The sequence below is a fragment of the Platalea leucorodia genome (assembly GCF_965183815.1).
Source record: "Platalea leucorodia genome assembly, contig: HAP1_HAP1_SCAFFOLD_24, whole genome shotgun sequence".
Taxonomy (NCBI): Eukaryota; Metazoa; Chordata; class Aves; order Pelecaniformes; family Threskiornithidae; genus Platalea; species Platalea leucorodia.
In genome coordinates, this window is record NW_028121458.1 from 814,967 (window position 1) to 884,576 (window position 69,610).

The 69,610-nt window shown below is 53.1% G+C and overlaps 5 protein-coding genes and 1 pseudogene across 6 annotated transcripts; 3 read left to right on the forward strand and 3 right to left on the reverse strand.

The window, feature by feature from the left end:
* Positions 1 to 13,852: 13,852 nt before the first annotated feature.
* On the reverse strand, positions 13,853 to 15,119 carry LOC309603176 (olfactory receptor 14A16-like; annotated as a pseudogene). The gene is made up of 2 exons: positions 14,465 to 15,119; positions 13,853 to 14,179 (listed from the first exon to the last, which is right to left on the reverse strand). The product of its transcript is annotated as an olfactory receptor 14A16-like (transcript).
* Positions 15,120 to 25,544: 10,425 nt separating this feature from the next.
* On the forward strand, positions 25,545 to 26,504 carry LOC309603177 (olfactory receptor 14A16-like; the record flags this gene model as incomplete). Its single annotated transcript, XM_082338088.1, has 1 exon — positions 25,545 to 26,504. One exon carries the CDS (start codon positions 25,545 to 25,547, stop codon positions 26,502 to 26,504), a length of 960 nt encoding a protein of 319 aa, XP_082194214.1.
* An 11,191-nt stretch (positions 26,505 to 37,695) lies between these two features.
* On the reverse strand, positions 37,696 to 38,688 carry LOC309603178 (olfactory receptor 14A16-like; the record flags this gene model as incomplete). Its single annotated transcript, XM_082338089.1, has 1 exon — positions 37,696 to 38,688. The coding sequence occupies one exon, from the start codon at positions 38,686 to 38,688 to the stop codon at positions 37,696 to 37,698; it is 993 nt and encodes a 330-aa protein (XP_082194215.1).
* A 7,145-nt stretch (positions 38,689 to 45,833) lies between these two features.
* Positions 45,834 to 46,769, reverse strand: LOC309603148 (olfactory receptor 14A16-like; the record flags this gene model as incomplete). The annotated part of the gene is made up of 1 exon (XM_082338067.1): positions 45,834 to 46,769. The coding sequence occupies one exon, from the start codon at positions 46,767 to 46,769 to the stop codon at positions 45,834 to 45,836; it is 936 nt and encodes a 311-aa protein (XP_082194193.1).
* A 10,092-nt stretch (positions 46,770 to 56,861) lies between these two features.
* On the forward strand, positions 56,862 to 57,797 carry LOC309603179 (olfactory receptor 14A16-like; the record flags this gene model as incomplete). Its single annotated transcript, XM_082338090.1, has 1 exon — positions 56,862 to 57,797. One exon carries the CDS (start codon positions 56,862 to 56,864, stop codon positions 57,795 to 57,797), a length of 936 nt encoding a protein of 311 aa, XP_082194216.1.
* A 3,512-nt stretch (positions 57,798 to 61,309) lies between these two features.
* On the forward strand, positions 61,310 to 68,087 carry LOC309603180 (olfactory receptor 8K1-like; the record flags this gene model as incomplete). Its single annotated transcript, XM_082338091.1, has 3 exons — positions 61,310 to 61,385; positions 67,486 to 67,550; positions 67,983 to 68,087. The coding sequence occupies 3 exons, from the start codon at positions 61,310 to 61,312 to the stop codon at positions 68,085 to 68,087; spliced, it is 246 nt and encodes an 81-aa protein (XP_082194217.1).
* Positions 68,088 to 69,610: the final 1,523 nt, after the last annotated feature.

Genomic DNA, 69,610 nt, shown 5'->3' on the forward strand with positions numbered 1-69,610 from the left:
TGTGGTTGAGTGCCCAGAGCTCTGCAGCACCCTGCAGCGGACACTACCATGGCGTCAGGGAGGTGGAGAGATCTGGGCAGGGGCTGGGCTGGGCCGCAAAAGGCCTGGAAGAGGGAATGCTACTGCAGAGGCAATCTGTGTGAGTGTGCAGGGTGGGGGCCCCCAGCAGGGTGCTCACGGTGCAGAGCCAGGCGTCATGGGGAAGGAAGCAAGGCACCAAAGGTGCAGAAGAGAGGGGCCAGGTCTGTGCCATGTTCCCTGGACATCCTGGGGAAGCAGCCTCAGGGAAGTTGTCCCAGACCCGTCCCCCACACCGGCCATTTCCATCTCTGCCATAGGTCATGGGTCAAGATAAAGACAGGGAGATCGCTTACTGATTCCTGTCACAGGCAAAGAAGACACGACATTTCTTGCCAATTGAAAGAATCTGGATAGTGAGAAATGATAACAAGAGTATTAAAGCCCATTTCCCCACCCCACTCCTTTTTCCCAGGCCCAGATTACTCCTTCATTCCCAATTCTTCTACCCACCCCAGCCTTGAGAGGTGCAGGGGGGTGGGAAATGGGGGGTTTCAGGTAGTACATAACAGTTCACCTCTGTCACTCCTTCCTCCCCATACTTCTCCCCTGCTCCAGCGTGCGTCCTCTCCACAGGATCCCGCTCTATTTGCGGTCAAGGCTATGTGTTGTTGAGTTTTTGCTCTCTGACTTTTCTCCTTTCTACTCACAGAATCACAGAAATGTTGACGTTGGAAGAGACCTCTGGACTTTCCTTCCCCTTTGTGAACCCATGTTAAATAAAAGTCCAGTTTAACTCATTTGATATCCTTCTGGGATAAGGTTACCATCCTAGTGGATGAAAGGAAGGTGGTGGGTGTAGTTTTCCCGGATTTTAGTAAGGCTTTTGGTACTGTCCCTCACAGCATCCTTCTGGACAAGTTGTCCAACTGGGGGATGAACGGGTTCACGGGGCGCTGGGTGAAGAACTGGCTGAAGGGCAGAGCTCAAAGGGTCGCAGTGAATGGGGCTGCATCTGGCTGGCGACCAGTCCCCAGCGGTGTTCCTCAGGGCTCAGTCCTAGGGCCAGTTCTGTTCAATATGCTTATCGATGATCTGCATGCAGGAGTCGAATGCAGCATTAGCAAGTTTTCTGATGATAATGATTCCATTTCCCAGAATCAGTGGCTGCTTGAGGCTGGCCGGGAGGTCAGCTGGAGGACGAAGTCACCTGGTCCAACCCCCCTGCTCAAGCAGGGCCTCCTTCAGACGCTTGCCCATGACCATGTCCAGAGGGCTGTGGAACATCTCCAGGGAGGGAGACTCCACAGTCTCCCTGGGCAGCCTGTGCCGCTGCTCGTCACCCGCACAGCACCCTTTGCACGTCCCCTTTCTGGTCTGGGCATGAGGTCCCTGTCAGCCCATCTCTGCAGCCTGCCCAGGTCCCTCGGGACGGCAGCATGACCCCCTGGCCTAAGCGCCACTGCTGCCAGTCTGGTGTCATCGGCCAGCTTGCTGAGGGTGCCCTCTGCCCCATCCTCCAGAACATTAATTAAGGATGATGTTAAACAGGATCAGACCCAGTCTTGACCCCTGGGAGACACCCCTGCTTACTGGCCTTGCACGAGGCTTGCTGCCACTGAGCAGCACCCTCAGGGCCCGGCCGTTCAGCCCGTTTCAGTCCCACTCGCTGTCGTCGCAGCCAGCCCATTTCTGTTTGAGTGACTTGATCTCCGTATTTGACAAGAAGAGATTGCAAGATGGGCACATGCAAGCACACAGCTTTCAAAATCCCAAGACATAAACCTCCCACACTGGGCATTTCCTCCAATTGCCCCAAAACCTACAGAGAAGAAAACACCCCATCAATTACATATGCAAGGCCAACGAGTGGTTTTAATTCTGGCTTTGGCTTTTCTGACTGTTGGTACCAAGTGAGTGTTGTTTTTGCAAGGCGATCCCAAGAGCTGACCAGGGCTTAAAGCTCTTCCTCGCGGGACCTGTGGGCAGGTGGGCTCACCGGCAGAGCTGTCCGAGTCTGTGGAAGGTCTCTCTGAGCTCTTCCTGGCCAGAGGCCGCACTGGGAGGGGGGACAGGGTGGGCTGCTGGTGCCCTTTGTGCAGCTTGGTCCCTGCTGGGGGCAGTTTTGGTGCTTCCTGGGTTCTTCCTCCTCCTCCTCTCTGGCATTGCACAAGTCAGATGCTGTGCTCCACCCTTATCCAGGGTCGCAATCTGCCCCCGTCACAACAGCAGCACCCTGAGTGTTACTTTGCTGTGCGTCTCTGGGGCACTGAAACTCGCCTCCTCCCTGCTGAGGTGTCATGGTCTGTGGCTTCCAGAAACTGGCTGCAGACATCATAGCCCCGCTGCGGGATCTGCTCCGCTCTCTCTGCCTCAGCAGGGTTTGCTCCCAAGCAGCCCTGGGTGCGGGAGCCCACTTGGAGCTGACATTGGAGGGCCCTGGACCTGTGTCATCCCTTGGAGCTCGGACACAACATGGAGGACTTGTTCTCCACCTCCTCCTCCCCCTTGCTGAGCAGGGGTAGTCCCTCATCTCCACAAACCAGCTGTGGAGATCATAGCCCCACTGCGGGGGATCTGCTCCGCTCTCTCTGCAGTGGCAGGGTTTGCTCCTGAGCAGCACTGGGTGCAGGAGCCGACTGGGAGCTGCCGTTGGAGGGCCCTGCAGCTGCGTCATCCCTGGGAGTGCAGTCACGCCTCGGAGGACCAGTTCTCCTCCTCCTCCCTGCTGAGTGGTCATAGTCCGTGGTGTCCACGCACCAGCTGCGGAGACCTTTTCCCCACTGCGGGGATCTGCTCCGCGCCCTCTCCTTGGCACCACTCTTCTGGCAGTGGGAACAAGGGCTGAATCCATGCTCCTCTTTGCTGATGTCTTCTCGCGTGGTGTGCAGCACACGCTCACATGGTTGAGAGCAGAGCGGGCACGCAGCTTTCCTTCTGGACACCAGCCTTACACAGCCACTGAAGAAGCGATGCAGGCAGGAGCCAACGTAGGAGGCGATGTTGAGCCTGCCTGGCCAGATGAAGCGCGGCCAGCCTGCAGATGCCTCCCGTGCACCTGCCCAGGTGAGCTGGCTCTTGCTGGCTGTTGCAGAGGAGCCGCTGTCCTCTGCAGAGTCCTCCATGCCCAGCGCCACGTCCTGCAAAGAGAGCTGTGAAAAGGTCCTGCCCTTTCCTCCTGAAAGGACCAGAAGAGTGAGGAAAGCCCAGAAGCTGTGGGAGGGGACAGCTAAGGGCCTCCCAAAGGCTCTCCTGCAGGGCTGCAAAGGCAGAGGGGCCAAAGGCAGACAAATGGGATGGATCTAGGTGGGATGCTTTGAGAGGGAGCAGCATTGGAGCTGTGAAGAAAGCTGCAGTGTGGGAGGGAAGAGAGCAATGCCAAGAGCCCAGAAAGAAATCCACTGTCCACCTGCTGCCCTGACCCACCTCCCCACAGTTACCTTAGTCCGACGAGGCAGATCCTGTGGTCCCACAGAGCACTCCTGTTTGCTGTCGGACCCCCGTTGACTGAGGAAGGAACAGGCATATGATGGTGCTGGTGAGGAAGAAGCCCTTTCTCCAGTTTTCAAATCACTGCACCTGGAAACAAAGAGTGATCTCCATTTAGGTCTGTTCTTGCAGCCTTCTCTGGGGTTCAGTCATTTTCTTGGAGCAGTTTCCACGACAGAGAAAAGACATAACCGAGACTAGAAATGAGAAATTCGATTGGGGTCTTCCCACCAGGTCTACACCTGTCAGAGCAAGTCCTCGTCTTTATACCCCCTGCAGCCTCCATTTCATAGAGTCACAGAATCACAGAATGGTTGGGGTTGGAAGGGACCTTAAAGATCATCTAGTTCCAAGTCCCCTGCCATGGGCAGGGATACCTTCCACTCGATCAGGCTGCTCAATGTCCCATCCAAGCTGGCCTTGAACGCTTCCAGGGAGGGGGCATCCACAGCTTCTCTGGGCAACCTCTCCCAGTGTCTCACCACCCTCACCGTAAAACATTTCTCCCTAATACCTAATTTACGTCTTCCCTCATTCAGTTTAAAACCATTACACCTCATCCTATCACTACACTCCCTGATAAAGAGTCCCTTCCCATCTTTCCTGCAGGCCCCCTTGAAGTACTCTTCTCTACATTAGCCAGCTTCAGAGAGCAGACAAGGAGCAGTTTACAGCAGGGCAGGAGCCGAAAGCCTGGCAAGGAAAGGTAAGGACGGAGGTGGGGTAGTTCAGACTTGACAGCACTGAATGATGCAGGTAGGAAGTGTCTCCTAGGACGGAAAGAGAAACACTCAGGAGGATAAGAAAAAGAGCAAAGCCAGGAGAAGGAAACGTATTTGGAACCCATTTGAATACTGGTTATTACCTGACATAGAACAGTAGATAGGCTTGCTGCCTGAGAACTGTGCTGATGTCAGAGCCATCCACAGACGCATCGTTCATCTTGTACCACAGTCCATCGCTGGCCTGCAAAGAAAGGCATCGATAGCTGGAGATGAACTGCCTGGTTTCTCAGGGATAACCCAGGCAGAAAACTACAGAACCAAGAGGACGCCAAAAGAAATCCAGCGCAGACGGGAAGGAGACCTTCTCCCCCAGAACCTTGGCTGCCAGTAACCCTGCTGTGAAAGTTTGTCTTCCCCAGCACACATTTTTCCCCTGCTAGGAAGGAAGGTGCTCTTGACCTTGGTGTAGCAGAAATAGTGTCCTGCATGACAGCTGTCACCACTATGTACCAGGACAGCATATAAGGTGTAGAGGAGCGGTTCTCCTGCTGTCTGAGATGTGTATGGCCGAAGATCCAAGTACTCGGGATACTCCACCACCTACGGAGAGACCAAGAGGGCTCAGAAATGATCCTGAGATAGTACATGGAATAGCCTGCAACATGTAATGGTTTGGGTGGCAGGAAACTGTTCCTGGCCAAAGCAGCTCCGTCGGAGCAGAGTCCATGCTTGTCTTCCCACGGGCACTCTCGTCTCCCCAGAAGGGAACACGAAAAACCCAACATGAGTGGCTTGTGAAAGAGCATACTGCTTTGGGAAATCTCCCGCTCCAGGAAGAGAAAGTTGCACTGCAATTGCGTACGCACCTTGCTGATCTTCCCACCAGTGAAACGTTCAACCCGTTTCAGACACACGGTGAGAACCTTGGGCACGCGATGGATTATAAACTGCTTGGAGGCGGCAACCATCTTGTCACACCTTGAAACCAAGCACAGGGCCAGATGCTGAAGGGCAGCCTTTTTCCCCGCCAGAAGGCAAGACAAGCTTTCCTGTCTCACACATCCTGACACTGTTTTAAGGCTATTCAGAACCATAAGTACCAGATTAAACAACAGCTGCGACCCATTATTGTGTATTAAACCTCCATGAAAAGATGACTTAGGCACGATGACATGCAGCACCTTCATGAAGGATCTAGCATCAATATGTCGTTAGTAATCATCTTACTTGCTGCATTTAAAGCAGTTTTCACCATCCAGCTGCTCGGGTTTGACAAAGTCCTCCAGAGCTGCGGTGACAGATGAGGCTGCCTGGAGGAGGGAGAAAGGGGAGCACTGAGCTTGGGGAAACACCCTTGCCCAAACACTTAGCTAAGAGCTGCCAAGAAGGCCCAGGTAGCTGAGGCCGAGGAGACCCACTGTGAACCCACAAGCAGTGTCCAGAAGGAGGCAGAAAGAGGGTATTATGGTGACCATTTCCCTCATTTCCCAGGAATGCCCAGGGCTATCAAGAGTGACCTCTCTGTGGCACCACTCAGTTCAGCTACCGATGGGGTGCAGGCTCATCATAATGAAAACAACACAACCCATCCGCCTGGGAGCCAGACGGGTGTTGAGGGAGGGCAAAGGGAAGAAGGATGGGAGTCCCTCAAGGGTGCAGGGGGGATAATGCGTGCTTGTCCAGCTTAAAGCCAGCACCTAGAGGGAGACCACTGCCATGGCCTCCCCAGAAGGACACAGTCCATTCCACTTCCCACCCACCACCAAGCTCTCTTCTCTTGGGGTTGCAGTATTTGTTTTTACACCAGCTACAGTGGCCTTGGGATGTCTTGAATCACAGTAATAAACCCTCTTACTTTTATATCCAAAGGAATATCCGGGAAGGCCTCATAAGAATCGGAAACAGCTTTGCAGCTCAAGCACGTGACTGCAAGGCAAATCAAAATGCTCAGCGACAGGGGAAGTCGACTGACTGCGCCGGTTTACGGCCTCCATACCTGCTACGCCAGTCACGCGATCAGCTGTTTATCACAGGCAGAGAGAAGGACACAGACAATTCCAAGGAGAGCAATAGTCATGGAAAAGTACCTCTGGATCTCAGCATGCCCCCAAATATTTGGTGGATGACGGTAGTTGCTTGAGAAGAGACATCCAAGCTGGAAAGAAACGGTAATTGGAGCTCAGAAGTAGGGCAGAGAGTTATCTCCTCCAAGAGTTTTGCTTTGTCTGAAAACCCTGGCTGCAGGGTTTCCTTGATGGGAGTACACCAAGGAGTCCAAAGGGCTTGGGCATGTTGAAATGGGAATTTGCTTGTGCTTACTCGCTGCTTCCACTCAGACAAGCTCTCTGCATGGCATCGACAGTGCAGCGTAAGAACTCGTGGGCGTCTCCCTGCCTGCCATGCTGGAAATGTTCTCCTATTCCTAAGAAAGAAGAAGTTAGTAGTTGTCCCCCGAGGACAAGAAGGGAAGGAAACCTGTAAAAGCACCTGGAATGACTCACGTGGGAGGACATTGACTACAGTCCAAGGCTGGATGGCACTGGCTGAGGAATGCAGGACCTTGTTAACGTGCGCTTCCATTACGCACATCATGCAGAAGCCTTGCTGGCGACCTGAAGAGGAAGGGAGGGAGGGAAGCTTCTCAGGTTAGTAAGATATCCAGAGCGGTGGGAAACCTAATGGAGACCTTGAAGTTACAAGGACAGCCCCCACTCCTCTTCTCCCAAGGTGCCAATGGCCCACTGAGCCTGGGACATTGTCGTGCACAGAAAACTTTCTTCAGAGGGATGCTGAACTGACAAAAGGTTTCTGTGCAAGAAGCAAGGAGAGTTTAACTTGCAGGCATAGGGACCGAGAGCGGGGGCTAGAAAGAGGTGCCTTTCTGAAGATGAAGACATCGAGATAGGACAAGGGGCTTCTAGGCTTGAGTGTTCAAAGCACACCAACTCGGGGGATTGACAGAGGAGGTCTGCTTCTGTCCTCAATCAAATTCCAGGTGCTGGGAATCCTTGGGAAGAGCCCACCAGATTTGCAAGGAGCTGTTCATAAAAGTACTGACACGAGCGGCTGTGCTCACGCGAGAGCAGGTAGTTGGCGAGAGGGGGTGTGTACGTCAGGCACTGCAGGACGGAGTTGAGGTAGCACGTATTGCCCAGGTTGTGGAGGCCTGCTCCAGCTCCCTGTCTTTGCTGCCAGGCCATGCAAAGCTTCTCCGGGGGAAAGAGGATCCTCTGTGGCAGAGCCATTCCCTCGGCAATGGCTGCAGGGGGATGACATTGGAAAAGAGATGAGACGATGTGGTTGCACAAAAGCATCTTTTAAAAGTCAAGTTCTGTACAGGAGCCCCCAGGACACGCAGCTCTAACCTCCGACACAGAACCACTGGGGGAAGCCTAACACTGCCATTGACAATGAGTGGTCAAGAAACAGTTTTGGAAAAGAGTCTGTTGCCCTGCTTACTTTGCCAAAACGCCATGAAACCCACACTCTGATTTCTGTGCCTCGGGCTACCTTCCTTTCCCTCTAGACTCCTGAACTGGATTATCAGGTCAAGTCTTCCCTTTTCCTGATTGTAACTTGATGAAAACAAGCAAGTCCCTAGCCCAGAAGGTAACCCTACTGATGTCAGATCTTTCTACGAGCAACATCCTCTTCCAAAGTCTTGTCCATCGTGGCAGAGGAGGGACAAAACGTGTTTTCCCGTGTCTAATTGAAAACACCTGGGTGAGCCTGGCTGATTGCAAACAAATAATTGTAGTTCAACAAAACGATTGAAAAAAATTCCAAAATTCCAAATGAAACCCACAGATCAACGTCTGCCATCAGGAGTGTTTCAGTGGTACTTGTAAGTGCTGCAGAGCTGCAGGCTGACGGCCCTGCTGTCCCTGTCACAGGACTCCAATTGACAGCAATTACCAAGGCCCTTTTGACAGACTGCATTGCGTGTCACCTTCTCTGAAGGGGACCTGCTGCTTACCTGTGGCCAGCATTAGCAGCAGAGCCCTCTGGTCTCCAGCCCACACTTTCCCACCTTGTACGCAGGAGTGACCGGCTTTTGGCCGCTACTTTAATGGCTGCCTTTGCCGTCCTCCTTTTCTGTCTCCCTTCCTACCCCATCAGTCAGGGTGGGCTTCTTGTCATTCCAGGCTGAGCCCAACGCCTCAGACTACACGGCCACCCCCCTACTTACCTATCCTGGGATATGGTAAAGAAATATAAGAATTAGCAAAGAGGAACTCTACCGATAGCCCATATCTGGCCGGCCTAGAAAGGTGTAATAGCTCAGCCCAGAGCTCGGAAGGCACAGAGCAGCCTATGCTTTTCTCCTATAGCTACCTACCCTATGATGTGTCCTGAAAGTCAAATCATAATTACCTTTGACCGAGGATGGAAGCTGAGGAGAAGTGGGCAGGAGATGATAAATGGTTGGGAAAAGTGGGTACGCAAGTAGCAATGGAAGGAGCCAAGTTATCCCGAAGGGCAGCTCAGCCCAACTGGCTTTCGCTGGCCTGCTCTTCAGGATTCCAAGCCCTGGCCAGGTGAGGTCACAAGCGCTGGGTGGGTGCCGCATCACCTCCCCTTTGTGACATGGGCGCCCACATGGGGATGTGTCCCCTTGAGACCACATGGCTGCCATGGCCCGGACACCTCCTGCAGCCATCAGCCCCTGGGCTTCCCCATGCCCTGCTGGCAAAGGGCTGCTCATCTGCCGTCAGAGCTCCCACCTCCTCCCTGAGCTGCACCAGCCGGGTGAAGAAAAACCTGCCCAGGGCTGTAAGCGTGCCTGTTCCCAGCTTTGGCTGGCACATTTGGGTTGCTGAGGGTTTCTTTTCCACTCTTCCCAGGTACAGGACTGTGTCCGTGAGACTCGTGGAGCAAAGCACCTGGTCTCTTACAGGTTCATTTCCAATGAATTTTATCTGCCCCCAAGATACAGCCATGGGCTGGCTCTGAACTAGTGCTCCTTGTCACTCCGTTTCGTTCCCTGGTGAAAGGCGGCCACCCCTATGAAAGGCGGCACCACCTTGCGGTTCCCAACGGGAACCACTGCCCCGGAACCGGCATCCCCGCCCCTGCCTGGTACCAACACCCCTGGTATCTTTGCCCCGTCCTGCTGCTGACAGCCCCACCACCGGCATCCCCACCGCAGGCTGGAACCAGTGTCCCCAGGAACAGCATCCCCACCCCACGCTGCTACCATCGCCCCCAGTACCTGCAGCTCCCACCCATCTACGAGCAACCCCCACAAGTACCTCCCGGGGACCCCCACAGAGGGACACCCCAGGGGCTCTCTTAGCAAAATCTCATGCCCTAACTATTGCAGCAATTAGTCATGAGAGTATGAAATTGGATCAAGTTCCTGAAGACAGACAGATAGATAAACATCTAGTTGACATTGTATACTGCACAGTCATGGTTCAGTCAGCATGACCAAAGGGCCCCAGCTCACTGCAAGGAGGAGAAGGACAGCCCCCACCCTGAAGAAGAAAGGATGCCCCTGGATGACCCAGCTCATCCAGCATCCCAACCCCTCTGACACCTCTGTGAAACCCTCCCCTTATCTGCTATCAGAGACCAGCATCTGCAGCCAGACCAACTCCAGGGACGTCAAGATCAAGAAAGAAGCAGATGGATGACAACGCAACAGAATTAGAGTTGCTTTGCAAAACAGCAGCCTCTGTGTGTGTTAAGCAGGGACTGGTTAAATTGCATTGGACCTGAACACTTGAAAGGCATAAGAAGCATGTGTAGAACTGCATTTGTGGTTCCCCAGTTTGAATGGGACGGCTCATGCGCACAAATGCAAGAATTCCTCTTGTAATGCTAGACTCTGCGTCCCAGCTTCTCTCCTCGGTCAGCATAGCCCACTTGCCAAATTTTCAGGACAGCTCCCCATCATGGCCACACAGTACCGGTACTGGCACCGGTTCCACCACAGTTGGGAGCAGCAGTTGCCCCCCAGGGCACAGAGGGGAGGACGAAAACAACCCAGAAGTGCCCCCACCCCCCACCCCCCAATCCCAGCCACCAGGGCAGGATGGGGCAGCACAGGCATGTTGGCATCACAGGGCCACTGGGGCTGGCCCCATCCCTTCCCCTTGGACAGCAAATTCGCCTCCCCCAAAACATCATGTTTGGGATGGGAGACCACTGGGATAGCAAACCATCATTGGGATGGGAAATCATCACTGGGACGGGGAACCATGGTGGGGCTGGGAAACCCACACTGAGGGCAGGAAATCATCAGCAGGATGGAAAATCATGGAGGTGGGAAGTTGTTGTGGTATGAAAAATCAAAGCATCGCAAGGCCGGCTGAAGCAGGTGCTGGCGGAATGATCGCCATGGGGACGGACCCCTCAGAATGCTGTTTGCCCCGAACCCACCCCACACTGCCCAACTGCCATGGCAGGTACAGCAGCAGGCTCGCGCTCCTCCTGGTGCCCCTGCCCTCTGGGTAACCCCCCCAACAGCCTCTGCCCACCAGCATCTCAGGATGGGGGTCTGGGTCTCTGTGCAGAGGCTGAGGGACCTGGGCTTCTTTCGCCTGGTGAAGTGGAGGCTCAGGGCACTCTAGTAGTAGCGTGCAACTGCTTGAAGGGTGGCCTCAGAGGTGATGGAGCTTTTCCTGGCAGTGGGAAGAGAAGGAAGCCTCCACAAAGTGCAGCTTGGAAGGTTCAGACTGGATGTGAGGAAGAAGAAATGTCACTGAAAGGGTAGCCTTGTGGTGCAAGAGGTGACCCAGAGGGAGTCTGGATCAGCGCATGGCTTTGTGTTTCAAGGGAAATCCAGCAAGGGTGCAGAGACCTCAGTGAAGATATAGAAATGCCGGGCTGAGAGCTAGGCAGGAAGGCAAGATGGATGTCAAGAGCCTGAAGGGAAAGAGGTGCAGGCATGGGACAGCGTAGGACAGCCTGCAGCAGAGATGGCCAAGGGCTCTAGCAAGGCTGAAAGGCCCAAGAGGACCGAGGTCTTTGTCCTCTTGGCTCTGGCAACTGCCTCTGGCACCGAGGCCTACCAGGCAAAAGTTGTTTTGAGGCTCTGGCCTTTGTTTCTTCCTCAGCCCTGCCTGGGGAGGCCGGGAGGCGTTGTACAGTTTTCCTACACTTGGCATTGCTCACCCTCACTCCCCACTGCCCCCAGGAAGAGCCCTGAGCCATGCGGGAGGGACAGGATCTGCCTTCCCGGGGCCTGCGGATAAGGGCTTGGCCTTTCTGCTTCACAAAAGAAACCAAAGGCTTTGCTCAGCATTACAGCTGCCTGCACAGAGCCTTTGCCTGACTGCAATCATGGCCTCCAATTACCTGCTCTAAGGAGTCCCTGGGGAGGCTTTGTCAGTAATGGTCCTCATGGGACTCAATTAATGCTTCAGGGTACTTTGGGTTTGCTTCTGACTTGGACTTCTTGAGCAGTTTGTTCAATCTCCTCTCCGTATCTGAGGTTCAAGGCCTCAGCCCCAAATACACCCTGGGGCTCATTAAAATACAGAAAGCCCTAACGAGCCCTGTCTCTTCCTGTGATTTTCTCCAAGTCTCTTCACGACTTGTACAGCTAATTAGAGAGGTTTCATAGCGGAGTTAAGGAGAAAGATGTCAAAGTGCATCTAATAAAAATGAAATTTTATTTTAAAGGATATTTTGTATTAATTCTGAGGTTAAAGAAGAGGTGATAGAAGCATTCTCCAGGTGTTAATGATCCAGAGTGTCTGCTCAGGAGGTCTGGACAGGTGGGAAAAGCAGTCCCTTGAGGTCTGCCACTGTATGGACAACTTTGCTCCTCACCTCCCCAACCTCCCCATTTCTGACATTGGCCCCCTGGGACTTGCATCACTGTTCCTTGCATCAGACTTCTGCACTGATCTCTGCAGCTGGATGTCACAGCTCCATTGCACCATCTCCCACCTGCTCTCCTTCGAGAACTGGCTGCACACAGGCACAGAAGAATTTTTCCTATTTGCAATTAAAGAAAAGCAAAGCAGGATAAAGTTCCACAAACAATAAAACACACTCTGTAACCATATGCTCAGTCCAAGCTGCCTCTAAGGAGGTTGCCTTTCTACAAGGGATAACCTTATGAGAAATGCTTAGAGATAGATAGGTGCAAACAGATAGATAGGAAAACAACTAAAGTGTTGGTTAAAGAGGCAATTAGACTACTGAAAGACAGGCAAGCTTTGAACTCCCTGGGGCTTAAAGCAGCTGCATAGGTGAGAGGTATCTGAAGGAACAAAGACTAAGGGGAGGAGAAAACTGGAGAAAAACGGCAAGGGCCTTTGCCTAGGCAGTCTGCATCCACAAAGATGATTTTAGAAATGGCCACTCTATCAGGATAGGTGAAAGTGTATGAAAGACTAGAGAAACTAAATACACTGTATAACAGGCAGAATAGTGGTAATGGAGTTACAGGGGAAGACTGGCATTTCTTTGAGTATCCCTTTTGAAAGGTCATGGGACTGGTGAAGGTCTTATGCGAGTGAGGACAAGCAAGTGGTGCACCCATCTTTGAAGGCAGCCAAAAGTGCAAGGCAGGGAAGCGCAGGCTGTACAAGCTCCCTTTGGTGAGGAGGGAGCCACTGAATGCCTCCTCATGGCTGACATTTCTGGACAGCTAAAAGAGAAGAACATGTCCAACAGCAGTCAGCATGGACTCCCCAAGGGTAAATCACGCCTCGCCAGCCTGATTGTCTTCATGGTGAAGTAACTGTGCTGGTGCATGAGGGGAGAAGAGTAGCTGTCGTTTACCTCATCTTCAGCAGGGCTCTTGGTGTGGTCTCCCTCAATAGTCTTCTACTCAAGTTAGGCCATTGCAGCCTGGATGGACAGACAAACAGACGGGCAAAACGCCAGTTGGATGCTGTGTGTGTGTGCCAGCGAGTGCATTCATGTTCCCGAGATGTGCTCTGTGCCTTGTGAAAGGTGAAAAATGCCGCCTTCTTCTCGAGGGCAATGTCACTGATGCTTGCAGAACCCCTTCTGACTGCACAGGGGAGATGCTCCGCAGGCCACCTCCTTTGATAGCATGCAATGAAAGGGACAGGCCAGAAAGCCAAGGAAGTGTGACGGAGCATTTGCAATGAAGCTGTCCACAGTGGGTGAGACCTAAGCCTTCAGCAACTGCCCTTTCATGATGGCAATGCTGTTATGGACGTCAGCTCTGCCACAGAAGCACTCACTGCTTGTCCCCTCCTGCTGGCACAAACTGCCACACACCAGGACGATATCAAGCTGCCAGTGCTCTCAGGCCTTACACCAACAGAAGGGCTCAGAAGGAGCGAGTGGAAGAGGAAAGTGAGCAGCTCGGAAAGACCAAGTGCTGGTGCTGCCTGGCAGCGCTGCTGTGCCAGGGCTCTCTTCCCCTCCACCTCTGCACACAGGCACTGCCCCTGCAGCTCCAGAGAAGGTCTCAATAAAGGACCTGGGACAAACAAGTCACTGCAGGGCCGTTTATTTTGTTTTAAAACACAGAGAGCACAGCTCGTCATTGCACAGTCTCTGGGTCACACAGGACAGGTAGATACGGACTGAGGAATGGTATGAGTAATGGCATTGCTTTGTGGACAACATTATTGCAAATAAGAAAAGCTAAAAACTAAACCAAACCAACTACCAAAGTCAGGCTGGGCCTATAGTGCTTTACACTGAGAGTGATATACAGAATAAGATGGGCAGTTTATTGCTGCATAAAACCATCCAGTCATCAGCTTCCACACTGCATCCTTGAGCTCCTGGTTCCTCATGCTGTAGATGAGGGGGTTCACTGCTGGAGGCACGACTGAGTACAGCACTGCAACCACCAGATCCAGGGATGGAGAGGAGAAGGAGGGGGGCTTCAGGTAGGCAAAAAATGACGTGCTGATAAACAGGAAGACGACGGCCAGGTGAGGGAGGCACGTGGAAAAGGCTTTGTGCCATCCCTGCTCAGAGGGGATCCTCAGCACGGCCCTGAAGATCTGCACATAGCACACCACAAGGAAAACAAAACACCCAAATCCAAAAGAGGCAGTAAAAACAAGAAGTCCAACCTCCCTGTGGTAGGAAAATGAGCAGCAGGGCTTGACTGAGTACAGAAATGATACCACCAGATTTAGAACTGGGAAGGAAATGGAGGGGGGTTCCAGATAGGCAAACACTGCCGTGGTGATAAACAGGGAGACCACGGCCAGGTGAGGGAGGCACGTGGAAAAGGCTTTGTGCCGTCCCTGCTCAGAGGGGATCCTCAGCACGGCCCTGAAGATCTGCACATAGGACACCACAAGGAAAACAAAACACCCAAATGTTAAACAGGCACTAACCACAAGAACCCCAACTTCCCTGAGGTAGGCATCTGAGCAGGAGAGCTTGAGGATCTGGGGGATTTCACAGAAGAACTGCTCCAGGACATTGCCTTGGCAGAGGGGGTAGTGAAAATGTATTGGCAGTGTGCAGCACAGCATAGAGAAACCCACTGCCCCAGGCAGCTGCTGCCATGTGGACACAAGCTCTGCTGCCCAGGAGGGTCCCGTTGTGCAGGGGTTTGCAGATGGCCACGTAGCGGTCATAGGCCATGGTGGTTAGAAGATAAAACTCTGCTGAAATGAAAAAGACAAACACAAAGGCTTGAGCAGCACATCCCGAGTAGGAGATGTCTCTGGTGTCCCACAGGGAATTGGCCATGGCTTTGGGGAGAGTGGTGGAGATGGAGGCCAGGTCGAGGAGAGAGAGGTTGAGGAGGAAGAAGTACATGGGGGTGTGGAGGTGGTGGTCACAGGCTATGGCGGTGATGATGAGGCCGTTGCCCAGGAGGGCAGCCAGGTAGATGCCCAGGAAGAGCCAGAAGTGCAAGAGCTGCAGCTCCCGTGTGTCTGCGAATGCCAGGAGGAGGAACTGGGTGATGGAGCTTCCAGTGGACATTTTTCCCTTTGGTCCCAGGGACCTGTCCAAAAAGGAAAGCACAATGACAAGTTAGGGGAGACTTCTCAGAGGTAAAGCCCACGCCATTTCTCATTGCAATCCCCCTCCCTGAGCTGAATGAGGAATGTTTCAGGAAATTTTTCAACGCTACCAACTGAATGACATGGTGCCTCACAGCTTGGGCACCTAGTTCCCATGAAGACACCTCCAGGGCAGGACCCTCAGAGCTGGTGTCAGAACAGAAGCTGATGTGCAGCCCCACCTCAACCCCACAGAGGAAGAGCACAACAGAAATGTGGGGAAACAGGGAAGAAAACTGCAATGCTCCAAAAAAATGAAGCAAGAAGAGAAAGGCAGATGGGCATGCTGTGGAGCCTTCTCCTTACCCAGCTTTGCTCTCCACCTCACTGACAGTGACACTGTAGGGCATTTGTCTGTGTTGTTCTGTGTTAATTGTAGGACACATGCACTTCTCCCAGACTGGAGGTCCAGCTGCCAAGGATGTGACTCATGCCCTGGATCCCATGGCCTTGGGGGAACAGGCTTTGCTGGGTGGGAGAGAAGACCAGGGGGGTTGCTCCAGAGAAGGTGTCTGCACTGCAGGGGGTTGCAGGGAGGTGCCCAAATCCCCCCTCCCATGGCATTTCTGGGAGCAGCTCCTGCTCACTCCCTGCCCAAGCCTCTGTCTCTGCTGCCAGAAGCTGTCCCTGCCAGGAGCTGGTTCTCTGTCCCCAGGTCTCTTTCATGTAATCACTCACAGACCCCATCCCCCCTCGCTGTGTGCTCAGCTCTGACCTGCAGAGCCCTCCTGGCATCTCTGTGTGTGCAGCAGCTAAGGAGCAGCTCAGACAAGTGCTAAGGAGAACTGGAGTCTCCGTGCCTTTTCCACAAGGGAGACAGAAAATCCCATCTGCCACAGCCCACCCAGTCAACCATGAGGAGAAAACTCAAAGCACAGACTCCTTCCCATTCAGGTCAATGTTGCCTCGATGTTCTTCTTCAAACGGACCCTCTGCAAATGTGCTGGGGGTGATCTGGAGCTGTGAGCAGCCCTCAGCCACACAGCAACCTGCTGACAGCAGGAAGATCCTGACCTACCTTGCCAATGGCTGCTCCTTCCACCCACAGCTTCTCCCCACATCACTGTGCGCAGCTCCCTGGGCCGGCTGAGTGCAGACCCTGGCACGTGGCAGAGTCCCTGCCCCAGCACACAGCCCCCAGGGGTGCAGGGACCCTGGTCTGAAGGACGGCCCTGGGCACCCCTGGCTGCACACCCACCTTCACACCCTGCAGTTGTCCCTGGGAGAAGGCAGCCATCATGCCCTGTCCCTCCGATGGTGCAGCAAGGAAGCCCTGCTCTGGAGCACATCCTTCTCCTCCATTCCTGCCATGTTGATGTGCCAGTTCTAGGAGATCCCTCCAGGCTGTGCCCTGCAGCCAAAGACTTACTGTGTTAAGGGCTGGGAAGATTTCTCCTCCTTCACTCTATGCAATTTCCCACTCCTGGCTCTCTTTAAGCGCTCTCTGCCTCGCTCCTCTCCCCTCGGTGCCTGCAGGCAGTGCCCTCAGCCCTGCTGCGCTTTGCAGAGGAGCTGCTCCTGGGCAGAGCTGTCTCTCTGCGGTGCTGCCCACTTGCCAGGAGCTCCCTCCATCCCAGGAGCCCAGCCCAGCTCAGCAGCAGAGGCCCAGCCCAAGGCAGCACTTTCTCTGCCCCTCTGGGCTCCCTCCAGGTGTCCCTGGGGCTCCAGGGCTGACAGCTCCTGAAAGGCAGCAGGGTCCTGCATGGGGAACACAATTTGAAGCAGACGGAAGTAATCGCCAGCTGTCCCTCTCTAAACACTGGGCAGACCGATTCCTGCAGTGGGAATTGCTCTACCAGGGTGCACGGGTCTATGGGAGGTGTCAATGTTCCCCTCTGGACACTTACATCCCTGTCCCATTGTCAGGCAGGAGAGGCTGGCAGTGACGGCAGGGGATCATTTCCACCTGTGTGGGGCAGGGATTCAGCTCAGTGTGCTGGTTTTGGCTGGGGCAGAGTTAGTTTTTTTCAGAGTAGCTGGGATGGGGCAATGTTTTGGGTTTGTGCTGGCAGCAGTGTTGATAATACAGGGATGTTTTCGTTACTGCTGAGCAGTGCTTACACAGAGTCAAGGCCTTTTCTGCTTCTCCCACCACCCCACCAGTCAGTAGGCTGGGGGTGCACGAGAATCTGGGAGGGGACACAGCTGGGACAGCTGACCCCAACTGGCCAAAGGGCTATTCCACACCATATGACATCGTGCTCAGCCTATAAAGCTGGGGGAAGAAGAAGAAATGGGGGGATGTATGGAGTGATGGTGTTTGTCTTCCCAAATAATGGTTACATGTGATGGAGCCCTGCTTTCCTGGAGATGGCTGAACACCTGCTTGCTGATTGGAAGGAGTGAATGAATTCCTTGCTTTGCTTTGCTTGCATGCACAGCTCTTGCTTTCCCTATTCAACTGTCTTTATCTTAACCCACGAGTTTTCTCATTTTTGCTCTTCCAATTCTCTCCCCCATCCTGCTGGGGGGGAGTGAGCGAGCGGCTGTGTGGTGCTTAGTTGCTGCCTGGGGTTAAACCACGACACTGAGTCAGTGCAGGCATCTCGGCTCTCAGCAGTAGCCCTGAAGCTGGAGGGGCATTCAGCTTGTCCCATGCACCCCACAGACCCACATGAGCTGGGATTCCTCTTGGCTCACCTCAGAATGGACAAAATAGGTGTGGCTCTTTGTTTAAGCTGCCATGCTAGTTAATGGAGATGGAGGCCAGGAGTGGGCTGCTCAGGTGGAGACACCTGGTGCCATTTGAGGTGCCACAGATGGTCCAAGGCATGTGCAGGTGACTGCAAGCTGTAATGGAACAATTGTGAGTGACAGGTTGGTGTCTTGGGGGCATCATCTTGGAGGCCGTTGGGGAATTCCTTTGGCCAACTCAAATGGCAGCAGATGCTGACATTTAGTACAAAGAATCCTGTCCATGATCAGTATGTTCAGGGCAGCCCACAGAGATATTCCTCTGACCAAACTGAGGCATCTGCCATAGCGAAGGCTAAGTCTCTCTCCTTCTCTTCTCCCTCAGCTGTATTTCCTAGATCTACACTGACTGTAATGTCTTGTTGTCTCCTTTCAGAGCTGCACAGCCCTGCTCTGCTTATCTCTGGCGCTGGGGAGAGCAGGCTTTGCTCACTCTGCAGGCACCTCATGTCAGCGACCTCAGCATCTACATCTGCATCTCCTATCATTATTTCCCATATGATCCATCTAGCATATACTCCAAGCACATCTCTGCTGTGAAGAAAAGCCATCGCGTATATGGGCTCTTGGGACCTCAGAGGGGCAGACTGTGGCCTGTCCTGGGGACCTTCAGGAGGGATCTCATGAGCAGGAGGACTGATAGGCAGCAGAGCTCAGCACAGCTGGTCTTTAAGGACAACCTCCTGCAAGCACAGCAGTGGTCCATGCGGATATTCGGTGGACTCTCATAAGGGACTTCAGTGGCACCAAGATGAGCTGTTACTGCTGAAGTTACAGCTAAAGAGGGAAAACCCGACTCTGTGGGGCCACTGCAGAATTTAGCAAGAGCAGGTGTAGACAGGTCTGAGATACAATATGTGGCCTTTGGCTCAGTCTTCGTCAGCAAGGTCTCCCAGGCCTTTTTGCCTTGAGGCAGAACCCATGGAGAACAAGCAGCAGTGGGTGGGGATCAAGTCGGGGGTCACCTGAGCAAACTCAACTCTTTACCGGTCCATGGGACCTGAGGGACTCCATCCAAGGGTGCTGAGAGAGCAGGCAGAAAGTCACAGTGACACTGCTCTTTGTCACTTTGGGCAGGTCATCAGGGGAACTCCCCGAGGACTTGCAAAAAGCAAACATTGCATGCATCTTTCAAAAAGGCCCCAAGGATGAGCTGGGGAACTACAGGCTGTTCACCCTCCTTTTGGTTGAGGCGTGTGTCCCAAAGCATGTCCTCTTGGATCCCATTTCTGGGTTTCTGAAAGAGAAGGTGACTGGATTTACTCAGGCAGATCATGCCTGACCATCTGCGCTGCTCTCTGAGATGAAAGGGTTGTACTTCTGGGTGAGGGGAGAGCAGTGCATGTCGTTTACCTGGACTTAAGCAAGGTTTTTAACACTCTGCCCCACAATATGCTTTCATCTGTGTTACGATATTATGGTCAGTCTGGGTGGGTAAGTAGATGGATCACAAACTGATTGCCTGTTTGGGCTCAGAGGGACGCGGTAAATGGGTGCTACTCTGCCTGAAGGCCTCTCACTGCAGAGTCCTGCAGGGGTCTGTCCTGCAACCTGCCCTCTTTCACATGGTTTTCCTGGTCTGGAGGAGATGAAAGAATGCTTTCTCATAGAGTTTGCAGATGGCACCAAAGCGAGGGGAGTAGCTGAGACACTGGAGGGCAGGGCTGCCATCCCAAAGGATACAGACAGGCGGGAGGGATGGACCAACAGGAACCTCATGAGGTCCAGCAAGGACAGATCCAAAGGCCTGTCCTGGAGTGGACTAAGCCCCTGCAGCGGCACAGGTGAGGGGCTGCTGGCTGGGTTGCAGCTCTGTGTTCAATGCTCTGGTGGTCCTTGGGTTACATTAGGCCAAAGAAGAGCTATCGGCAAGGAAGGCCAAGAGCCTCCTGGGCTGTGTGAGCAGGAGCACAGGCAGGGGAAGTGGTTCTCCACCTCTGCTCAGCACTTGTTAGGCCACATGCAGAATACTTTCTCAGGGTTTGACCCCACACAATGCAAGAGAGGCACTGCCTATGGTGATCCAGGGATGTTTCCAAGAAGACAGTCAGGCTCATCACTGGGGTGCAAGGCAGGAGGACAAGAGGCAACAGGCTGAGACAAGAGAGAGACAGGTTAGCTCTGGGGAGAAACTTTTCCAACAGGCGGACAGTCAAGCACTGGGAGTTGTTTCCCAGGCTGTGCTCTGGCTCCATCCCTGCAACTTCTCGACACCCAAATGGACCAAACCCCTCAGTAACCTGGTGTGACCCTGCTTGGAGCAGCAAGTTAGTCTAGACACCACCCAAATTCCCTTCCAGCCTGAACGATGCTGGTTTTCCTTCTCCTTCATGTTGTCAATGTTAAGGAATGCACTCAGGGTCTCCCTGACTGTGGAAGTCATTCCCATCCGGGACAGGGCTGCCTCCCAGGTACCCCCAGACAGCCCTGATCCCATCCTTTGCTTCACCTTTCATGTCCTGGTTCCCTCTTGCCCTCCTCTCAAGGTCATCTTTTTTACCATCCTCATACTCCCTGTAAAGAACCGCCTACCCTGTTAGCCCTTTCTGCATTGGCTAGCCTCTTCTGGGTTTGTGCCTTCCTTTGTTGTTTCTGATGTGGGTTTTGTGAGGCTTTCTACCTTGGGCAGCAATTCCAGCAAACAAGTACTGCTTTTTCTTTACCTGTAGTGTCCTGCAATGCCTCGTGCTGTTATCCTGGTAGAAGCACAAATGAGGATGAGCCATCTGCAAACATACCATAAATGCTGGCACAAGAGGGCTCCAGTCCAGAGGGACCCAGGCACACTTGGGGATTTGGCCAAAAAAAACCCCAAAACCCTCCCAAAGATCCACAAGGAGAAGGGACAAGCCCTGCACCAGGGATGGAATAACCCTGTGCAGCAGTGTGGGCTGCAACCTGACTGGGTGAGGAGTGGCCCTGAGCGAAAGGGCCTGGGCATGAGCATGGATGCCATACAAGCCAGTGGTCTCCCAGTTCTGGAGGAATGGGCAGAAGCTGGAGAGGATCGAGACAAGGGCAACAAGGATGGTGTTAGGGCCTGATTACATGAGCTGTGTGCAGACAGTGAGGGAACAGAGCCTCTTGAGCCTGCTGCTGAAGGGCGTGCTGAGGAAAACCCAGCACCATCCTACGTCTGCCTGGAGAGATGATGGAAAAACCCTCTCTTCTGCTGCCAGAAATGGTATGGCATGGGCAACAGCCCCAAACTGCCTCTTGGGAGATTCACACAGGGCAACAGGAAAAGTAACAAAAACCCTAGGAGTGTGGTGCTGCACTGCAGCAGGACACCCAGAGTGTCTCTGTGATCCCCACCCTGGGAGGTTTTCAGGTCTCAGCTCCCAAAAGTGCCACCATCCTGACCACGGGGTTGGTGGTAGTTACCCTTTGGGCAGGAGGCCAGGCTGGAGACCCCCAGCAGTCCCTTTCCCACCCACGCTTCCACCAGCAGCCTGTGGCTTGCAGTATGTCCTAGAAGAAGGGACTCAGTTGAAGGTGAGGGTGTCTCTATCAGGCTCATGGGAAGATTCAGAGAAGAAAGCAGCTCAAGCGATCTCTAGTCCATTGTGCAGCTCAAAGCAAGGCCAGCTCTGAGGTCAGACCAGGTTGCTCCCAAAATGTTGGTATTCATGAAAAGGCTCTAAAGAGGAGCCAGGCATCTAAGTCACGGTTAGAGAACCAGAGACAAGGCATTTGACCAGCTCCCTGGAGACCAGTATTGGGAACACCTCACCTTTTGGTCCTCTACTGGTTTTGGTTGGGATAGAGTTGATTTCAATCATAGTAGCTCGTATGGTTGTATGTTTTGGATCTGTGACGAAAACAGCCGTGATAACACAACGATGTTTTAGCGATCGCTGATCTGTGCTGAAACAGGGTCAAGGCCTTTTCTGTTTCCCAGGCTGCCCTGCCAGTGAGTAGGCTGGGAGTGGGCAAGAAGTTGGGAGGGGACACAGCCAAGACTGCTGGGGGAATCTCCACTTAATTGCTGAAAGGAAGGTTCTCTGCTGCAGATTTCAGGCTTCAGAGATAGGATCTGAAGAGAAGAGCTTTGAACTAGCAAAGCTTTTCCATCATTTTGCATGTGTTGCCTCACTTCCCCGCTTTCACTCATTGGCACCCAGAAGCATCACCATCTTCAATTTGCTCTCCTCTGAAATACGGCCAAGTGATGGGAAGAAAGGAAGAAGAAGGAGGGAGGAGGTCTTTTTCAGTCCGTATACGGCTGAATTTCACAGGTATAATTCAGGTTAATTTTGGTACAAACCTTGATCGTTTGAAAGCGTTCAAGGGAATCCCCTCCAGCCGCCCACCTTTGGCCCTGGCCTGGTGAGCACCTCCAGGGCCTGGTTCTACAAGCACTGCAGTGCCATGGCTGTGCTGGGCCTTTGTGTATCGGCCGGAGCCTGGCACTTGGAGGGACAGGGTGTTGTGCCATTGGGCATCCATAACGGCTCAAGCTGGGAAGTGAGTCTGCGAGTCAGACCCAACGAGGTCCATGGCCAGGCATGGCTGTGCCCATGGCTGTGGCTGGCGAGCAGTATGCCCACAGCGTAGCTCAGGTCAGACTGACACTGGATTTCACATCCCTGATCCACTTTTCCCTGTTTGCAAGTACCAGATCCAGGTGAGCATCACCTCTGTTGGCACATCTGGCAGCTGGGCTAAGAAGCTGGCCCCAGGAACCAGAAGAAACCTGCGGGGCTGTTTGCACCCTGCGGTTTCCCCTTCTCGTGAGCATCAGTGTGATTAGAGTCCCCAGGGGTGATGTGGGGTCAATGGACTTCCTCCCATTGCTTAAATAAGACTGTGTCCTCTTCCTCACCTGATCCCAGGTATTTAGCTCCTACCACACTGTCTCCCTAACTGGTCTCTCCTGTGACCCCCACCCACAAGAGCTCACCCAATCTGCTGCCCATCCCACAGAGGACCTCCATACATCCAGGCAGCTCCCTCCCACTGAGGGCATCCCCCTCCTGATGTTCCCCACCTCTCTCCTCTGAACAGCCTGTATCCATGCATCACAGAACCTTAAGGTTTCTGACTTGTCCCACACACCTCAGCAGGTATTTACATCAATGTCACAGCTCTGTGACAGCACACAGGGCTCCATCCTCTCCTGTCTGTGCCCCAGGCTGAGGCCATTGGTGCCCATTTGGGCTGCAGCCCCTCAGCTTGGTGCCACCAGGGCCAACCTCAGACTTGTCACAGCTCTTGCACCCAAGATCCTGTGCAAGCCAAGGCTTTGCTTCAGAGCGGAGACATGCTGGCGTGGATGGCAGATGGCAATGTGAGGCTGAAATGAGGGGCCCTCAAGGTGACCAAACCCTGTGCTTCCCAATGCCAGAGAGAAACAGGTTTGGACTGTGCGGCCCTGGCAGGAGAGGGCTTTGCTGTCTGCAATGTCACTGCAGCCCAGAGAGGCTGTGGTGGAGGTGAAGCTGATCTCCAAGAAGGACAGGTTGCTGCTGAAAATATCCTTGACTATGGACATCCTGTTATCCAGGCACGCTATGAAAATCATTCACTTCTTCCTTGATTGTATCATCAAGGAGGTGAATAAAGGATGGGGGTAAGAAGAATCCTTTGAAAGTGTTGGCACATGAGTGGAGACCCTGCTGTGGTGTGCCTCGTACTCATGCACTGCCCCATGCATCTAATGGCTAGACGTGGGACAGACACTGCCTCCCTGCAGCAGTGGCATTCAGTAACTTGCTTATAAGCCCCAAACCTCTCTGAGATGCCATTAGAGGTGTCTGTTAGTGACCAGCTCTGAATGGGGATTGCTGTGCGATAGGTCCTAAGACGCCCCCATCAGATGCCCTTGTGCTGGGCAGCTTTGGCATCTGAGATAGCACTACAGGCCAGTGTTTGGCCATTAAATTGAGCGGCTGCCCTGTCCCTGTCTGGGTGACTGGTCTCATACCAGAACAAAAAAAGGCAATTCCTAGACCTAACTCTGACAGAAATGACACAGCTGGAAAGAAGTGTCTCTCCCCAGCTGAGGGAGGGAACATGAGTGATTGCTCCAGCCTGTTTCACAGCAGGTTCCCCTGCAGCCCCAGGGACACCTGGAGGGAGCCCAGAGGGGCAGAGAAAGTGCTGCCTTGGGCTGGGCCTCTGCTGCTGAGCTGGGCTGGGCTCCTGGGATGGAGGGAGCTCCTGGCAAGCGGGCAGCCCTGCAGAGAGACAGCTCTGCCCAGGAGCAGCTCCTCTGCAAAGCGCAGCAGGGCTGAGGGCACTGCCTGCAGGCACCGACGGGAGAGGAGCGAGGCAGAGAGAAGTTAAAGGCAGACGTGAGTGGGAAGGTGCATAGAGCTCACTGGAGCAGACATCTTCACAGCCCTTGACACGGTAAGGCTCTGGCTGCAGGGCAATGCACTTGAGTATTCTGGAGGGATCTCCTAGAGCTGGCACATCCCATGGTTGGTGCAGTGGAGAGGGGCGTGCTCCAGAGCAGTGGTTCTGTGCTGGGGCAGGGACCCTGCCGCCAGCCAGGGTCAGCTCTCAGCCTGCCCAGGGAGCTCCCCATGGCAATCTAGGGAGAAGCTGTGGGTGGAAGCAGCAACCCTCGTCAGGTTCTGCTTTTGAGAGGGTGCTGCGTGGGCCAGGGCTGCTCACAGCTCCAGATCATCCCCAGGACATTTGCAGAGGGTCCTTTTGCAGAAGGCCATTGAGGCAGCATTTACCCGAAGGAGAAGATGGCTGGGTGGGCAGTGGGAGATGGGAATTTCCTTCTGCCTTGTGGAAAAGGCAGGGAGACCCCAGTTCTCCTTAGCACTTGTCTGAGCTGCTCATCAGTGCCTGCAGACACAGAAATATCCGCGGGCAGTGCCCTGCTGCCAGGAGGGGTCTGCAGGGCAGAGCTGAGCACACAGTGGGGGGGACTGGCTGTTTGAGCAGGGACAGGGAGGAGACCTGGGAACAGAGAACCAGCCCTTGGCAGAGGCAGCTCCAGGCACCAGAGACGTGGGCAGGGAGTGAAAGGGATCTGCTCCCAGAAGCGCCATGGGAAGGTGGGGATTCAGGCACCTCTCTGCCATCCCCTGCACTGCAGATGCCTTCCCTGGAGTAACTCCCTGCTCTCCTCTCCCACCCAGAAGAGCCTCTGTCCCCATGGCCCCAGGGTCGAGGGCATGAGTTACCTCCTGCACAGCTGGACCTCCAGAAAAGAAGCACATGGGTCCTACAATTAATATTTATGTGTGCTTGTGTCTGTGAGGTGGAGAGCACAGCTGGGTATGGAGAAGGCTTCCCTGCATGCCTCTCTGCCTTCCTTTCCTTGCTTCGTTTTTGTTTTTTTTTTTTTTTTTTGAGCATAGCAGTATCCTTTCTTGATTCCCTCCCTGTCAGTGATGCTCTTGGTCTCTGGGGTTGGGGTGGTGGTGCAGGTCAGCTTCTCTCCTAACTATGACTGGGGATCCTTCAATGGAGGTCTCCTCATGGGAACTAGGTGCCCAAGCTGTATTTACAACTGTGAGGCACCATGTCATTCAGTTGACAGGGTTGGGGACTGAGCTGACTCGTTCCTCATTCAGCTCAGGGAGGCGGGATTTCAATGAGAAATGGCAGAGGATTTTTGAGAGAAGATTCTCCTAACTTGTTGCTGTCTATTCCTTTTTGGACAGTGCCCAATGCCCAGAGGAAGCAAATGTCCAATGGCAGCTCCATCACCCAGTTCCTCCTCCTGGCATTGGCAGACAAACGGGAATTGCAGCTCTTGCACTTCTGCCTCTTCATGGGAATCTACCTGGCTGCCCTCCTGGGCAACGGCCTCATCATCACAGCCATAGCCTGTGACCACCACCTCCACACCCCCATGTACTTCTTCCTCCTCAACCTCTCCCTCCTTGACCTGGCCTCCATCTCCACTACTCTCCCCAAAGTCATGGCCAATTCCCTGTGGGACAACAGGGAAATCTCCTACTTGGGATGTGCTGCACAGCTCTTTTTTTTAATCTTCTTTATCTCAGCAGAGTATTGTCTCCTAACTGTCATGTCTTATGACCGCTACGTGGCCATCTGCAAACCCCTGCACTACGGGACCCTGCTGGGCAGCAGAGCTTGTGTCCACATGGCAGCAGCTGCCTGGGGCACTGGGTTTCTCAATGCTCTCTTGAACACATTCAATACATTTTCCCTACCCCTCTGCCAAGGCAATGTACTGGACCTTTTCTTTTGTGAGATCCCTCAGATCCTCAAGCTCTCCTGCTCAGACTCCTACCTCAGGGAAATGGGCCTTCTTGTGGTTAGTGCCTCTTTAATCTTTGGGTGTTTTGTTTTCATTGTGGTCTCCTATGTGCAGATCTTCAGGGCCGTGCTGAGGATCCCCTCTGAGCAGGGACGGCACAAAGCCTTTTCCATGTGCCTGCCTCACTTGGCCGTGGTCTCCCTGTTTGTCAGCACTGTAATGTTTGCCTACTTGAAGCCCCCCTCCATCTCCTCCAGATCCCTGGATCTGTTGATGGCAGTTCTGTACTCAGTGGTGTCTCCAGCAGTGAACCCCCTCATCTACAGCATGAGGAACCAGGAGCTCAAAGGCATCTTGAGGAAAGTGATTTCAAGGGCTTCTTTCAGGAGGCATAAACTTCCTATCTGTATCCACAAATAACTCCCACGGTAAACCATTCCAGGACTTTACTTTGTGAGGTGTTCTATCATCATTAGCATCACTATGTTTATAATTATCATTATCATCATTATTATTATCACTATCATTATGGCTTCATTGAGCTTTCTCTGTCTTGCCTGTAGCACGTATTTATGTCTGTCTGACACTGGGTCAGTGCTGACTCTCTCATAGCAGATCTTTAATAAACGGCTTCTCCCCAGTGCAGTGCCCGAAGCCTCGACTTGTCTTCCAAAGCTGTTGCCAAGCGTGGTCATGAGCAACTGCACCCCAAAAGGGCCTGTTGCTCCCTGGACTCAGGAGCAAAGAGCTCAATGTCATGTTGTGACCTGTTAGAGAGCAAGGTTTGGATTCAAGTTTCTAGTTACAGTGGAGATGGTGAATGGTCACTGAGGCACATATGCAGGGCTGTCCCACATGGGGGACACATCCCAGGGCTTCCAGATATGGCAGGCAATGTCCTTAAGGATGGGAGTCTGGAGTTGCCTGGGGAGCCTGGGGCATCCCCATGGACAGCGTGTGCTTGGGGTGGGCAGTGACACGAGCCCCACAAAGTGAGAGGTCCCCCACAATGGAGTCACCCAAAGGGAAAGTGCTAAACGCAGGGATCTGTAGGGAAACGAGGACTCTGCAATCCCAGGGGAGGCAGTGGGCACCAAGCAGGTACAAAAAAGGAAGACTGGAGAGTGATTCTTGTCACCCTCAGGCCCAAATGAACACACCTACTGTCCTTGGGAAAGCACCACAGTCCCTTCAAGCACCTGCCACATCCAGAGACCCCCAGGGAGGCGGATTAGTGGTAGTGATCCCCATCCAGGTCAAGGCCCTGCAGGGAGCATGGGGAGGGGGCCAGGAAACCTCCAGCTGCATCAGAGGAGGGGTGGGGAAAATTCAGGTGGCAGCTGATGTGGGCTGGAAATTGCCTGGGGGAGACAAATTCTGGCATTGCACTCATCAGCAGTAGTGCCCAGACTGTGGCTACCCTAAAGCAGGCTCACGGTGCAGAGCCACAAGTCCTTTCTGTCCTGGTGCTCCCTGAGGTCTGGGAAGTGGATGAAGCAGAATCGGCATCCCTCACTCCCCACCCCTTAGTGCCATGGTTCCTCCTGAAGCGTGGCATTGAAAGGGAGGCTGGGAACCTTTGTCAGGGCTTGCGCTGAAGGAAGCATGACCTTCTGAGTTTGCTGTTGTCCCTCAGTCCCTGTGCCCAGCACATGCCCTAGAGACAGTCTCCCCCAGCCCATATGCTGGCCCCAAAGTCACCCCCAATCCTGACCCTTTGTGTTTTCCAGCCCTGGCCATTCACCATGGTCCAGGTGTGGGCTGATCATTTAAATGTGACCAGCTCCACCTACACTGGGAGAACATCCAGCCCTTCCCCAACTCCCACATGCCCAGACCCTGGCAGTCCCCTGTCTACGAACCCCTGCCCGGGACACAGCCAAGTCTGGGCAGGGACCAGTGCTGGGGAGGGCTGCCAAAGCAGGAGGGCTGCCGAGGGATGTGGCACTGAGGTCTATTGAGCAGACCGTCCCAGGGGGATGTTTTCCCACCCCTGAATGCAGCCTGCCCCATTGATGCCTGCACAGCTGGGCTGTGTGGCAGCAGAGCTGTGCTGCTGCAGGGATGGGAATGAGAACAAGAGCCATGATGCTCCAGGAAGCTCCCACACTGCCAGGACCCCAAATGACCCTCAAAATGACCCTCAAACAGGCAGGGCTGTCACCCCAGTCATAGTACTGGAGGGGCAGGCTGAGCTCCAACAGCTCCAGCTCTGCCAGCAGACTCTCTGAAGCCAGAGCAGCTCCCCACAGTCAGGAGAGGACTCAGGGCTGCTCGCAGGCTTGGGGGTGCCTTGGGGGTGCAGCTCCTGGCACCGCTTCCAGGAGGCCCAAGATACAGAGGCAAGCATCGGTTCCCTGCACCGCAGCCCCTGGTGCCTCCTTCCCTGCGTCACCATCCTCTCTCAGGAGCACCACTGGGTGCATTACTCCCTGCCTTGGTTGAAGGGGAGCTGCTGGAGGTCGTCTCTGATGTCCTCCATGGCCCCTGGCTCTGCCCCAGCACCAGCTCCCATTCACTACCACAGTCCTTCTGTAGGGCTTGTCTCTGCTTGGATCTGGCCACCCCAGCCTGCCTGCATGGTTCCAGAGGGTCCCAGCGAGGCTGTGCTTGGAGAGGAGGTTGTGATTCTCCTTGGTCTGAGTAGGTGTGATGATCTGGCTGGGGATCATGAAGGGAAGGAAGGGACAGGAGACCATAGAGACAAGCAGCAGTAAGGGGAATTTCTTATCAGGTTAAGCGAAGAAAAAAAAAACCCATATATATACTCATGCACACAGAGAGAGAGAGAGAGTTTTTTACACATCTATGTACACATATATCACCACGATAGTTGATAAGCAGTGGGTCAGGGGCACAGAGGTTTTCAAAACTCGGCTGGAGAAAGCACTGACCTGCCTGATCTAACCATAAACTTCTCCCTGCTCAGAGCAGACCTTCAGATGTCCCTTCCGACTCAAATCATGAAGGAAGAAGGGGCTGGACATGGACTCAAGAGGAGGGGACACTGCTGTATGTTGAGGTATTGCTGCCATTTATAATAGCACTGTTTCACCCTGTCCTCAGGGTTACAAGGTGAGGGAGATCATCCTCAGGAGGAGGCTGTGCTCCAAGGGACACCAGGAGTCCAGTTGGTGTGGGGATCCTACAGAAAAGTTCTCAGAAGCCCTGCCAGGCATTACAGACCCAGAGAATCACAAAAGAGTTGGGGTTGGAAAGGATCTCTGGAGGTCACCTAGTCCAACGCACTTGCTCAAAGCAGGGGCAGCTAGGGCAGGTTGCCAAAAGCCATTGGGTCCAGCTGGGTTGTGAATATTTCCAAGGATGGAGACTCTCTGGGAAACCTGACCCAGTGTTTGACCTCCCTCACATTTAACAAGTGTTGTCTTGTGTTCAGATGGAATTTCATGGGGTTTAATCTTTTTTTCTGTCACTGGGTACCACTGAGAAGAGTCTGGATCCCTCTTCTTCACTCCCTCCCATCAGGTTTTTTTACACTTTAATGAGATTCCCCCCGAGCCTTCTGTTCTCTAGGCTGAACGCTCCCAGCTCTCTCAGCCTCTCTTCATGTGAAAGATGCTCTGGTCCTCAGTCATCTTCACAGCCCAGAGACAGCCACGTTTCTGCAAGTTCTCAATTTCGTTGCACTGAGGAGCCCAGAACTGGACCCAGCACTCCAGGTATTGCCTCACCAGTGCTGAGGAGAGGGGGAAGGATCACCTGCCTCTGCCTGCTGCCCTTCCTAACACAGCCAGGGATGCTGATTGCCTTCTATACCATGAGGGCACATTGCTGGCTGATGTCACACTTCTTGTCCATCAGGACCTTCAGGTCCTATTCTGTAAAGGACCTTGCATTTCCCTTTGTGGAACTTCATGAGGATCTCCTCTGAACCCCTTCTCCAGCCTGTTGAGGTCCCTCGGAATCCCAGTGCAACCCTCTGGTTTATCAGCCACTCCTCCCAGTATCCTGTCATCTGTTAACTCCCTGAGGGTGCCCACGCTCTCATCCTCCAGACCAGTAAGAGATTAAACAGTATTAGCCCTAATATTGGACCCTGGGGAACACCATTAGTGACTTGCCTCCTGCTGGAGTTTGTGTTGCAGGTCACAAAAGCTGTGAGCCCAGCAAGTCAGCCAGTTTGCCATTGCCCTCACTTTCCCCTTCTCTAGTCCATTCTTGGTCTAGGAGGGTGTTATGGGAGCCTGGCTGAGCAGCTCCACAGCTCCTCTTGCTCGTCCTCCTTGAAGACAGGACTGACATACGCTTTCTTCCAGTCCTCAGAAGTCTCACCCAAAAGCCATGGGACCTTTCAAAGGTGACCAAGAGTGGCTTCACAATGACATTGGCCAGGTCTCTCAGCCCTCACAAGCACATCTTGTCAGCTCCCATGGCCTTGTTTATATCTGGTTTGTCTAAAGGTTCCCTAACCTGATCCTCCTCCACCAGACTTGCCCTCTGGTCTCAGGGGCCTGGGATTCCTGAAGGCCGGTCTCACCAAGAAGGCACTGGGTGCCTTGGCCCTTTCTGCATCCTCTGTCATTACAGCCCCAGCCCCATTTAGCAGCAGGCCCGTGTTTTGTCCCAGCCTTCCTTTTGCTGCTGATGTCACTGTAGAAGCTGCTCTTGTTCTTCAAAGTCCTCCACAGATGCAACTTCAGGTGCGCTTTGGCTTTCCAAGCCCATTCTTGGGAAGTTACCATTGATGGTCTGCAGAAACCGCCTGGATTGCATGTGTCCTGCTCTGTTGTCCTTCCAGCAAATATCAGGGTGGTTCAAGTCCTCATGCGGACCAGGGCCTGTGAATGTGGGGTTTCTGCCTGTTGCCTGAAGAAGGCCTCCTCTGGTGCTTCCTGCTCAGGTGCTCTGTACCGGGCACCCTCTACATCATCAGCAATGCTGGTCTGCCTGCTAATCCTGACCCATAAGCTCCCAGCTAGCTCATTACCCATCCCAAGGCAGAACTCCATGCGTTCCTGCTGACCTCTCCGATAAAGGGCAGCTCCCTCTCCTTTCCTTCCCAAAAAGCTTGGATCCTGCCTGCATGTGCTTGAGGTCTTTGTCCCCTTGGCCATGGCAGCTGTTTGTGGTACTGACGTCTATGAGGAGACAGGTTGCTCTCATGGCACCGGGGCCTTATTGTCTCCTTGCAGCCCCTGGGAAGGCCGGCCACTGCCATACTCTTGTCCTTCACTAAGCATTGCACATCCCACATCACCCTGCCCCAGGAAGAGCCCTGAGCTCTGTGAGGGACAGGATCTCCCTTCCCACAGGCTGCAGGTCAGCACTTGGCCTTTCTGCTTCATAAAGTCAGCCAAGGCTTGACTCACATCAGAGCCACCTGCACAGTGCCTTTGCCTACCTGCAATCACAGCCTCCAGTTATCTGCTCTGACAAGTCCATGAGGAGGCTTTGTCAGTAATGGCCCTCAGTGGGGCCCATTAATGCTTCAAGACAGCTTGGGTTTTGCTTCTGACTTTGACTTCTTGAGAGATTACTTCTGTCTTCTCTCAGTGGAGGACGTTCATGGACTCAGAGCACCAAATACACCATGGGGCTCATTAAAATGAAGAAAGGCCTAAGGAGTCATGTCTCTTCCATCATCTTCATCAAGTCTTCTCCAGCTAATTAGAGGGGTTTCAGGAGTGGAGTTAAAGAGAAAGATTTCAATGACAACTTTGAAGACGTGATAGCAGCATTCTCCAGTTGATATTGATCCAGGGTCTCCTAAGGAGGTCTCGACCAGGACGAAAAGCAGTCCCTTGAGGTCCAACACTGTATGGGCCTCTGTGCTCCTCATCTCCCCAAACCCACCGTTTCTCTCCTTCACTGCCTGGGACTTAGGTCACTTTTCCTTCCATCAGACTTCTCCAGAAGAGAACTAGCTGCAAACAGGCACAGAAGGGTTTTTCCTAATTGTTAAAAAAAACCCAAACAACCAAAAGTACAACATGATAAACAATAAATCAGACCTTCACTGTGTGGTACATCCAAGCTGCCTCCAAAGAGGTTTGCTTTTCACAAGGGGTAACCAGACAAGAGATGTTTTAGACAGAGAGGAAATGATAAATAGAATTATAATTCAAGAGCTAGCTATAGAGACAGCTAGGCAGACTACTGAAAGAAAAGTTCAAAGTAGCAACTGGAATGGTGAGAGGTATCTGAATGGTCACAGAGGCAGAGGAAGGGGAATCTGGAGAACAATGGAAAGTGCATGAGTCCAGTTAGTCTGCTGGAAAGGTGACTTCAAACATGATCGGTTTAGTCAGGCCAGGTGGAAATACCGGGAAGATTAGTGAGATGATATGCACAATATAATACAGAGTAGTAGCAAGGCAAGTACAGGGTGAAAGCTATGTATCTTCTCACACAATTAAGACACATCCTGAAAATTCGCATTTTGGCATGAGAGGAATTACACTGACATTTTATTGAAAGTATTGAACCATTTCAGCTGATTAAAAGGTGCTCTTTTTTTTTTTTTTTAATATTGAAAAATTTTCTTAGGTTTTCAGGCTGAGTTCCTCTGTCTGACCATAAGCACCCAGTGCCACCTCTAGAGGCCCCAGTGCATCTGAGGTGCTTGCCTGGGACTGGCAGTTATCAGACACCAGAGCCCCTCGGGAGCTGCAGATGGAGCCTGGGCAGAGGATGCCAGGGCATCGACACTGGCACCAGGCATCTGTGTCCCTGGAACTGCATCCTCCCCAGCACATGAAGTCACCAAAGACGAGTAGATTGCTACAAACCAAACCAAATCCAGGAGGATAAGAACACAAAGAATCTGAGAGGCTTAGCATTTTCTTCATTCTAGATCATTTTCTTATTTTCTCTGTTGGTTTTATTTTTTGGTTTTGTGTGGGGTGGTTTTTTGTTTTAGTTTGGTTTTTTGTTTGTTTTTTGTTTTTTGTTTTTTTTACATTTTCTGTTGCTAGTCAGGCCTACAGCATTCAAAGAGATCATTTTCTGTCTTGCAGAAAGCCCAGTGCCCCCCTCAAAAGAGTCCCTGCCCAGGACTGTGCATATCCCTCCTCACTCTTTGCACACAGCAAGTCACATTCAGGTGCCCAGCTTTCTCACCTGCTACAGGGGAGCAGAGTGACCAGTAGCATTGAAACACCTTGGGTTTGCATGACTACATTTGCGCTCGTCTTACATTTCTGTTACAGTGGCTTCCTAAAGGAGTTCTTAGACATCAAACCACGTTTCCTTTTCATCCCCTACAAGGTATGTGATGCATGACACTGCTTTAGGTGAAGAAATAGATGAGAGTGGTCTCACTCGGTATTAAACAATTCAGCGCAGATGTCTATGACTAATCAGGTTGTCTAGACTTCCCTCTGTAGTCAGTGGAGAGCAAGAAGCTATTTCAACTGATATGTCCAGAGGTGCTTTTCTGGCGGTTACCAGCTAATGCTCCGGAAGGGACCCTGGAGGTCCCGTGTCATGTTTCCAAGCTACCCCAGGGAATCTCAGGCAGCAACAGACTCTCTACGTGGCCAAATTATTCAAGACCCGAATGTGGATTTTGTCATGAGCTGAAACCTAGCTCAAAAATAAATCTAGGCAATAACTGAAGAAAAGTCATCTTTCTCTAAACTTTAAAATTTTTTGCCAGGTCTAATGATGTTTTGGTATCAATTCCAATGATTTTCTTCTTTCATTTTACCAACAGCGCCAAGTGTGCACGTGCACACCACAGTTGTTGCTCTCTCACTCTAGGAACATATTTATGTGTAGTCATTCATAAAACCACATTTCCCACCAACACTGCTAGCAGAGAAACTTTGTTCTGAAGAGCCACTCAGTTTACGTAGGTCAGATCAATCCGCTCCTGAACCAGCTGGAATCTGCTTTTGGGCAATTCTGGACAATGATTCTGCTCTTTCTCTTACTTCTCCACCAGCTCACGGTCATTGCAGCTGTGGCTATCCTCAGCACTGATATACCCATCCAGTTTTGCCTTTGTTATGAGTAACAGAGTCCAGCCCAAGTCAGCTCATTAATGTCTGTGACAACAGATTCTCTTCAGCATCCTCTGGGATGCTCCTGGGCTGCTGGTGCCCAGCCCTACTGGCCGTCCAGTGATTTGGGGCTTATTAAACTACACCATGAGAAGCAAGACTTGTGACCATGGGGCTTCCAGATGCCTGTGTACATATCAAAGGACAGGAGGGCAGCGGGTGTTAATAAGGATGTCTTGGATAGTACAGGTCCTGAGCATAACGCAAATAGCAGGAATAAGTGGTGGAGACTGTACTGGGGCTGGCTGGGATGGCATTAATTTCCTTCACAGCAGCCAGTGCAGTGCTGTGCGTTGGCCTTGTAACCAAACGAGTGTTGATAACAATCCAGTATTTTGACTGTTGCTGAATATTGCTCACACATCAGCAAGGTTTCTTCCTTTTCCTACTCTGTCCCCACAGCCAGTAGGCTGGGGATGAGCAAGAGGCTGGGAGGGGACACAGCCAGGACAGCTGACCTGAGATGACCAAGGGGATATTCCATACCATATGATGTCATGTTCAGCAATAAAAAATGAGGAAAAGGATGAAGAAGGGGAGGATGTGGGTGCTTATGTCATTTGTCTTCCCAAGTAACTGTTACGTGAGCTCAGGCCCTGGTTTCCTGGAAATGGCTAAACATCTGTGTGCTGATGGGAAGTAGTGAATGAATTCCTTATTTTGCTTTGGTTGCGTGCGCAGCTTTGCTTCACTTAATAGACCAATAAATAGTTTTTTTATCTTGAACCACAAGTTCTCCCACATTTGCTCTTCTGCTTCTCTTTCCCATTCTGCTGGTGGAGTGTGAGCTTGCAATGGGTGGGTTCTTAGTTGCTGCCTGGGGTCAGCCCACCACACCTGCGTACAGTCTAGCAGTGCTGGAGTCAAAATTCTCTTTGCCTTTATTGAGAACTTTCATACTGCCACTTGCTTGACAGATAGAAAATGTTTTCTTCTTGTACGTTGGTCTAGATTGTTCAGGGTTGGCCAGAGTGTTGGATATATGTCTCAGACAATATTTATGCACCAGGAAAACTGGCCATTACTGTGCTAGGTCTGTGTTTTTGAGTATTTGTCTTAACCCTTCCCCTTCTGGTGTCCTCAGGACCCATTCCAAACTGCATTGGCTGGCCTTTGGAAATCCCGGGCCAAGGGTCTGGGTCACTGGCTGTTTTTTAGCTCCCAGATGGATTGCAGCAAAGCAGCAATGTGGAATTCCCCTTTTAAGGTGCCCTACCCGTATAGTATAAAAAAACTGCACTCTTGGACGGAAGGCAGGCCTTACTCCTGCACACAGAATTCCCTCAACAAATAACTCTTTGTTCATTTAATATTGGGTTGGCTGACTTCAGGTATTGTCCCCAACACACCCTTGGCTGGACTCAAAGAGCATTTTGTCTGGGAAGCTATCCTAAGAAGCAGCCTCATGCCAACTTCATTCTGTAAACTGAGGGACAAGCCCTGCAGCAAAAGTGGAAGGTTCATGGGTGAGGGTGGTAACTGAAATGACGAGCGATACATCTTTTGGTCTGGCTCTCTGGATGCTCAGAACCAAAAGAGCTCTGAAGAAAAGTAAATCTGGAATTGCTGCTTACAGAAAACACATTTAAAACTCTTTATTAGCCAGTTGGAGCAGCAAAATTCTTGTTAGTGTAGGAACCGTCTGTCTCGTGCCATGACCAATGCAGATTACACTGGAGTAAAAGCCCCAGTCCAGCAACAACGTGTTGAAGGCCCACGGGCACAAGTGCAGATTGACTTTGTGGGACCTCTGCCAGCGACAGCTTGAGCTTTGCCAGAGCTTTGCCTTCCTAAAAACAATGAAGTCCAGGAAGCTCTTAGACACTCTGTCTCTCCAGAACCTGGCCCTGGGATCCCCTCGTCCCCCTATGCCCAGACAAGAACACACACATGCAAAGAGTTCTCTCCAGCACACAACCACAGAACTATTGAGCCATCCAGCTTCCACCTTTTCTGTGTTTCCTCTTCATGCTTGGTTCCAGTCAGGAGCTCCTTTCTCATCCAGGCCTTCCTCCTGCCACCTCTGCAGGACCTCCTGCCTGCCAGGGTGGACCATTTTGGAGCTGAAAGAAGAGACCCTTGACCATCAAACAGCTCTCTGCACCCCTCTTCTCTGCAGGGCTGTATCCCATGGGAGTCTTCCAAGCAGGTCAGGCCAAAGCCTGCTCTCCTCAAGTCCTGCTCTTTGCCTTGGTCCCCTCTCTCAGGAGCCTCAATTCTACCTTCTCATCCCTGACTAGCTCTTCATTGTTTGTAAGTAGGAAGTCCTACAGGGTGCCTCACCTCACTGCCTCCTCAGTCACCCTTGTCAGGAAGATGATAGAATCGTAGAAGCATAGAAGCATTGAGGTTGGAAAAGACCTCTAAAATCATCAAGTCCACCCATAAACCTAACACTGCCAAGTCCACCACTGAACCATGTCCCTAAGCACTACATCTACCCGTCTTTTAAATACCTCCAGGATGGGGACTCAACCACTTCCCTGGGCAGCCTGTGCCAATGCTTGATAATGCATTCAGTGAAGAAAATTTTCTTAATATGCAATCTAAAGCTCCCCTGGCACAACTTGAGGCTGTTTCCTCTTGTCCTATCACTTGTTACTTGGGAAAAGAGGCCGACCCCCACCTCGCTACAACCTCCTTTCAGGTAGTTGTAGAGAGTGAGAAGGTCTCCCCTCAGCCTCCTCTTCTCCATGCTAAACAACCCCAGCTCCCTCAGCCGCTCCTCATAACACTTGTGCTCTAGACCCTTCACCAGCTTCGTTGCCCTTCTTTGGACACTCTCAGCACCTCAGTGTCATTCTTGTAATGAGAGGCCCAAAACTGAACACAGTATTTGAGGTGCAGCCTCACCAGGGCCGAGTACAGGGGCACGATCACTTCCCTGGTCCTGCTGGCCACACTATTCCCGATGCAAGGCAAGATGCTATTCTTGCCCACCAGGGCACACTGCCAGCTCATTCAGCTGGCTGTCCACCAACATCCCCGTGTTCTTTTCCACCAGGCAGCTTTCCAATCACTCTTCCCTGCGTGCCTGTAGTGGTGTGTGGGCTTGACCCAAGTGCAGGACCCAGCACTTGGCCTTCTTGACTCTCATACAATTGGCCTTGGCCCATCAATCCAGCCTGTCCAGATCCCTCTGTAGAGCCTTCCTACCCTCCAGCAGATCAACACTCCTGTCCAACTTGGTGTCATCTCCAAATTTACTGAGGGTGCAGTGGATCCCCTCCTCCAAATCATTGATAAAGATATTAAACAGAACGGGCCCCAGTACTGAGCCCTGGGGAACACCACTTGTGACCGGCCGCCAACTGAGCGGCACTGACTCAATGAACTCAGTTCATTTTCTCAGTTCATTGAGTTCCTCAGTGAACTGGCTGCACGCGGACACAGCATGTTTAACTTCCTTGCTAACAAACAAATTTAAACATAATGTAATTCAGGAAACCATAAACTACTCTCGTCAACGTTACGCTAAGTGCAAACTGCATCTGACGCAGTCTGCCTTTCTCAAGGACCATTCATACAAGAGCTCTTTGAGACCTAGAGATAAAAAAGAATAGACATAAACACAACTGAAGAGTTGGCTAAAGAGCTATTGAGACATACTCCTGGAAGACAGGAAAGTTTTTAACTCCCTGAAGCTGGAAGCAGCAGCTACATAGTTTCTTCAGCTTCTTCAGTGGGTCTTTGAGCTCCTGGTTCCTCAGGCTGTAGATGAGGGGGTTCACTGCTGGAGGCACCACTGAGTACAGAACTGCCACCACCAGATCCAGGGATGGGGAGGAGGTGGAAGGGGGCTTCAGGTAGGCAAAAAACGAGGTGCTGACAAACAGGGAGACCACGGCCAGGTGAGGGAGGCATGTGGAAAAGGCTTTGTGGTCCCCCCCCTGCTCAGAGGGGATCCTCAGCACGGCCCTGAAGATCTGCACATAGGACACCACAAGGAAAACAAAACACCCAAAGATTAAACAGGCACTAACCACAATTAGCCCAACTTCCCTGAGGTAGGCGTGTGAGCAGGAGAGCTTGAGGATCTGGGGGATTTCACAGAAGAACTGCTCCAGGACATTGCCTTGGCAGAGGGGTAGTGAAAATGTATTGGCAGTGTGCAAGAGAGCATAGAGAAACCCAGTGCCCCAGGCAGCTGCTGCCATGTGGACACAAGCTCTGCTGCCCAGCAGGGTCCCGTAGTGCAGGGGTTTGCAGATGGCCACGTAGCGGTCATAGGCCATGACAGTGAGGAGATAAAACTCTGCTGTAGCACAGAAAAAGAAAAAAAAGACCTGTGCAGCACATCCCAAGTATGAAATGGCCCTGGTGTCCCACAGGGCATTGGCCATGGCTTTGGGGACAGTGGTGGAGATTAAGCCCTGGTCGAGGAGGGAGAGGTTGAGGAGGAAGAAGTACATGGGGGTGTGGAGGCGGTGGTCGCAGGCTACGGAGGTGATGATGAGGCTGTTGCCCAGGAGGGCAGCCAGGTAGATGGCCAGGAAGAGCCAGAAAGTCAGAAGCTGCAGCTCCCGCGTGTCTGCGAAAACCCAGAGGAGGAACTCAGTAATGAAGCTTGTGTTGGACATCTGCTGCCTCTGGTCATGAGTGACTGTCCAAGGAGGAAAATGCAGTGAGAAGTTAGGGGAGACTTCTCTAAACAAAACAAAAGCCATTTCTCCTAGATGCTCCCCTTTCTACACCCACCCCCTTTTTACTTTTCTATGAGAACTTCCTTCAGCTCCATTTCTGAAACCCTGCTTGGTGCTGCCTGAATGTGCCATGACAAATACGGGCTCTGCCTGCTGCCTGCCGAGGAGTCAGCCCTACTCTGCAGGAGTGGGTTCATGGGAAAGGTGGGGGAAGGACCCAGTCCTGGTGTTGGACTTTGTCAGATGAAACTGCTCCTAACGCAGAAGGGCCTGTCAGCACCTGCACTCCCTGTGGTGAGGAAGCAGAATGGCAGAGGGCAATTTCAGAGTTTATTCTTAAAGTTTCCCTCCGTTTCCCCTGGGGAGTGTTCTTGGATGTCAGAAACCTCAGAATTTCTGCTGCCCTCAGGGAGAACAGAGGGAGTCCTGAGAGGCAGGAGGATTGCCTGTGGCTTAGAGCAGAGTGAAGGGAGCTGGTCTGTCCCTCCGCCTTGTTCCCAGCTGCCCTGGGCTTGCACCTTTCCGAGATGGAGGGTGATCACACTCCCATGGTGCCCTGAAGACCACCAGACACTGCTGAGAGCAGAGGGATTCACTGCAGACCACTAAATGTCTCACTCGTTCTCAAGGTCTCAGAACCCCACTTCTAGCCAAGGACACACATGCCTCATTTCACCAACCCGACAGCATTTCCTCGGTCGTAGAGTCTCTGTGTTCTCCGTGGGGCTTTCAGAGAAAAGAGAGGTGCTATGGGACAGCTTTGCATCCTTGAGGGCAGTTCAAGGCTTGGAAGAACAACTCAAATAGACAGCCAGGTGCCCTAAAGATGGCATCTCAGTAAGAGTCAGCTCATTCCCCAGCCCCACAGACTGTATGGATGAGATCTCCACAGGTGAGAGGAAAGCTGGGACACCTGTTCCCATGGACACACCTGCATGGGATGACACACAAGATCAGTGTGTGACTCTGCAGCTGAAACTCCCATCCCCAGGGAGCCTGACAGCAAGAACAAAATAAAATAAGAATAACCTAGACCAGTGGAGAAACAAGTTAAAATAAGGTGAGGGTCTGGCTGAGAGACGCCAGGTTAGAAGCACTCAGGCACTGACTCAGGACAGCGTTACCCTTACCCAGCTGTGCACAACACCTCCCGGACACCAACATTGCCGGGCAGCTGCTCTCAGCCCCTGTGCTCTGCAGAGGGAGAAGGGCCCGTGGCTGGAGAGCTGCACCACGGCTCTGCTGGAGCTCTGGCTGCAGAGGAGGTGGTTCACGCCTTGGACCCCGCGGCCCTGAGGGCATGGGGTTTGCTGGGTGGGAGAGGAGGCTTGCTCATTCTCCCTCCCACAACATTTCTGGTTTTAGTTTCCTCTCATTTCCTGATCATATATCTGCTGCCTAGAGATTTTTTTTTTTTTTTTCCCTGGGTGGTGTTTCCCTGTTCCATGTCTTTTCCCTGCTAACAAACCCCATGTGAACCTCTGGGCACTCACCTTGGCCCTACAGAAACCCTTCTGTTTGCAGGGACTGGCTGGGCACATGTTCCTGTTGGGAGTGGCAAAAGTTCAGAATAACCCTGATGGGTCCAGCAGAGGTGATGCTGGTGCTGTCCATAGGCAGAAGAGCAGCTGAAGGCACTTTAGGAGGCTATTAGCAGACCTACTGGCCACTCCAAGTTGCAGCTCAGGAGTCTCAATGACTTGTTCAAACTTGACAGGTCCTTTTCTCTTTCTCTTTCCCTCCCCCACTGCCCACTGCCCCTCTTCTCTCCCCTGCCCTCACAGTACGAAACTGAAAACACAGACTCGGGAAATCTCCTTATCTTTATTGTAAACCCTGCCTTGAACTTCCCCTTGAAACATCCCCTTGGAAGTTTCGTAGCGGTGATCTGGAGCTGTGAGCGGCCCTGACCCACGCAGCACCCTCTCTGCAGAAGAAGGATCCTGTCCTGCCCTGCCAGAGGTTGCCTTCCACTCACAGCTTCTCCCTGCAGCATTGTGGGCAGCTCCCCGGGCAGGCTGAGTGCTGACCCTGGCAGGCGGCAGAGTCCCTGCCCCAGCACACAGCCCCTGGGGTGTTCAGGGACCCTGCTCGGAAGGACGGCCCTGGGCACCCCAGGCTGCACACCCACCTTCACACCCCTGCAGTTGTCCCCAGGAGAAGGCAGCGATCGTGCCCTGTCCCTCTGACTGTGCAGCAGGGAAGCCCTGCTCTGGAGCATGTTCCTCTCCTCTTCCATTTCATCTTTACTTGACAAAATAGCTACAAGTTCTCCGTGATTAGCCTCTGGCATGCAATTCTTAGAACAGTGCTTTTTCTCTCACTGCTAACTCTCTGTTATTATTTAATGCTTACAGCTCTTAGACAGAATTGCCCTTAAATCATCTCTGCTCCATCTGTTTCTCACAGTTTTTATCAGGACAGGGAGGTGGAATAGGGGAGTTGTTCTGTTTTTAGCCAAAGGCGGCCAAGGGACAGATCCCAGGTTAGTGAAAAGGCACAAAGGAAGGCAAAACCTTGATGTGGAGCACACCGCCACGACACCGTTACCTGCCTTTCCAGTCTCTGAAGTCCTAACTGTGCAGCAGGGAGCCTGGAAGCTCTGAGCTCCCTGCATCTGCCCTGCATGTCAGCATGTAAAATGAGACTAACCTAGTCATCAAGTTGGTTTTGATTGTCTTCAGAGCCTAAAGCACCGCATGGGTCAGGAGATTGGCCAGGACACATGAAGAGGAATCACGCTTCTGTGGACAAAAGCGTAGCTGTTCCCAGGAGTCTCAGGTGGCATGGCATACCGATTCCTGGGTTCAAGGAGCTGGTCAGGTGCCTTGTCTCCATGTCTGCAATGGTGGCCTCCCACCAAAGGGTGGGGTATCACCAACCCCAGGGTCAAGCTGGCTGTGGCTTTGTGGAGCTGAAACCTGAAAACCTCCAAACATGGAAATGAAAGATCCTCTCTGGATGTCCTGCTGCAGGGCAGCACCACCTGCCTTGTCAGGGTTTCCTAAGGCCCAGTGTGAAGCTCCCGGAGGAACTTGGTGGCTGTTGCCTCTGCCATACCATCTGACACCGCAGAAGAGTTTGGCTCCACCACCTCTCCAGGTCGGTGTCACCTGCTTTTAGACTGCCCTGTGCCTCTCCTTCAGCAGACTAAAGAGGCCCAGGTGCCTCCACCTCTCCACACAGCTCATGTGCTTTAGGCCCCGAAGCCCATCATGACCGACTTCCTCTGGACCTTCTCCGGTTTCTCCATCCTCCTTTCAAAATGGGAACCCCACTGGCTCCTATGGCATAAGTTTTATTCAGGTAGAATAATAATTTTGACAGAGTTCAATGAATTCGATGGAATTTAAAAAAGTTTAAGAGTGGTTGCTCAAGGTTCAGTAAGTTTGATGATGAGGTTTACTCTATTAATTACTGCATGGAAGAAACATACAAAGGAAAATTGAGTTACACTCAAGTTCAAATGATTCACGGGGAGACCAGGGATACAAAAGGGTAAGGAGGACCCTCCCGTTGAGTCACGAGGTTCAGAGTAGACCTCCTTGCTTTCTGAACTCCTGATGGAGCTTAGGTGCAGCTAGGTCCAATCTTAGTCTCAGACTCGGACAACGATTTATGTCTAAGAGATTATATAGGCAAAATTTGTCAATTCAGCATGCAATCAAAGTTGCCAAGACAAAATCAAAGTTACCATGCTACAAGGTTATGCACGATATCAGTCTCCTACCAAAGATCTGTCGCTGGTAAAAGGTCTCTCTGCCTCGAGGAGCAACCTTGAGAGGTGTCCCAGCTCAAGGGGGGATCACCGCCAGGCACCCACGCTGCCTAGCAGGGAGAGCTCAAAGAAGGCTCACTGAGGCTGTCGTATTTGTAGGATAAAGTGGTTGGCTTGCAGTCAAATTATATGCGATAGGAAAGGTATGCAGGAGGCTCCTTGTACCCCCGAGTTTCTTTGTTCCTTGATAATTGAGTCTTGGAATAGCCACCCACTATTCCCGTGTCAGTCGCATGATTGGTGTTCCAAGCTCATAGACATCATGTACCCCTCGTCTCCTTTGTGGGTTTTCAGAGAACAGATAGAAACTAGAGGAGTTCATGGCCTGGCTACGGCTCACGCCTTTACCTCTTCTGAAGCCTGTACCAAACTACTGCTCGTTTGGTTAAGAGGTCGAGGGCATCCATCGCAACTGGCTGCACACAGGCCACATAAGGATTTTTCCTATTGCAAGCAAAGCAAAGCAAAGCATGATCAGTTTTCACAAACAATAAAACACACTCTGTAACCACAGGCTAAGTACAAGCTGTCTCTAATGAGGTTGCCTTTCTACAAGGGATAATCTTATGAGAAATGTTTTAGATAGATAGGTACAAACAGATAGATTTGAAAACAACTCAAGTGTTGGCTAAAGAGACAATTAGACTACTGAAAGACAGGCAAGCTTTGAACTCTGTGAAGCTCAAAGCAGCAGCTGGGTAGGTGAGACTTATCGAATGAACAAAGAATAATGGGAGGAGAAAATTAGAGACTAATGGAACTGGCCTTTGCCTAGAGAGTCTGCATCTGCAAAGATGGCATTAGAAATGGTCATTGTATGGGGACAGGTGAAACTGTTTGAGAGATTAGAGAAACTAAAGACACCATCTAACAGGCAGAGGAGTGATGAAGAAGGTACAGGTGAAGATCAATATTTCTTTTGAATATCCCTTCTGAAAGGTCATGGGATTGGTAGAGGTCTCTTGTGAGTGAGGACAAGCAAATGGTGCACCCATCTTTGAAAGAGGCCAGAAGTTCAAGCCAGGGAATCCCAGGCTGTACAAGCTTACTTTGGTGAGGACTGGGCCATTGAATGAGTGCTCTTGGGTGACATTCCTGGGCACCCAAAAGAGAAGAGCATCGTCATGCACTTCCCAAGGGTGAATCATGCCTCACCAACCTGGTTGCCTTCATGAGGAAGTAGCTTCCTTTGTGCATGAGGGGACATCAGGTGATGTCATTTACCTCCACTTCAGCAAGCCTTTTGGCAAGGTCTCCCTCAATGTTCTTGTACCCAAGTTAGGCCATTACAGTCTGGATGGACAGACAAACAGATGGGCAAAACACCGCTTGGATGACGAGGCTGAGAGAGCAGTGGTGAAGGGGCCAGACTCTACCTGGAGGACAGGGGAGATACTGGGGTTTGGTGAGGTGGCACGGGGGACTCTCCTGAGCCCTGTGCAGTTTAACACCTGTATCCATGACCCAGAGGAGGCAACTCTCACCACATTTTTCAATGTTACTAACTTGGGAGGACCATTCCTGTGCCTTAGGGATGCCTTTCAGGGGAAACCTGAGAGGCGGGAGGACTGTCCTGTGGGGACCTTCATGAAATAGAAGGAGGACAAAGGCCAGATCCTGTGCCTGGGATAGACTGGTTGGGGCCTGGAGCACATTATGGAGAAGGAGAGGCTGAGAGAGCTGGGTTTTTGCGAAATCCCTCAGAGCGAAACCCTGGAGCAAGGATGCAGGCCAGTTGGTGGGATGTCAGTCAGTGGAGATTTTCAACATTTGTTGAGACAAGGTCATGGGCACCTGATCTAGCTGGAGCTGTCTGAGAAGTGGCTTGGCTGAGGGACCAGCTATAGCAAGAGCTATGGGACTATAAGGGTCAGTAGGAAACTGGTTCCCTTTTTCTTAATACTGGTGGTGGGGTTGGGTATCACAGAGCCCCGGAGGAGGATGGGGCTGACCATGTAGCAAAGGTCCCTTGTCAGGGCTGGGGTTTACGACCAGACATGGAAATAGCCAGTGTGGGGGACTGATCTGGGACAGTTGTCCCAGGAAAGCTTCTCTGGGGTTTCCAGGGAACATGACACAGACTGGGCCTCTCTCTTCTGCACCTTTGGTGCCTTGCTTCCTTCACCATGATGCCTGACTCTGCACTGTCAGCACCCTGCTGGGGGCCCCCACTCTGCACACTCACACAGCTTAGCTCTACACTGGGGCTTTCCTCTCCCGGGCACTTCCCAGCCCAGCCCAGCCCCTTCCCACCTCTCCACACATCCCCTGCCCCCTCCCCAGCCCAGCCCAGCAGAGCAGCCCAGCCTGGGCTGGCCCCATGGCAGTGCCCACCGCAGGGTGCTGCAGAGCTCTGGGCACTCACCCCACAGCCCCAGCCCCTCTGAAGGGCACAGCAGCTCCTGGGGGCAGAGTGGAGGGGGTTCAGGCTCCGCATCAGCCCCAGGACTGGTGCTGGCCCCAAGGGCATGAGGCGAGGCAAGGCACTCTCTGGCTCTCCTGAATTCATATTGTAGGTGATGCCTAATGCTGACTGAATTTGCCCCTCCTCTGCTCCCACCAGCCCCACTGCCCACAACAACATCACAGTCCTGACCTCAGGCAACTCCTGCATCTCTCCAGGCTCCCCTCCCTGTTCCTGCTGGGTCCCCACTGACTCCCATGGCACTGCAGAGTCCTTGTTCGTGGATATGCTGATTTACTGCTTTGCTTTTGGGGGACATCACCATTGAGGGTGTTTCACCTTCTGAGCCTCCATTCATTCCAGCCCCAGGGCACGTGGTGAGTCCCCATCCTCCCCTCTCCTCACCCCTCCAAATTCATTTCCAGAGAGTCTGGTATATGCCATCACTCCTGTCATACCTGAAGAAACCTGAGGAGAGAATGGGGAGCTCATGGACCATTCCCCTGACACTGGACACCAAGAGAGCTCTTAAATCAAGAGCATTTTGTTCAGTGGAACTGAAGAGTACCATGAGCTTAACTCTGAAAACATTGAGAACACAAGGAGAACAGACGCTTGAAAACACCAATTCCTTGGACATTTTCTTGGCAGCAGCTTGGGAGGAAGAGCCCAGCCTTCAGGCACTGGACCTGGGAGATTCTGTTTTATTGAAGAGCTGCTATTGGGCATGCCACATCTGACACAGTGTTGTGCAAGAGTCAGAGACAACAGGATGAAACCTCAAGAGAAGTAGTAGAAGCCCAGCAAATAATCTATGAGCAGGATTATAACAAGAGAATAAAGCAGACGCAGGGCCTAAGATGCTAAACTCTGGGAAATGTGATGAGAAGGGAAGGCAGGTTATTGTCGGTGAAAAAGTGTCCGTTGACCCACTTTCCATAGGGCATCCTTGAGCTCCTTGTTCCTCATGCTGTAGATGACGGGGTTCAACACTGGAGGCACCACTGAGTACAGCACTGCAACCATTAGGTCCAGACATGGGGAAGAAATGGAGGGGGGCTTCAGGTAGGCAAAAAACGAGGTGCTGATAAACAGGGAGACCACAGCCAGGTGAGGGAGGCACGTGGAAAAGGCTTTGTGCCGTCCCTGCTCAGAGGGGATCCTCAGCACGGCCCTGAAGATCTGCACATAGGACACCACAAGGAAAACAAAACACCCAAAGATTAAACAGGCACTAACCACAATTAGCCCAACCTCCCTGAGGTAGGCGTGTGAGCAGGAGAGCTTGAGGATCTGGGGGATTTCACAGAAGAACTGGTCCAGGACATTGCCTTGGCAGAGGGGTAGGGAAAATGTATTGGCAGTGTGCAGCACAGCATGGAGAAACCCAGTGCCCCAGGCAGCTGCTGCCATGTGGACACAAGCTCTGCTGCCCAGGAGGGTCCCGTAGTGCAGGGGTTTGCAGATGGCCACGTAGCGGTCATAGGCCATGATAGTAAGCAGAGAATACTCTGATGTGATAAAGAGGAGAAAGAAAAAGAGCTGTGCAGCACATCCCGAGTAGGAGATGGCCCTGATGTCCCACAGGGAATTGGCCATGGACTTGGGGAGAGTGGTGGAGATTAAGCCCTGGTCAAGGAGGGAGAGGTTGAGGAGGAAGAAGTACATGGAAGTGTGGAGGTGGTGGTCACAGGCTATGGCGGTGATGATGAGGCCGTTGCCCAGGAGGGCAGCCAGGTAGATGGCCAGGAAGAGGCAGAAGTGCAAGAGCTGCAGCTCCCGCGTGTCTGCAAATGCCAGGAGGAGGAACTCGTTTGTGGAGTTGGCATTGGACATCTGCTGCTTCTTGGCATAGAAACTGCCAAAAGAGAGAAAAGAGAAAAATTCAGAGAAGCTTCTCTGAGCAAAATTTCATTCATTCATTGTGCAATACCTAAGGGTGCTTTTCTTTCCTGGGGGGCTGTTACGCAGCTCAGAGGCTTCAGCTCTGGTTTGTGCTGGCTGAGTGTGCTGTGCAGAGCCGTGCCCTCTCCCCAGGGGCTCCTGAAGGGTCAGCCCTGCTTTCCAGCAATGACCCATGCAGGCAGCAACAGCCCAGGGTGTTTGGAGGGAGGCTTCCTGGGGAGGAGTTTCCTGTGCTGCACTAGAGCGGAGGGCAAAAAGCCCAGAAGGACGCTTTCTTCCCCAGAGGAAGGTGGGAGATGAGGTGCAGCAAATGGGTCTCGTTACACTGTGGTTTAGTATTCAGACAGCCCCCATCCCACTTGGGAAATGGTCTTGGAAGGGGTCACATTCCCCTGTTGCCCCGTTGCTCTCAGTGCAAACCTCTGTCAGTGCTCCCATCCAGGAGGGCTGCTCTGTCCATCAGCCTGGTGCCCAGCTGCTCTGGGCTTGCACCGCTCTCAGCTGGAGGACGACTGCACCCAGAGGTTGCTCTGCAAAAGACACTGGCCTGTCCTGGGAGCAGAGGGGTGCTGTGCCAGGTGCAGAGTTCAAAACACCTCTCCTTTCCAGCACAGCTCTGCAGAGTGTGAGGAAGAGGACAGGGCAAGGATGCTGATTGGCATGGGCAGATCGGGTGCTCTCAGACATCTCCAAGGTCCTACAGGAGAGCTGTGCCCTTCTGGAGGGATGCTGACAGCCCCGCAGGACTCCCTGTCCAGCAGAATCCGGTGTCTTAAGGTGCTGTCTGCTAAGGGAAGCAGTGTCTCATTGCCCAAGCACTGAGTGCAGTGTCTCGAGCCTGGAAAATGAAGAGAGGGCTTGGGCACCTTGGTCCCATGGAAACACCTCCAGGGCAGCGCCCTCCAGGTCAGGGCCAGAGCAGGCACTCCACACCCCCACCCCTTGCCCCACACCACCACCGTTCCTGCCAGGGACCCCACGAGCAGGAAGAGAGCAGCACAAGCAGGTGGAGGACCAAAGCAGAACTCTGTGACTCTCCTCCTAAGGGAAGCAAGGAGAGGAGAGGCGGCCGGGCACTCAGGAAAGCCTTCTCCTTACCCAGCAGAGCACAGCACCTCCCAGTTAGCAAAAGCCCAGGGCAGTCGCTCGCAGCCCCTTTGCCCTGCAGAGGGAAGCGGCCACGTGTCAGGAGAGATGCCCCTCTGCTGTGCCAGAGCTCTGGCTGCACAGGAGGCAACTCCTGCCCGGGACCACACAGCCTTGAGGGCAGAGGCTGTGCTGGGTGGGAGACGAGAGCAGGGGTCTTGTGCAGAGGCAGGTGTCTGCATTGGAGGGATGACAGGGAGCTTCCCAACTTCTCCCTCCCATGCCATTTGGGGTTGGAGGTTCCTAGAGCTCTCTGCCCATGTCTCTGCTGCCTGGAGCTATCCCTGCCGGGAACTGTTGCTCTGCCCTCCAGTTTTTCCCTGTCAGGGATCACAGACCCCATCGCCCACTCCTGTCTGCTCAGCTCTGACCTCAAGAAACCTCCCCGTTCCAGGCACTCTCTAGAGGTACTCCCCGCTCGCAGGCAGGAAGGAGCAGGTCAGAGAAACCCTGCTGAGGACAGCAAAGGTGATGCTGGTGCTCTCTGGAGGGAGAGGAGTGGATGCAAGCAGTTGCCTTGGCTCCTACCAGACCTCCTGATCTCTCAGGGTGGCAGCTCGGGACTCTCAGGCTCCCTCTCCAAACGCAGCAGCGCCTTTTCCCTTTTCCTGAAACAGCAGGAAACTGAAAGCAGAGCCTCAGGAAAGCTCTTTAGCTGTAAGGGATCCCCTGCCTTGCTCTTCCTCTGCAAAAGTCCCCTCTGAAATGCCCTGGGCAGCTCTGGCTGCACACCCTGCCTTCACCCCTTCCCCCTGGTCTAACATGAGCCCCTGGGCTGGGAGGCCTCCTCACAGACCCTGCAGGCTGGAGCCTATAAACGCTTTCGGAGACCCTTCCCGCAAGGGCAGCTGCATTGCCCTGCACCAAGAGACTTACCGTGGCAAGGGCTGCAAAGGTTTCTTCCCTTGCAGCTCCCCTCTCTCCTCCCACTCCAGGCTGCCTTTAATCGCGCTCTGCCCTGCTCCTTTGCCCAGAGCCCTGCTGCGCTTGGCAGAGGAGTTGCTCCTTGGCAGAGCTGTCTCTCTGCACTGCTGCCTGCTTACCAGGAGCTCCCTCCACCCCAGGAGCCTGTCTCAGCACCGGAGGAGGGGACCCGCCCAAGACATCACTGTCTCTGCCCCCCACCCCACTCGGCGCTCCCTCCAGGTGTCCCTGGGGCTCTCCAGGAACCTGCTTGGGAAGAGACTGAAGGAATCACCGCTGTTGCCTCTCTCACCTCTGCAGAGACGTTTCTTTGCAGCAGTGGCCTTGCTGCTCTCCGAGACACAGTTAGGTCTGCGAATCCCCCTTCCTTGTTCCATCATGAGACAGGACACCTGGAGACTGCCAGGGAGGCATCTCCTTTAGCCATGCTGAGGGAAGGCAATCAGCTGAGTCAATGGAGGCATCTCATGCTGGATTTGTAGTGGTGGGGCTGGAAGGGACCTCAGCTCCCTCCCATGCCTGCCACAAACCCCCAGGAGGTGGGATTGCCCTTGCTTCAGTCATGGCATCTGTTAAAAATAGGCACCTGTACTCATTTTCTATGGTCCCATGATCAGAGATGGAGACCAGGAGTTCACACACAAACGCCTGGTGACATTTGAGGTGCCAGATGTACTAAGGCTCCTTAGCCTCACTTTGGTTGAGGCGTGTGTCCCTTAGCATGTAATCTTGGATCCCAAGTTAGGACAGTGTGTTCTGCATGGCTTTATAAGTTTAGAGGTGAAGAAATGTTTGGCTGGTGTGGCTTGGAGGCACATGGTGAATCACAAAGTAAGCAAAGAGAAAAGTAACCAAAATATAAAAAAATAAAGCAAAAGATATGTATTATTGCACTTTACATATTTTAAAATTCTTTATGCCCTCCTCATCCCTGTAGATTTCTTTCAAAATATTTGTCCTGTGGTGAGGCAGGAGGGATAGATTGGTTTGCGTTTGGGTTTGTCCTGGACCAGTTCTTCTTGAAGCCCCCCAGATCCTCAAGCTCTCCTGCTCACATGCCTACCACAGGGAAGTGGGGCTTGTCACGATTAGTGCCATTTATGCCATTCGATGTTTTGATTCCACTGTGTTGTCCTATGTGCAGATCTTCAGGGCCGTGCTGAGGATCCCCTCTGAGCTTGGACAGCACAAAGCCTTTACCACGTGCTTCCCTCACCTGGCCGTGGTCTCCCTGGTTGTCAGCACTGGCATGTTTGCCTACCTTAAGCTCCCCTCCATCTCCTCCACAGCTCTGGATCTGCTGATAGCTGTTGTTGACTCGATTGTACCTTCAACGCTGAACCCCCTCATCTACAGCCTGAGGAACCAGGAGCTCAAGGATGCCCTGCAGAAACTGACTGGACGTTTTTCAGCAGCCGTACACTGCCTACCTTTTTCTGGAAATGACTCCCACTGTATGTCATGACAGGCCAAGCATCTTTCCTTCTTTATATTTTTTTTTGCCCACTTCTGATGATGTTATTTTTAAAGAAATGTCATTATTCATCCTCCTTTTACTTAAGTATCCACCCATCTTGTACGACCCAGAGTCTCTGTGTAAATGGGGAGCCAATCTCTTATTGTATTTAAGCAAAATAAATGAACCTGCAGCAAATTCTTTGTCTAAGATTCACTCTCAGCGTAGCACGAATGAATGGGAAATGAAACCACCTTTCTGGCTGTAGCAGCCTGGGGCAGGCTGCTCTGTCCCTGGAGCAGCAGGAGCTCTCAAGGACCGCAAGGGCCAAGGCTCTTGTGCTGGCCTGGCGAGACGGGATGACCTTTCAGGGTCTCCTGGAGAGGAGACCAGGGGGCAAAGGGTACCAGTGACCTCCTTTTCCTTGTGCCATTGGTACCCCCCACTTCTGGGGCTGACCCCCCTCCGCCCTCCAGGAGCGGCTGTGCCCTTCAGAGGGCTGAGGTTGTGGGCTGAGTGCCCAGAGCCCTGCAGCACCCTGCGGTGGGCACTGCCGTGGGGCCAGCGCAGGCTGGGCTGAGCTGGAGAGAGGGCAGGAGAGGGGCAGAGAGGGCAGGGCAAGGAGGAGAGGCTGGGGGGAGCTGGGCTGGGCTGGCAAGTGCCCAGGAGAGAAAATCATCAGTGTAGAGCTTGTACTGTATGACCACGCAGACTGGGGACTCACACCAGGGAGGGTTGTGGTGCAGAGGCAGGGCTCGTGGACGGGAGCTGAGACATGCAGGCGCAGGAGAGAGGAGGAGGTTGCTCTGTGCCCTTGGTGGCATGGACAGACCAGGAAGGTGGCCCAGGGCATTTGTCAGCCCCTGGCCTCTCTCATCGCCCATTTCCAACCCTGGCAGCTCACCCCAGGTTTATGGGTGAATCTTGCTGCGAGGCCATCTCCATCCTCCTGCTGGTCTCAGTGCCTTTACGGGGGAATGGTGAGCCCTCCCCAGCCCCTCTCCTGGCCCAGACCCCAGCACAGCTGAGAGCAGGGCTGTCTGTGAAGCCTGACGTGGCACATGGCTGGGGCAGGGCAGGGGCTGTGTGCTGGGGGAGGCTGCAAAAGCAGGAGGGTCATGGGACTCCCTGGCCACAGCAGTAACTCACATCAGGTGCTGGGCTGCTTCACAGATGTCCCCAAGCAGCCCTGACTCTCTCCTTTGCTTTCATTCCCCCAGCCAAAGTTCTTCTCCGTAACTGTCATAATAAACTCCAAAAAGAACTGCCTACCCTGTTAATCCTTTCCCCATTGGCCATGCATTTCTTGTTTTGCATCCTCTTTTGGTATTTCTGAGATGGCTGCTGTGATATTGCTGGGTAGCAACTCCATGAAGCGCATAAGTCTGCTTCATTACCTCTAGTGTCCTGCAATTCCCCATATTCTTTTGCTTCAGACACTGGCCCCCAAGCCTTTAGTGCTGACACCTTAGAGTTTCAGTGCAGAGGGACCTTGACACTCTTGTGGATTTGGCCAACAGAAACATCCTAGAGTTTTGCAAGGGAAAGGGGCAAGGTCTGCCCTGCGGGCAGAATAACCTCGTGCATCAGGACAGGCTGTGACGTGAGCAGCTGAGGAGTGTCCTGAGGAGAATTGCCAGAGGAGTGCCTGTATTGGTTTTGCATGGCAAGGTTTTGATAGCGGGTGGGGCTGCAGGGGTGGCTTCTGTGAGAAGATGCCAGAAGCTTCCCCCACATATGACAGAGCCAGTGCCAGCCCGCTCCAAGATGGACCCGCCGCTGGCCAAAGCTGAGCAAATCAGCGATGGTGGTAGTGCCTCTGTGATAACATATTTAAGAAGGGGGAAAATACTGCTGCACATCAGCAATATCCCTGACTTGTTTTTCCCTGATTGCAAGTAGGAGATCCAGGTGAGCATCACCTATGTGGGCCATCAGGCAGCTGGGCTGAGAAGCTGGCCCCAAGAACCCACAGAAAGCTCTGGGTCTGTTTGCACCTTGCACTGTCCCCTTCCCATGAGTGTCAGGGTGACTGAAGTCCCCAAGGGTGATGTGGGGTCATTGAACTGGAATTGCTTGAATAAGACTTTGCCCTCTTCCTCACCTGCTTCCAGGTATTTAGCTCCTACCATGATATCTCCCTAACGGGCCTGTCCTCTGACCCTCACCCAAAAGGCTTTACCCAATCTGATTCCCATCCCATAGAGGACCTCCATACATCCAGGCAGCTCCTACGCAGAGGGCATCCCCCTCCTGATCTTCCCCAGCTATCTCTTCTGAAGAGTCTGTATCCATCCATCGCAGCACCTCAAGCTTTCTGACTTGTCCCACCACACCTCAGCAGGTATTTACATCAATGTCACAGCTCTGTGACAGCACACAGGGCTCCAGCCCCTCCTGTCTGTGCCCCAGGCTGAGGCCATTGGTGCACATTTGGGCTGCAGCCCCTCAGCTTGGTGCCACCAGGGCCAACCTCAGACTTGTCACAGAGCTTGCACCCAAGATCCTGTGCAAGCCAAGGCTTTGCTTCAGAGCAGAGACATGCTGGCGTGGATGACAGATGGCAATGTGAGGATGAAATGAGGGGCCCTCAAGGTGAGCAAACCCTGTGCTCCCCAAGGCAAGAGAGAAACAGGTTTGGACTGTGTGGCCCTGGCAGGAGAGGGCTTTGCTGTCTGCAATGTCACTGCAGCCCAGAGAGGCTGTGGTGGAGGTGAAGCTGATCTCCAAGAAGAACAGGTTGCTGCTGAAAATATCCTTGACTATGGACATTGTGTGATCCAGGCACACTGTGAAAATCATTCACCTGTGTCTTGATTGTATCATCAAGGAGGTGAATAAAGGATGGGGGTAAGAAGAATCAGCAGCATATAACAGTGTTGGCATATGAGAGTTGTGATGTGCCTCGTATTCATGCACTGCCTGCCTCTCCTGGATAGACACGGGACAGACCTTGTCTCCCTGCAGCGGTGCCATTCAGTCACGTGCTCATCCACCCCAAATCTATCTGAGATGCCCTGGGGTGTCTGTTATGTACCAGCCTGGGATGGGGACAGCTGTCCTGTGGGTCCTGCACTGCCCAGCCAGCTGGACGCTCCGGTTGTGCTGGGCAGCTTTGGCATCTGAGGTAGGACCACAGGCCTGCATTTGGCCATTAAGCTGAGCGGCTGCCCTGGACTAGCTTAGGCAATGTAGGGAAGTCCATGGGAAACCTTTGGTTAAACTTAGTGGAGATACAGCTGATGGAGAAGAGAAAGACAGACTGAGCTCCCCTGTGGCATGTGACTCTGTCTGGTCAGATGAATACCTCTGTCAGCTGCCCTAAGCATACTGAGGAGGGACAGCTTGGGTTGTCCTGTCATCGTTTTCTACCAGTTCAGTTGGCCAAAGGGATTCCCCACCAGCCGCCAAGGCAACGCCCCCAGATGCCGCCCTGTCTCTCACAATTGCTCCATTAGAGCTTGGAGTTTCCTGCACATGTCCTGAACCACCTCTGGCAGCTCCGATGTCACCAGGCGTTTGCATCGGAAAAGCTCACTCCTGGCCTCTATCCCCATCATTAACACAGCAGCTTAGAGAAGGAGCTCCCAGCTCTTTTGTGCAGCCGAGCTGAGGCAAGAGGCATCCCACCTCCTGTGGGTCTGTGGGGTGCACTGGAGAAGCTGAATGCCCCTCCGGCCTCAGGAATACTGATGAGAGCTGAGATGCTGACGTTGACTTGGCTCAATCCCTGCCCTGCCCAGGTGGCAATGATCCCCTGCCTGTCACTGCCCACATGCCCTGCCTGACCATGGGAGAGGAACGGGGGTTTCCAGAGGGGAACGTTGACACCTCCCGTAGCTCCGCACACCCTGGCAGAGCAATTCCCACTGCAGGAATGAGTCTGTGCAGTGTTTAGGGAGGGAGAGTTGGTGGTGACTTCAGTCTGCTTCAAGTTCTGTTCCCCAGGAGAGACCCTGCTGCCTTTCAGGAGCTGTCAGCCCTGGAGGCCCAGGGACACCTGGAGGGAGCCCAGAGGGGCAGAGAAAGTGCTGCCTTGGGCTGGGCCTCTGCTGCTGAGCTGGGCTGGGCTCCTGGGAGGGAGGGAGCTCCTGGCAAGTGGGCAACACTGCAGAGAGACAGCTCTGCCCAGGAGCAGCTCCTCTGCAAAGCGCAGCAGGGCTGAGGGCACTGCCTGCAGGCACCGTGGGGAGAGGAGCGAGGCAGAGAGAGGGTAAAGGCAGCTGGCAGTGGGAGGATGCTGAGAGTTAACAGGGGGAGAAATCTTCACAGCCCTTGATACGGTAAGTCTCTGGCAGCAGGGTAAAGAAGCTGCAGTTCCTGGAGAGCTCTCCAAAAGCTGGCACATCCCACAGCCTATGGGATCTTTCAGGAGGACTCTCACATCTTCTCTGGTGTGGAGGAGGAGGACATGCTCCAAAGCAGGGCTCCCCTGCCGCACCGTCAGAGACACAGGGCATGACGGCTGCCTTCTTCCAGGAACGGATGAAGGGGTGTGAAGGTGGGCATGCAGCCAGGGTCCCTGCACCCCAGGGGCTGTGTGCTGGGGCAGGGACTCTTCCGCCTGCCAGGGTCAGCACTCAGCCTGCCCAGGGAGCTCCCCATGGCGCTGTGGGGAGAAGCTGTGCGTGGAACGAGCGATCCTCGGCAGGGCAGGGTCCTTCTGCTGTTGAGAGGGTGCTGTGTGGGTCAGGTTTGCTCTCAGCTCCAGCTCACCCCCATGCATTTCTGAGGGAACTTTTCAAGGTGGAGTTCCTGTAAGGGCAGGTGTCTGTCTTTTGAGGTTTCTCCTCTTGGTTGGCTGGGTGGGCTACAGATGGCACCAGCATCACCTTTCCAGTCTCATCAGGATTTGTGGGACCTGCTCTTTAGCCCCTGCACACACGGAGAGGCTGCAGGGCAGAGCTGGGCACAGAGGGGCTGAGATGGGGTCTGTGAGCACTGGCAGGGAAGAGACGTGGGGCCAGAGCAACAGCTCGTGGCAGGGACAGCTGCAGGCAGTAGAGATGGGCAGGAAAGGAAGGACCTGCTAAGGGAAGCCCTGTTGCAGGGGAGATCTGGGCACCTCCCGGCCACCCCTGCAGTGCAGATGCCTTCCCTGAGCAACCCCTTCATCTCTCCTCTCCCACCCAGCACAGCCCTCGGCCCTCATGGCCATGGGGTCTGGGGTGGGAGTCACCTCTCTGTCCAGCAGAGCAGCAGAAGAGGCGAAGGGCATCCCTTGTGCCATGTCCCCATTTCCCACTGACCAGCAATTGGGCTGAGGGCAGCTGTCCTGCATTATCACTGTCTGGGAGGTGGCGTGCACAGCTGGGTAAGGGTAACACTGTCCTGAGGGTCCGTCTGCCTCCCCCCTTGCCTCTCTCAGCCAGACCCTCACTGTATTTTTCCTTGTTTCTCCACTTGCCCATTTTAAAGTCATCTTTTTAGTGCTGTCAGACTCCCGGGGGATGGGAATTTCAGCTGCAGAGTCACACACTGATCTTGTTCGTCCATTCATGCAGGCATGTCAATGGGAACAAGCGTCCCAGCTTTCCTCTAATCTGTGGGGCTGTGGGCAAGGCAGCCTGTGGGGCTGGGGAAGGAGTCACTTTTCTCTTCATGAGATGCCAACATTAAGACAATTGGCTATCATCTCCTTAGGGTGTCCTTCCAAGCTGTCAGCTGCCTTCCAGCATGCAAACCTGTCCCATAGCACCTTTGCGTTCTCTGGAAGCCCCATGGAGAAATGCAGAGACTCTATGGCTGAGGAAATGCTGTTGGGTTGGTGAAAGGAGCCCTGAGTGTCCTGGGCTAGAAGTGGGGTGCTGAGACCTTGAGCAAGGCTGACATATTTAGTAGTCTGCACTGGATCCCTCTGCTCTCAGCAGTGTCTGGTTGCGTAACATAAGAGTGTGCTTGCCCTCCATCTCAGGGAGGTGCAAGCCCAAGGCAGCTGGGAACAAGACGGAGGGAGTGACCAGATGCCCTCACTGCACTGAGCCACAGGCAATCGTTTTGCCTCGCAGGGCTCACTCTGTTCTCCGTGAGAGCAGCAGAAATGCAGAGGGTTTCTGACATGCTAGGACAATCGCTGGGGAGATGGGGGGAGCTGTAGAAAACCTCAAGCCTCTCAAACTGCCTTCTGCTATGCCAGTTCCTTGGCACTGGCAGTGCAGATGCTGACAGGCCCTTCTGTGTTAGGTGTCCTTTCATGTGACAAAGCTGAAGACCAGGACTTGCCCCTGCCCTCACCGTTCCCATGACCCCACTGCTGCAGAGCAGGGCTGACTCCTCAGCAACCAGCGGGAAAGGGCCCTGCTCCTAATGGCACATTCAGACAGCACCAACCAGAGCTCCAGCCACGGAGCTGAGGAAGGTCTCCTGGAAAATGAAAAGGGGGTGTGTGCAGCATGAGCAGAGTCTACGGGAAATGGCTTTGATTTTGCTCAGAGAAGTCCCTGCCTAACTTACTGTGTTTTCCTCCTTGAACAGGTCCACATGCCTAGAGAGGGAAAATGTCCAACGGCAGCTCCATCACCCAGTTCCTCCTCCTGCCATTCACAGACACGCGGGAGCTGCAGCTCCTGACCTTCTGGCTCTTCCTGGCCATCTACCTGGCTGCCCTCCTGGGCAACGGCCTCATCATCACCGCCATAGCCTGTGACCACCACCTCCACACCCCCATGTACTTCTTCCTCCTCAATCTCTCCCTCCTTGACCTGGCCTCCATCTCCACCACTCTCCCCAAGTCCATGGCCAATTCCCTGTGGGACACCAGGGCCATCTCCTACTTGGGATGTGCTGCACAGCTCTTTTTCTTTATCTTCTTGTTTGGAGGAGAGTATTTTATTCTCACTGTCATGGCCTATGACCGCTACGTGGCCATCTGCAAACCCCTGCACTACGGGACCCTCCTGGGCAGCAGAGCTTGTGTCCACATGGCAGCAGCTGCCTGGGGCACTGGGTTTCTCTATGCTCTCTTGCACACTGCCAATACATTTTCACTACCCCTCTGCCAAGGCAATGTCCTGGAGCAGTTCTTCTGTGAAATCCCCCAGATCCTCAAGCTCTCCTGCTCACATGCCTACCTCAGAGAGGCACGGCTTATTGTGGTTAGTGTCTGTTTATTCTTTGGGTGCTTTGCTTTCCTTGTGGTGTCCTATGTGCAGATCTTCAGGGCCGTGCTGAGGATCCCCTCTGAGCAGGGACGGCACAAAGCTTTTTCCACGTGCCTCCCTCACCTGGCCGTGGTCTCCCTGTTCCTCAGCACTGTAATGTTTGCCCACCTGAAGCCCCCCTCCATCTCCTCCCCGTCTCTGGACCTAGTGGTGGCAGTGCTGTACACTGTGGTGCCTCCAGCAGTGAACCCCCTCATCTACAGCATGAGGAACCAGGAGCTCAAGGACGCCCTATGGAAAGTGGCCCAATGGACGCTGTTTCACCAACAATAACCTGCCTCCCCTTCTTTGCACATTTCCCAGAGTTCATCTTCGGGCAGGATTCTGCTTTTTTCTCGTGTCATAATCCTGATTGTAGATAATTTGCTGGGCTTATACTACTTGTCTTGAGGCTTGATCTTATTGTGTCTGACTCTTGCACAACACTCTGTCAGATGTGGCATGCCCAATAGCATCTCTTCAATAAAATGGAATCTCCCAGGTGCAGTGCCTGAAGGCTGGGCTCTTCCTTCAAAGTTGTTTCCAAAAAATTTTCTGAGGAATTGGTGTTTTAAAGAGTCTGATCTCCTTGTGTTCTCAGTGTTTTTGGGGTTAAGCTCATGGTACTATTGGATTCCACGGGACCAAATGTTCTGAATCTGAAAGCTTTCGTCTCGGTTTCCAATAGCGGGGGTGATGGTCCATGTGCTCCCCAATATCTCCTCGGGTTACTTCATTTATGACAGGACTGATGGCAAATACCAGATTCCCTGGAAATGAACTTATGGGCAGGAGAGGAGAGGAGAGGAGAGGAGAGGAGAGGAGAGGAGAGGAGAGGAGAGGAGAGGAGAGGAGAGGAGAGGAGAGGAGAGGAGGGACTCACCACGTGCCCTGGGTTTGGAATGAATGGAGGCTCAGAAGGTGAAACACACTCAATGGTAGAGTTCCTGAAAAGCAAAGCACTAAATCATCTTATCCATCAACAAGGACTCTGCAGTGCCATGGGAGTCAGTGCGGACCCAGCAGGCAGAGGGAAGCGAGACTGGAGAGATTCGGGAGCTGCCTGAGGAGGCCCAGGGCCACGACTGTCGTGTTGTCCTGGGCAGTGGGGCTGGTGGGAGCAGAGGAGGGGGCAAATTCAGTCAGGATTGGGCATCACCCACAATATGGATTCAGGAGAGCCAGAGAGTGCCTGGCCTCTGTTTCCTCATGCCCTTGGGGCCAGCACCAGCCCTGGGGCTCATGCGGAGCCTGAATCCCCCTCTCTGCCCCCCAGGAGCTGCTGTGCCCTTCAGAGGGGCTGGGGCTGTGGGGTGAGTGCCCAGAGCTCTGCAGCACCCTGCGGTGGGCACTGCCATGGGGCCAGCCCAGGCTGGGCTGCTCTGCTGGGCTGGGGAGGGGACGGGGCAGGGGAGGTGGGGAGAGCTGTGGAGGGGCTGGGCTGAGCTGGGAAGTGCCTGGGAGAGGAAAGCCCCAGTGTAGAGCTAAGCTGTGTGAGTGTGCAGGGTGGGAGCCCCCAGCAGGGTGCTGACAGTGCAGAGTCAGGCATCATGGTGAAGGAAGCAAGGCAACGAAGGTGCAGAAGAGAGGGGCCAGATCTGTGCCATGTTCCCTGGAGATGCTGGAAAAGCTTCCCTGGGAGAACTCTCCCAGATCAGTCCCACACACCGTCCATTTCCACCTCTGGCCGTACACCCCAGCCCTGAGCAGGGACCTTTGCTGCATGATCACCCCCATCCTCCTCCAGGACTCTGTGATAAGACCCTCTGTCAGGGTCATTCTTGTGCTGGGAAGCCTCATACCAGATGCAGCAGTCCTGATGTGGACCTGTGGTGTGTTAACCTTGGCCAGAAGCCAGACACCCACGCAGCTGCTCACTCACTCCCTCCTCTGACTCAACAGGAGAAAGAGAAAAAATAAGCCAGCAATCTTATGGGTCAAGATAAAGAAAAGATCAGTTACCAAGTAGTGTAACAGGAAAAGACCTGTTCTGTTCGTGAGGTTCAATTCATCTGTTGCCAATTAAAAAAGGTTTGGATTGTGAAAAGCAATGACAAAAATATTAAAGACCATTCCCCTCACACTTTCCCCCAGGCTCAAACTACTCCATTGTTCCCAATTCATCTACCCACCCCAACTCCAAGAGGAGCAGAGGGGATGGTGAAGAGGGGGTTAACAGTCAGTAGAGAACATCTGCCGCTCCAGCCTCCTTACACTTCTCCCCTGCTCCAGCTTCCGTCTTCTCCATGGGATCCCACTGTATTTGTTGTCAAGGCTAGGTGTTGTTCCTTTCTTTCTCTCTTACTTTTCTCCTTCGTAATCACAGAATCATGGAAATGTTGAGTTTGGTAGGGACCTCAAGAGATTCTGTAGTTCAACCCTCCAAGTGAGGCAGGGTCAGCTAGAGCAGGTTGCTGAGCACCTTGTCTAGCTGGGTTGGGAATATCTCCATGGATGGAGACTCCACAACCTCTCTGGGATACCTATTACAGTGTTGGACCACCCTCACAGTCCAAAAGTGCTTTCTTGGGTTCAGATTTCGCATTTCATGTGTTTTTAGCTGTGTCCATCGCCCCTTGTCTTGTCACTGGGAACTACTGAGAAGAGTTTGGCTCCCTGGTCTTCATGCCCTCCCATCAGGTATTTATACACATTAACAAGATCCCTCTGAGCCTTTTCTTCTCCAGACTGAACAGTCCCACATCTCTCAGCATTTCCTCCTATGAAAGATGCTGCCGTCCCTTAAAACAGCTTTATGGCCCTTTGCTGGACTTGTGTTTGTAGGTCAAGGACTTTATTGTAGTGAGGAGCCCAGCACTGGACACGGCACTCCAGATGGGGCCTCCCCAGTGCTGAGTGGAGGGCAAGGGTCACCTCCCTCCATCTGCCAGCAAGGCTTTTCCTAATGCAGCCCAGGACGCTGTTGGACTTTGCCGCAAGGGTTCAATTCAGATCCTGCTCAGCTGCTTCTCCTCTGGGATGCCAAGATCCTTCTCTGCAGAGCTGCTTTCTTTCTAGTCAGCCCTCAGCATGATGTCCACAGTGTGGCTGGATCACAGGCTGTCCTCCCCCAGGGACTTTCTCAGCAGCACCTTGTCCTTCCTGCAGATCAGCTCCACCTCTGGCACAGGCCCCACGGTGCTGCAGAGTCACCTGGCACAGCAAAGCCCTCTCCTGCCAGGGCTGCACAGCCCAGGCCTCTTGCTCTCTGCCCTTGGGGACTGCAGCTTTTGCTCTCCGTGGAGGAACCTCATCCATCATTATGGCACCACCTGCCACCCACTCCAGCATGCCTCTGCTGGGACGCGAAGCCTTGCCACACACGGGGTCCCACCTCTGGGGACCAGGTTTCCATGTGACAAGTCTGCCCTTGGCCCTGGTGCCACATCTGAGGTGCTGCAGCCCAAATGGGCACCAAAGCCCACAGCCTGGGGCACAGAGAGCAGGAGCCCCGTGTGCCATCACAGAGCTGTGACATCAGTGGAATAAGAGGTGAGGTGGGGAAGGACAGCTCCCATGGCTTTTGTGGTTGCTGGCGATACAGCGTCTTGAGGAGAGACTGAGAGGGGAGATGAGAAGTGGGGGATGCCTTGTGTGATTTCAGGGCAGCTCAGATATATGGAGGGTCTCTATGGGACATGTTACAGGTTAGATGGTGCCTTGTGTGTGGGTCAGCTTCTGAATGGGCCACCCACTCTTCTGCTCTCCTGGGTCTGGTACTCCCAAAAGCGGAAGAGCTGGTCAGGCATGTGAAGACCTGAAGGCTGCAGTGGCCATGAAATTGTGGTCTCCAGATCCCCAGGGACATGCGGAAGGAGAATAGAAGAGAGCAGACCCTGCACATCAGGGAACGAGAATTTGGCCTCCTGTTGGCACTGGCAGGTAGGATCCCATGGGGGCGTTGTCAGGGCCCTGAGAGCATCCATAGACCTTCACAGCCCTGACCAGCATTACCTGCGGCTTCCACCCCTACCTCTGTCCAGGGGCCCTGGAGACCATTTATGCCCACTTTCACCCAGCTGGATCTATGCTGTAGGTGTACGGGTCTCCAGACACAGCCATAGACACAGCCTTGTCTGTCCATGGACCTTGTTGAGTCAGACTTGCAGACTCACTTCCCAGCTTGATGCTTTATGGGGTGTACAAGGGAATGACACCATGGCCCTCCAAGTGCCAGACCCCAGCTGATTCACAGAGGCCTACACTCTTTTTGCTGCCTTTCCTCCCATCCCTTGGTCAGGCTTTGGGAGGAGAGGAAGGCAAAGCAGGTGAGGTTTCTGGGTGCCAGTGACTGAAATGGGGGAGCAGATCCCTCACACGTGAAATGATCTAAAGACTATGCTGGTTTAAAACTGTTATCTTCAGCTCCTTTCTTGGAGGCCTGAAATCTTCTACAGGAACCTGGAAGCTCTGAGATCCCTCCATCTCCCTCTCTTTTAGCAATGAAGTTGATAGTAGCCAAGTCTCCTGGTTTCAGCTGGATTAGAGTTAATTTTCTTCCTAGTAGCTGGCACAGTGCTGTGTTTTGGATTTAGGATGAGAATAATGCTGAGAACACACTGAGGGTTTAGTTAAGTAGTATTTCTATTAGTCAAGGAGTTTTCAGCTTCCCATGCTCTGCCAGGTGCACAAGAAGCTGGGAGGGGGCACAGCCAGGACAGCTGAGCCAACCTGGCCAAAAGCCTGTTCCATACCATATGACGTCATGCTCAGTAAAGAAACTGGAGGGAGTCTGCTGGGGTCGAGATCACTGCTCGGGGATGGGCTGGGCATCAGTCAGCGGGTGGTGAGCAATTGCATTGTGCATCACTTGTTTTGTATATTCTTTCATTTTTGTATTATTATTATCATCATCTTCATTATTATATTTTTATCTTCCTCTGCTGTCCTATTCAACTGTCTTTGTCTCAACCCACGGTTTTGGGTTTTTTTTCCAATTCTCTCCCCTATCCCACTGCGGGGAGGGGAGCGAGCAAACGGCTGCGTGGTGTTTAGCTGCCTGCCCAGTTAAACCACAACAGCCCTTCTTCTCAACCGCTTTAGATATGTACTTCTGGATGGGGTATCATGCCCTATATTGCAAATACTGATTCAATTGACATTGCCCAAAGCGGCTACCATGGATGCAGACTGCTCCACTGCAGGTATTGCTATTCAGGCAGACCAGTGCTTTTGTTGTTGTTATTGTTGTTGCAGATACTGGTATTGTTGGGGAAATCACACAAACACTTGAAGGGTAATGGAAGGATTGCCATCTTAGTGGCCCTCCAGTGAAGTGGCTCCTCTTTGCCCATGTCTCACTGTCATTGCACAGGCTCTAAACCTGGGCAAGGATTCTGGATGCAGTGTAAAAAGTGCCGAGCAGAGGGGGAGAATCACTTCTCCTGGCTGTGGCCCTGCTCACACAGCCCAGGATCCTCTGCTGGCTCATGTTTTGCCTAAGGAAACTCAAGGACCACCAGCGCCTTCTCCACAGAGCTGCTGCCCAGCCACGCAGCCCCTGGCCTCTGTCGCTGCAGCCTGTAACTCCCCTGCTCAGCCCTTGGGCCTTTTTAGAAGATGTATGCAAGATTTGCCTTTGGCTTTCTCCAGTCATGATGACCTTCCAAAATGTAGCAGAGCAGCCCTGCTATGGCATCGGCCTGGTCTCTCAGCAGCCTTGGATTCATCCCATCCGGTCCAAGGGACTACTAAGGGCTGACCTTCCCTAAGTAACCCCTGACTTGATCTCCACCCACTGCTGGATTTCACCTGGGGTTCTGCCTCTTAGGCACACGGAACCAGGAGACCTTGCTGGTGAAGACAAAGGCCAAGAGTGCCGCACACCTATCTACGCCTACCTAACGAAATTCAGCAGTGGCCAGACGTTATCTTCATTTCTTCTTTAACTGTTCCCGAAGTGGTAACATTGTGCCCTTGAACTCCCTTGCAAGCGTCAACTCTACGGGAGCTCTGGCTTTCCTAAACCCAACCACATTTCTGAATTCCTTCTTTGTTTCAACCCTTGCATCCACCTCTCGTATGCTGCCTTTTTCCTATGCAGCTTCCCCCATGAGTCTGCTGGTTCCCCACGCTTCTGTCTTGAGATCTCTGCTTGTTTTCCTGACTCTTGGTCTGCACACTCTCAGACTTGAAAGACACTGTCCTTGCAGACCAGCTGTACTGAGCTCTGCTGCTCTTCTGAGCCGCTCATAGGGGATCCCCCACTTAAAGTCACAAGACCAGGCCAAAGTCTGCTGCTCTGAGGGCTAGCATCTGCACTCTTCTGTTCTCCTTCCCCCTGGGAGGTGACACCCCACTCTTGCATGGTCACGACAGCCAAGGCTGACACTGGTTTTCACATCCATGGCCAGCTCTGCCTTCTTTGAGAGTAACAGATGCAGGTGAGTATCAGCATTTTTGGCCAATCTGGCAGTTGCGCTATGAAGACATGAGTCCCAAGCTGTGTCCCAAACCCCTCCAGAAACCTCCGGGACTGTTTGCATGCTGTTGTGGTCTCCTTCCAGTGAATGCCAGGGTAATGAAAGTCCACAGGGGAACTTCCATAGGTTCTTTGTCTCCCACCACATTGTCAGCCTTACCAGTCTCCTCTGACCCTCACCCACAAGGGCTCACCCAGTTTGTTCATCCCATAGAGGAGCTTCACACATCTAAGCAGCTCCTTCACACTGGGGACACCTCCCTCCTCATCCTTCTGGCCTGTCTCTCCTGATGATCCTCTACCCACCCATCACAGCACCCCAATCATGTCAGCTGTCCCAACACACCTCAGCTGTTATTCCCTCAAAATGGAATGAAGAGATTGCATGCAGGGCTCCAGCTCCTCCTGCCTGTGCTCCAGGCTGAGGGCATGGGTGCATGGCTGGGCTGCAGCACCGCAGCTGTGGCACCTTTGGGCTGAGAGCAGACTTGCAAGAGGGAAACGTGCTACCAAGTGCCCAAGACCTCAAGTGTGCAAAGGCTTTGCTTCAGAGCAGAGACATGCTGGAGTGGATAGCAGATGGCAATGTAAAGAAGAAATGAGGTGCCCACAAAGGCGGCAAACCCTGCTCTCTGCAAGGCCAAAGAGAAACAGAGCTGTTCAGTCTGAGCAGGAGAGGGGTTTGCTGTCTGTGGTGTCTCTGCAGCCTCTGAGGGCTTGTGGTGGAGGTGAATCACAGGAAGGAAGAGATGATGTTGAGAGTGCCCTTGGGTGTGGACATCCTGTGATGATGGAGAGAAGAACCAGCAGAGCTTGAGAGGGAATGCACACGAGTGGGGCCCCTGGTGTGATGCGCTTGGTATTCATGCACTGCCCAGCATCTGCTGGAGAGAGAAGGGACAGACCTCATGTCAGTGCAGTGGTGGGATTCAGACATTGGCCCAAAGGCACCGAATCTGTCTGAGATGCCCTGGGTGGTGCCTGTCACACAATGAGTCTGAATGGGGAGGGGGTTCCTGTACAGGCCCTGTGCTGTCCATGTCAGCTGCATGCAGTTGGGCTGGAGCATCCTGGCATCTCACAGAGCTCTACAGGCCTGTATTTGGCTATTAAATTAAGATTCAGCTGTCCTGAATTAGGTCAGACAATTAGAGTGCAAGGGATGCACTTGACAAAACTGCCATTCTACTTGAAGGACATGTAGAAAATACAGCTGATGGAGAACAGAAAGAGAGAGACTCAGCTCTCCCTATGGCACATGGCTCCATTCAGTCTGCTGAAGACCTCTATAGGCTGCCCAGGATATAAGGAATAGTTACAGGTTCAGATTTCTAACATGTGGGCATCTGCTGTCAATCCACCTGGCACATTTAATTTCTCACCAGTCTCCAAGAAGTTGCCCCCAGATGCTGCCCTGTCTCTCAGCATTGCTCCATTAGAGCTTGCAGTTACCTGCACATGTCCTGGACCACCTCCTGAACCTCAAATGTCACCAGGTGTTTGTGTCTGAACAGCTCACTCCTGGTCTCCATCTCCAGTAATTAGCATGGGAGCTGAGACAAGAAGCTCACTTGCAGGTGCCTGTTTTGTGCACACCTGACCTATACAAGAGGAATCCCACCTCCTGGGGGTTGTGGTCTGCATGGGAGGGAGCTGAGACCCCTTCTAGCCCCAGGACCACAGACCCAGGATGAAACGCCTCACTTGACTCTGCTGAAACCCTTCCCTCAGCAGGGGTAAAAGAGATCCCTCCCTGTCCCTGTCTGGGTGTCCTGCCTAATGATGGGACAAGAAAACGTGATTATAGGACCTAACTCTGTCTCTGGGAAGGGAAATTACGCTGCTGGGACTGATTCCTTCATTCTGTTTCACAGCAGGTTCCCCTGGAGGCCCAGGGACACCTGGAGGGAGCCCAGAGGGGCAGAGAAAGTGCTGCCTTGGGCTGGGCCTCTGCTGCTGAGCTGGGCTGGGCTCCTGGGATGGAGGGAGCTCCTGGCAAGTGGGCAGCCCTGCAGAGAGACAGCTCTGCCCAGGAGCAGCTCCTCTGCAAAGCGCAGCAGGGCTGAGGGCACTGCCTGCAGGCACTGAGGGGGAGAGGAGTGAGGCAGAGAGAGAAGGCAATCTGGAGTGGGAGGAGAGCTGAGTGTTCACTGTGGGAGAAATGCTCACAGCCCTTGACACAGTAAGTCTCTGGCTGCAGGGGAACACAGCTGTGGTTCCTGGAAAGATCTCCTAAAGCTGGCACATAACCGCAGCTTATGCAATCTGTCAAGAGGGCTCTCAGTGGTTCTCTAGCATAGAGGAGGAGGATGTGTTCCAGAGCGGGGCTTCCCTGCTGCACCATCAGAGGCACAGGGCATGGCGTTTCCCTTCTCCTGGCGACGGCTTCAGAAGTGTGAAGCTGGGTGTGCAGCCAGGGGTGCCCAGGGCCGTCCTTCCGAGCAGGGTCCCTGCACCCCAGGGGCTGTGTGCTGGGGCAGGGACTGTTCTGCCTGCCAGGGTCAGCACTCAGCCGGCCCAGGGAGCTGCCCATGGCACTGTGGGGAGAAGCTGCGGGTGGAAGGAGTGACCCCTGGCAGGGCAGTGTCCTTCTGCTGTTGAGAGGGTGCTGCGTGGCTCAGGGCTGCTCCCAGTTCCAGATCATTTCTAAGGCATTTCTGAGGAGACTTTCAAGGGTGACATCAAAGCTACATTTCCCTGAAAGGGAACGAATCTGTGCTTTCAGTTTTCCACTCTTGGTGGTCTGGGTGGGCAGTGGGAGATGGGAATTTATTTCTCCACTCTGGAGAAGGCACTGAGACCCTGGTTCTGGTTAGGACTTTTCTGAGCTGCTTCGGAGCCCCTGCACACACAGAGATGCCCCTGGGCAGTGCCTTGCTGCCAGGAGGGGTCTGCAGGGCAGAGCTGAGGACACAGCGGGTTGGATGGAGTCTGAGAGCACTGACAGGGAGGAGATGTGGGCACAGAGAAACAGCTCCTAGCACTGACAACTCCAGGCAGCAGATATGGGCAGGGAGTGAAAGGGAAGCTGCTCCCAGAAATGCTGGGGGAAGGAGGATTCAGGCACCTCCCTGCCTTCCCCTGCTGCGCCAGACACATTCCCCGGACCAAGCCCCTGGTCTCCTCTCCGACACAGCAGAGCACAAGGGAAAATGGCATTGATTTTGTTCAGAGTAGTCTAATCTCAACATTTGACTGTCTTTTCCTTCATGGACAGTGCTGATGCCCAGCAGAATGAGATGTGCAATGGCAGCTCCATCACCCAGTTCCTCCTCCTGGCATTCACAGACACACAGGAGCTGCAGCTCCTGGCTTTCTGGCTCTTCCTGGCCATCTACCTGGCTGCCCTCCTGGGCAACAGCCTCATCATGGCCGCTGTAGCCTGTGACCACCGCCTCCACACCCCCATGTACTTCTTCCTCCTCAACCTCTCCCTCCTCGACCTGGCCTCCATCTCCACCACTCTCCCAAAGGCCATGGCCAATTCCTTGTGGGATACCAGGGACATCTCGTACTTGGCATGTGCTGCCCAGCTTTTTCTGTTAACCTTTTTTGTTGTAGCAGAATTGTATCTTCTCACTGTCATGGCCTATGACCGCTACGCGGCCATCTGCAAACCCCTGCACTACGGGACCCTGCTGGGCAGCAGAGCTTGTGTCCACATGGCAGCAGCTACCTAGAGCAGTGGGTTTCTCAACTCTGTCCTGCAAACTGCCAATACATTTTCCCTACCCCTCTGACGAGGCAATGTTCTGGACCAGTTCTTCTGTGAAATGCCCCAGATCCTCAAGCTCTCCTGCTCAGATGCCTACCTCAGGGAAGTGGGGCTTCTTGTGGTTACTGCCTGTTTCACCTTTGGGTGTTTTGTTTTCCTTGTGGTGTCTTATGTGCAGATCTTCAGGGCCATGCTGAGGATCCCCTGTGAGCAGGGATGGCACAAAGCCTTTTCCACGTGCCTCCCTCACCTGGCCGTGGTCTCCCTGTTCGTCAGCACTGGCATATTTTCCCACCTGAAGCCCCCCTCCATCTCCTCCCCAGTTTTAAATCTGGTGGTATCATTTCTCTACACTGTGGTGCCTCCAGCAGTGAACCCCCTCATCTACAGCCTGAGGAACAAGGAGCTCAAGGATTCCCTGAAGAAACTTATGACTGGATGTTTTTAAGCAGCAATGAACTGCCCATCTTCTTCTGCAAATCTCATTGCACTTGTAATGTAACTCATTCTAGGCTGAGACTGTCTTTGTACTTTGGTTTTAGCTTTTCTTAATTGAAATAATGCTGTCCACAAGAATGTGTCCATCTTCATCACACTTCTGTTTCAGTATCCGCCTGTTTTTTGTGATCCACGGACTGTGTAAATGAGGAGCCTTGCTCTCTGTGTGTTTAAACAAAATAAAGGACCCTGCAGTGACTTTTTTTACACGATCCTTCCCCTGAGACCTTTGTAAAGCTGCAGGTGAAGCACCTTGGTGCAGAGGTGCAGAGGAAAAACAGCCCTGGCACAGCAGCACTGCCAGGGAGCACCAGTTCTTGGTCATCCCAAGCTGCTCTCTTTCCACTTCCACACTCTCCTTCTCAGCCCTTGTCTTGGTGCATGGTCGGAGTGCTCTGGCAGCTTGGTCACAGTCCTGTGGTGCGGCAGTCCTGTGCCCGCAGGCAGGGACGGGCAATGGGCACCTCTGTGACAGAGCTGGCCTCCATAACAGCATTTTAGAGTAGATATTAGGAAAAATGTCTTCACGGAGAGAGTGGGTAGGCATTGGAACAGACTGCCCAGGGAAGTGGTACAATCACAGTCCCTGGAAGTATTCAGGAAACCTGTGGATATGGATATGGTGCTTAGGGACATGGTTTAGAGGTGGACCAGGCAGTTAGGTTAACAGGTTGGACTCGATGATCTCAGAGGTCCTTTCCAACCTTAACGATTCTATGGTTCTATGAGAAAGGATCTTCTCCGGGCAGTGCCTGAAGGCTTGGGTCTTTCAAAGTGGCTCTAGAGAACATGCCCAGAGAAGTGCCCAGGAGAGGAAAACCCTTGTGAGCAGCTCAAGTGTGTGAGTGTGCAGCTCTGGGGCACACAGCAGTGTCATGGACGCTCATGGGAGAATTCAGTCCTTGGCACCCAAGAATGTCTCCTCGCACAGCCAGGCCTCCTGGGAGAGACGTGAAGGACCAGCGGAGCAGGGTCTGGTCTGTGCCCGTGTGCGCTGGACACCCCATCCAAAGCACACACGATACGGGCTGCTGTGGAGAAAATTAACCCTATCCCAGCCACAGCCAGTACACCGAAGCTCCCCTCCCACGGCATTCCTGGTAGCAGTTCCGTCTCACTCCCTGCCCAGTGCAGACCAACCGCCTGCAATACAAATGGGGTCACCAAATGAACTCCTCCCGAGCCGTGCACAAGCAGTCAAAGAGCCAAGAGGTGCCTCAGGGAGGTCCTCCCCTCACACATCTTGATGTGCTTCCTCAGCCCGTGTTTTTTGGATCCATGAATAGTGAATGGTGAAACATGGTCATCCCCTGAGGATGGCATGGAAAGCCTTGAGCGCTCCTTAACTTAATAAATACTGCTCGTTGTTGTTGTTCTGCTAACAAATCTAAACCAATTGAGTATGGTGTAAAGATCATGCAAGGACATGCCCATACCTTACACCAAATAGCTCAAGAGCAATCTCTGCTCAGG